Here is a 72,089-nt window from a genome sequence, read left to right on the forward strand (position 1 = left end):
TGATGAGTTTAGCCAATGTCCTTCTGCAGTAACTGTTAGCTGGTGGCTAAGACAAGAAGTCTTCTAAGAGAGGAGTAACTTTTTGTTATAGTCTATTTGGGGGACAATTTGTTATTAGAACAATTAGGACTCTTCTGAAAGAAGATATTTAGTATAACTGTGGTTGAGTCAAATTGCCTGCAACGCAGAATTAAGACCCAAAGAGAGAAGGCTTTCTATTTGTTTTTGGAAATGCTCAGGAAGAAATCTGCCTGAGTAAGAATAGGAAAAAAGAAATCAAACAAAGTCCTGTAAAAACCTCAGTTCACTTTCCCAAACTAGGGTAATGTTTACAGAATAGTGATAGTAGGAACAATTCATGAGTTGACTATTTCTGAAAAATCCCATTGAATTTTGTGTTCTTATTTAGATAAAGTAGGCTTGTGCAGAGTAAAACAGATGAGCAAATTCCCCTCAAGGTTTAGTGCAGATCAAAATAAGGTGCGTGTGGTTAAAAAAATAATAATCTCCTGGTTCTTGAAACTTAACAACATATTCTTACTTAATTTTATGAATAAAGAATCCCTAAGAATTGGAACCATATATGGGAATTATAGAAAAGGAATAGGCTCAAGCACACTTCTGGGTAATATATCTGGAGGTGTGATAGGTGTGCACACACTGATAAAAATTCAAAGGGAAGGAAACACAGTTTTCATTTATTCATAAGAAAATAAGTATAATTAAAACTGGCACAGTGCTTTGCAGTTTATATAGTTCTTGCCCTTCAGAGTTATGTGATCTTTACAATAAACTTATAAGGTAAAAAGGACAGGTTTTATTCTTCCCTTTGGGAACTGGGGCCCAGAGGCCTTCTGACGTGCCTTAGGCACACACTGTGTGCAGTGAGGCCAATATTTGAACCCTGCTCAGGCTCATCCAAATTCTGTGATCTTTCTACTAGCCTTCACTGTCATTCATATAGATTTTTGGACAGATAATTATTTCATTATGCTAAATGCCTTAACCATGTTTTAAAGAAAATATTGCCCACTGTCAGGAAACTCCTGAAGCAAGGCCAACCTGTCTCTCCCATTTCAGGCACCATGTTAAGGGGAGGAACTGGCATCAATACTGCATTTGTAGTAAATGGCTGCTTGCTGTAGACCTAAAGACCTGCATCACAACTGCAGCTAAATTATCCGCATTATGTTGGGCTGGTGCTGAATAGAAAAGGGATACTATGTTTGCATTTAACAACAATGCCTGTTGTAGCCAGGGTTATAGCTGAATCCCTCCATGCACTGGCTTTGGCATGGTATGGTTCACATCTTACCACCAGGCTGGGCCAGCATAGTGGTGCTCATTGCACAGTGAGGACCAGAGGCAGGAATAAGCAGGAATAAGCCCCGAGCCCTGAGGCTGCTGGTTTCCACAGCTTTCCACTCCCCAGTGGGCCACCCTGTATTTCTCCAGGAGCAATTTTTTCAAATCAAAGGTCTTTCCTCACTACTTGCTGCACATGCCATGTTCATGCCCACCCCATCTTGTGCTTGTGCTCATATTCTATTCTCTCACTTTTCCTGAAAAGTCTGTTCTCCTCCCTAACACCATGGAAAACCTATTCTCCCTCCACATCTCAGCTAAAAATCCCCTCCTTTTCAAATACATCCATCTTTGTCATTTCACTTTAAAGCTCTAATTGAGTTGCTAGCTCATAGCATTTAGTGTTTATTTTTAAAATCTTTACTATTTTCATATGTTATGTATTTTGTTTGGTTTGTTTTACTGTTCTTACTAATCTTCCAAAAGAAAGTATAAAATATCTTCAGGAAGAATGTCCTTTATAAGTATAAATTGCCTAACTGAATGTTGAATGTATCAAGGTCAACGAATGGGATGACTGCTTGTAAATTATTTGCATATTTTACCTACTTGAGGGAGATAAATCTTTGAATTCCTCACTATGTCCAACAGGTAGAGGTTGCTTAATATTAATTCTCTGAATTAGATTAAATATGTCTTTCCCAGTTGCTTTGTATTAGTTTCATGATATGCCTCAGAGTCTTCATATAGATCTATTAGATTTCACTATTTTACCCATGCTTCATGTCGTATCAAAATCTATATTGAAAAAAGTTTGAGAGGATCCAAGATGGCGGCATAGGTAAACACCTAAACTGCTGCCTCGCGCAACAATTTCAAAACTACAACTAAAAGACAAAATGTCTATACCCAGAACCATGGGAAAGCTGGATGAGTGGAAGTTCTACAACTAGAAGGAAAGAGAAAAGAGCATTGAGATGTGCACAAGCACTGAAAAGCTGAGGTACGGAGGCGTGCGATCCGGGCTGGTGGCAGGCGTTGCTTTTTTCAACCCGAAGGGAGACAAGATCCCAATTACTCTGAAATCCAGTTTCTGGGGAGATGCAGGGAACCCAAACTCCTACGGGAGAAGCTGGACTGTCTGCCATCGGGTCGGAAAGTGAGGGTGGCTTGCTTGCAGAGCTGTGCACAGGAATAATTGTTTACTGTGCTGGGGCGCGGGACGTGGGGGCGCGGACGGAGATGCAGAGCCGGCTAACTGGCAGCCATCGCAGTTTGCCATGCCATAGCCTAGTGATGCCCTGAGACCCTGCCCCGCACAACCTACAAACCCACCCAAGCTCCAAGCAGCGGCTTTAGCATATGAATGGCCTGCCCTATCGCAGCTTAACCTAGCAAACTTACAGCCCAGGTCAGACAGCTCCAAAACCTCCAAACCTCAAGCAAAGAGGAGAAAACTGTAGTTCTCACTGTAGCTCCTGCTGGGTGGCCTCAGACAGTAGCTGACCTGCACCCCACTGGAGATCCAGAAGCCAGTGTACCTAGTGGTCAGTGTGAGACACCAGATTTCAACTCCTCACATCCATAAGTGACACATTCAAGAGGCAGACTCAGTGAGCACCAAAGCCCCACTGAAACAAGTACTGCACCATAAGCGTGTCTCCAGCATAGCAGTTCTTCCATTATAAACACAGCAGGTCCTCACAGCCAATTGGCCTGGAGGTCAATTCCTCCCAGTGTACCAACAGCAATCAAGGCTTAACTACACCAAGACTTTGCACTCAGCCTACAAAGGGATGTACCAAGAGCGTCCACCTCAGGTGATTGGGGAGGCTGAGCTACTGGCCCCTATAGGTCACCTACCACACAAAGCCACTCCATCAACACAGGGAAGCAGCCAAAATGCAGAGACAAAGAAACATGTCACGAATGAAAGAAATGGAGGAAAGCAAACTACTGGATGACATAGAGTTCAGAACCACATTTATAAGGTTACTCAAGAATCTTCTAAAAACCTCTGAGGAACTTAGTGAGACCTTTAAGGATCTTAATGAGAATGCCAAAAAAATGGAAAAGGACCAGTCAGAAATTAAGCATACACTGTCTAAAATAAAGAATATACAGAAACTCAACTGTAGATCAACGTACCCCAAGAATCAAACCAAAGATCTGAAATATGAGGAAACAAAAAACACCCAACCAGAAAAACAAAAAGAAAAAAGAATCCAAATATTTGAAGATAGTGTAAGGAGCCTCTGGGACAACTTTAAGCATACCAACATCTGAATTTTTGGGGTGCCAGAAGAAGAGAGAGAGCAAAATATTGAAAACCTATTAGAAAAAATAATGGCAGAAAACTTTCCCTACCTGGTGAAAGAAATAGACTTACAAGTTCAGGAAGCGCACAGAACCCCATACAAGAGGAATCCAAAGAGGACCACACAAAGACACATCATAATTAAAATGCCAAGGGCAAAAGACAAAGAGAGAATCTTGAAAGCAGCAAGAGAAAAACAGTTAATTACCTACAAGGGAGTACCCATATGACTGTCAGCTGATTTCTTGGCAGAAACTATGCAGGCCAGACGGGAGTGGCAAGAAATATTCAAAGTGATGAACAGCAGAACCTACAACCAAGATTACTCTACCCAGCAAAGCTATCATTCAGAGTTGAAGGTCAGATAAAGAGCTTCACAAACAAAAAAAAAAGCTAAAGGAGTTCATCACCACCAAACCAGGATTACATGAAATGCTGAAGGGTATTCTTTAAGAAGAGGAAGAAGAAGAAAAAGGTAAAGATAAAAATTATGAACAACAAAATGACATCAAATACATACCTACCAACAAGTGAATCTAAAAATCAAGTGAATAAAAAATCTGAAGAACAGAATGGACTGTTGAATATAATAGAATCAGGGACATAGAAAGGGAGTGGACTGACAATTCTCGGGGAAGGGGATGTGAGGGGTGCGGGAAGAGATTGGACAAAAATCTTACACCTATGGATGAAGACAGTGGCAGGGGTAAGGGCATGGGGTGGGGTGGAAAATCAGGTGGAGGGGAGCTATGGGGGGGGGGAAAGAAGAACACCTGTAATCTGAACAATAAAGATTTATTTTAAAAAAAAAGTTTGATATAATATTGGTATAATAATAAAAGTCACCAGATTAAGCTTATAAAGTCTTAATTTTTCTCTCACTAGGGTATACTGTATATAGGATGTGGTTCAATCAAATCCTGTCTCTTTTTAAAATACTTTCCGTTTCCCCAGCTATATAGGTTATATTGTTATATTCTTGTATTTAAGATCTAGCAGCAAAATAAAAATATGCTGTATTCACTGGTATCATGCAGAATCAGAGAAAACTGTGTCCAAAAAGGCACATTAGCACATGGTCCTATTTCCTTTGTCACTATAAGAACATTCATGCCGGTCCATTCTCTAATGTGATGAGAAAATGAGTCAGCACTCTCACGCAGAGGGAAATGTCCTGGGTCTACTTTTCTTGTTGACTTGCTGTCAGCTTCTATTTGAATTAGACTTTGGGCCAAATACAAACAGAACCATATTCATCCCCCAGTGATCATTTATAGTATCTCTGGCTGGCTGCTCACTGCTCAGGGCAAGAGAAGACAGATGGAACAAAAAGTGGTGTCCGGGGACCTACACACACACACACACACACACACACACACACACACACACCCCAAAGCTTAGAGATTCCAGGCATGTATTGAACTATTTTAGCAGGGTGGGGGGGTGCAAATTCAGGGGAATTAAATGATGCAAGGAGAGAAAGAGAATTTAAATGATGCAAGGAGAGTAAGAGAATTTTTTGTAAGGATGGTTCTGTTCCAAGGTCCTGGGCTGTTGAATACACATTTTTGCTGCCCACTCCCTCACTGCCCTTCATCACAGAGGGAAGTAGGTTCAAGTGGAATAAAACCAAGTGTGGCAGATTTTACTTTTCAAGGATTTTGTAACTGTCTCAACAACTATAAAGCAGCGGAAGTGACCCTGCCTACCACCCAAGCCTAGATCATAAAATGTAATAGGACCTCCCCCTAGACTGCATTTTCTCCCTCTCTCACTCCTTTAGAGCTCAGCCAACAAGCTGTGAAGCCCAAATTGCCCAAGTGGAAAAAGCCAAGTGGAGACAAATAGAGGCCCCATCCAAAACACATCAATTGCCAGCCATGAGTGACTGGCCTTCAAAGGGATCTGGCCTTCAGCCTATGGTCTTCCAAACAGAGAAAAACTGTCTCTATTGAGCCCTGTCCAAATTCCTGATCAGTCACAGTGATAGCATAATAAATGGTCATATTGTTCTACATTTTGGAGTAATTTATGCAGTCAAAGTCAGTGCAACAGATTTGGGTACTTGGAAGCACACTATTGTAGTAATAAAGTCTAAAACATGTTCCATTAGAAACATGTGATGGGCAGAAGCTGGAACGACCTTGAGAAGAATGTTAATAAGGGACCTTCAGTGATTGTTAGGAGAAGTCTGTGCCAATGTTATTGTTAGATGGAGGAAAGAAGACTCTTGTTCTGTAGTGATGACAAGTTTGTCTGCAGTAACATGGAAGACATATGACATCTAGTGAATTGATGGATCCGGTGAAGGCGAATTTTAGGTAGACTTTAGAAACTGTCTTCTGACTTTTTCTCAATGCCTATGTCAAAATGAGAACAACGGGGAACTAAAAAAGGAATGGTTCTGTTTTCAACAAAATTTTAGAGGACTTAGGAAGGAGACAGAACTTGGGTTGGAAATCTTTCTCATTTTCTTAAAGATTTTTAAATTAGGAATGGATTTCATAGCAAAGAAAGAATCTGAGGTATGACCCTAGAATCTTTTAAGAACTCAGGAAGCCTGGCTGGCATTCAGTGGTTGAATGTCAATCTATGAACCAGGAAGTCACGGATTGATTCCCAGTCAGGGCACATGCCTGGGTTGTGGGCTCCATCCCCAGTAGGGGGCATGCAGGAGGCATCCAATCAATGATTCTCTCTCCATGTTTCTCTCTCTATCTCCCTCTCCCTCCGAAATCAATAAAAAATATATTTAAAAAGAACTCAGGAAGATGAGAGGCAGTGCCTAAGAGCCATTCTATCAGACCTGGGTCCTCTAAGCCTCTTCAGGGCGTGCCTCACAGACCTTCTCTAAGAATCCTAAGGACAAAGCCCCACAGCACGATTGCAGGAAGCACAAGGAACAGAAAGGCTTTTGTATAATGAAATGGATTATACACGGGTTGATGAGAAACCCTTAATGTTTTAAAAGAATGATATTACCTTGGACTAAAAGGGACAAAATGCAAAGAGGCCTTAAAGCCCCAAACTTTGATGATTAGGAAGCAGGACGAGAATTTCAAATACTCCATTTCTTATGAAAACAGAAGAATGACTCTGAAGTACAAACCATGAGGCCAGACAGGCACTGTAGGAAGTAAGATTGAGGCCAAATTAAAAAGCTGGCGCTGGCTCTGGATTTCAAATGTACAAAGAACCAAAGAGTGTTGTGTGTGTCATGTTTTTCCTTTTTGGAAACAGAGCCTCTATGCAACTTGGCTATCCAATGCCCGTTCCACCTCTGCAGATGGGCTGTGTGATGGCAGATAACTTGCCTCTTTGGACACAAGCTGTTAGAACCAAGTAGCTATACTTAAAGAACTTCAAACTAAGGAGCCTTATCTGCATAAGAGCTGATGAGATCTCCAAATCTGGGACCTCAGACCTAAATCAGATGCTGTAATAGGATGAAGTGTGGAGGGAGCATATTTTGCATGCTGGTGGGATGGGACATGTTGGGACAGAGGGTAGGCAATGGCAGATTATGTTTTCACAAGTGGCCAGAGTAACATTCCAGTACCACATTGTCTTCCAGAATCTCGCCATGCCCTGTGGAGAGTTGAAGTCTATCTTGGCTTCTGGCTGCAATTAATATAATGCAGCAGAAATAATGCAATGTGACTTCTGAGGCTAGGTTATAAAGGAGGATACGACTTTGACTGCCTCTTTCTCTTAGCATGCTTGTCCTTGGAGGCCCAGAGGCCAGAGGCCATTTAGAGAAACCACATGGAGAGTAACTGAGGCTGCTGTTGGCCATCACACAGTGTAAACCTCTAGACACATGAAGGAATGAACCTTTGGATCAATCTTGGCTCTGGGCTTCACATTAATTTGAGACCCCAGCTATAGTGGGGGGTCTGTCCAAATTACTGACTCAGAATTGTTGAGTATAATAACTGGTTGTCTCATGTCCCTAAGTTTGGGGGCAATTTTCTACCAAGAAATTGTTCATGGAATGCTAAGTAACCTAACATCCCTTATAACTCATCCATCCGTGCAGGGATCAAAATCCAATGTGAACTCAGTCTTCTGGTAGCAAAGAGCTTGTATGGTAAGTTAAACGTGCTGTGCACTTTTAAGTCATCATTCTGTGGGCTTGACTTTGGAATATGGGAAGAGCTGTGACACTGAAAAGAGAATTTACATAATATCTCAATAGAGGATGGCCAAATTATGCTAAGGTACAAATATCCTATTGTTATTATTAAACATATATACAACTAACTCAACTGTTGACTTAACGTTGTCTCTCTAATTAATCATTGTAATCAATGAAGCCACAAACTTAAAATCTTAAATTATATTTATTAAATAAATTAAAAATTTGTCCTACATCAATATTTCTGACTTGAAAACTCATGCCACACCAATAGTAATTCACAAAACTCATCGCCTCTAAAATCAGTTTTGTGATGGGACAAGAGCTAGAAAACTTGTCTTAGAAAATGGAAATAGAAAAAAATTAGATTTTTATGTATGGCTGAAAAAAATAACATCATAATTAGAGAGCCCAGCTGAAGTAGCTGACATTTTTTGCCCTACCTAATGTCCCAGTAATTTTAAAAGGTTAACATAGAGGATGCAGTAAATATAAAAATACTTTTGAGTTTATAAGATCTTTAATTACACTTAAAATTCAAACACAACACAGAAAATAGCAAGTAATTTTTTCAAACTTGCATAATTTTTAAGATCCTCTTTCTGTTCAGTGATATTTGAATTTCCTTTTTAAAATTACTTTTTAAAATCTTTATTCTTGAAAGTATTACATATGTCCCCCTTTTCCCTCCATTAACCTCTTCTAGCCCACCCCACCCCAGGCCTTTACCACCCTATTGTCTGTGTCCATAGGTTATGCATATATGCATACAAGTTCTTTGGTTGATCTCTTCCCACCTTTCCCTGCCTTCCCTCTGAGGTTTGATAGCCTGTTCCATGCTTCTATGTCTCTGGATCTATTTTGTTCAGTAGATTCCAGATATGAGTGAGATCCTGCAATACTTTTCTCTGACTGGCTTATTTTGCTTAGCATAATACTCTCCAGGTCCATCCATGCTATTGCAAATGGTAAGAGTTCTTTTTTATAACTGTGTAATATAACACAGCTTTTGTATCCACTCATCTGTTGATGGGCAGTTGGGCTGTTTCCAAATCTTAGCTATTGTAAATTGTGCTGCTATGAACATAGGGGCACATATATCCTTTCTGATTGGTGTTTCTGATTTCTTGGGATATATTCCTAGAAGTGGGATCACTGGGTCAAATGGGAATTCCATTTTTAATTTTTTTGAGGAAATTCCATACTGTTTCCCTCCGTGGCTGTACCAGTCTACATTCCCACCAGCAGTGGTAGCCATTCTGACAGGTGTAAGGTGATATCTCATTGTCATTTTGATTTGCATCTCTTCGAGCATTTTTTCGTGTCTCTTGGCCTTCTGTATGTCCACTTTGGAGAAGTGTCTATTTAGGTCCTTTGCCCATTTTTTAATTGGATTGTCTTTTTTTGTTTTGTTAAGTTATATGAGTTCCCTGTATTCTAGTATTTTGGAAATAACCCCTTATCGGCTGTATCATTGGCAAATATGTTCTCCCATGCAGTGAGCTCTCTTGTCATTTTGTCGATGGTTTCTTTTGCTGTGCAAAAGCTTTTGAATTTCCTTCTTAAGGAGAAGAAAAAAGTAAACTCAAGATAAGACATTTCAACTTAGTGTATTTTCCTTATCTCTGAGAATCTAGCTAAATGCAGCCCTCTCTCATATATATAATAAATTGTCTCCTGACCATAAACCTTAATGGGCTCTGTGCTTGATGCCCAGGCTATGCTGGGGTTGTCCCTATGGTCCAAGCACTGTGGTACTAGAGGGAATCTTCATAATGAGTACGTGCTTTAAGGCTTCCATCTCGCTCTGTGTCAGCTGAGTGACACTGTCAAAATTGTATGCTAAAAATTTTATAATTTTCACCATACTCTCACAGGCAGTTATGATTTTCCTCATTTGTAACTGATGCACATAAGGCTTCAACTTGGCCCCAGAACACTTAGCTAATAAGGGAGAGAGCCAGGGATCCAATCTGAATCCACATGACTTCCAAGTCCATGTACTTTAAAATGCAGTAAGTTGCTTCTTTTAATAAAATGAAGCTCCTATGCTTTTTTTAAAAAAGGCTTTGTAAATCACAATATCCCACATGAATTTCAGAAAATCTTCTCAAAGTTTTTGTTTAATCTTATGAAGATACATTCTCTAACTCTATAGAGGAGTGACCCATTGTTTCTTTATCTCTGAGCCATTCCTCCTTTCTCTTGTTGTGCTAAAGGTATTATGGATAAATGTCTTCTATTTCTAAGGATAGAGTGTATATGTGTGTGGTGTGATAATATACACATGCATTTATTTTATATATCTATTTGAATAGATATATATATTGGCATATGTATTTAAAGGGACACAGCCTTCAAGATGTAGGTGCTATGGCATAGCACAAACTTTTTACAGCTTCTGCTGCCAAATTTTGATCAAAAGATGAAATTTTTTTTCAATGTGTCACAACTGAGGGTACACATTTTTATAGTAACATCTGTCATAAAAATCACATTGCTGAGTGAGGCTTAGGACAAACTGCAGCCCAGGAACCACTTGTGTACCTTAGAATTAAGACATAATATGACATCAAGTTGACAGCAAAGAGAGACATTTGAGAACTTTACCTCCTGATTGGGAGAAAGCAGTGACAGTGGGATTGGATCTCAGGAATTCCCAGTTGTATATTATGATGATTCTAGATGGTTTTGTAGAATTGTGAATACTCTTGTGGTATTTTGGGTCATGCAAGTCCTACAAGTCCAACCCCAGTTTTTTGTAATGCTAAAATGTGGTATAAGCAGGAAAACTAGCTTGAGAATCAATGTTTCATCTATGTACATTAATGACTCTATGTCCAATTCTTCCCTCCTAATTCCATAGTACATACCTGCCTTCTTTAGGGATAGCCATAGCATTCCTCCATTATTCAGAGAGCATAACAATGTTTGCTGATGTGGAAACAAAATATAGTGGCCCCTATGGCACTTTCTATGCCTAGTGTTGTAAGTAGCTGCCATGGTGATTTCTGTTTCTGTATCACACAAGTTAATCTTCTTAAAATTTTGCTTTTTTAAAACACTTCTACTGAAAATATTTGTTATTCTAAAAAATGAAAATTGAAGACTTACCCAGGCAGATAAATTTTTAAGTGAACCGGTTGTTAAATTTTTGGAATTAACTGAGCCAAAATGATCATGCATTTCTCATTTATTTAGTTAGCACTTTGTATCATTATATACAGTTTATAATACATGTATAATGTGTAGCTATAAATGTGTTGTGCCATTAAAACTCTCACAAAACTAAAAATAAAAAATCTGAAATGATTTCCCATTTCTTACAAGAAAACGTCCAGACATGTTAGGTCAGTGGTCGGCAAACTGCGGCTCGCGAGCCGTGTTTTGCCGCTCTGTTGACTAATGAGTTTGCCGACTACTGCCTTAGGAAAAAACACTTAAAAAACATTTTAATAATGTACTAATGTCTTTAACCTGAAGTCAAAACTTCTGGGTAAGGATAATGCCTTAATTAGGTGAACATTTGAGGAATTTAAAATTCTTACTCTGTCATACATGTCAGCAGAGTAGGTAACCTCTCAGGTTACCAAACTATTTGCTGCAGTAATTATTGCTTACGGGGCTATGGCCACCTCTGGTCACATTATATCTCCATTAAACTTTCTTATTTCTCCTTCTCTAAACCAAAACTAAATGCCTCCAATTCAAACTTCAGTTTAAAATCAATCTCTGTTCCAAAACTGAAGTGCTGCTAACCCCGACCCCGACCCCGACCTACTTTATACTTGAGAAAAATAACTTTCTCTACCATTGGGTACCCTATCAATTTCTACTGAACAATGTTTTAGTTTTTTCTTTCTTCTATTGATGTTTAAAAGTTTTTCTCTTTAGACAGCAATGTCAAAGTGTTCATTGCTTTGGTGTGGTCTAGTTCCCTCTCACCTCATTTAACAGTGGCCTATAAATAGCAGTTGATTAACCAATCAGGCAATTCATTAATTCATTCATTTAATAGCATGAGATACCGGTTGCCTCTTGTGCAAAATATTTCTTGACCACAGAATAAATTTATCTGAATCAAACACAAAATAATAAAAGAGGAAAAAAAAGTCTTATGAGATTAATACAAATTATAGTGGGTATAACCAAAAAGAAATAAAATGAGCTCAGGAGGGAAGCTTTAAAATACCATGGCTTTAAGATACATTGATTCTGTAAATTATAGGGGTTGATATTTTATTTGTTGTGGGTTGTTGTTTTTTTTTTTGGGGGGGGGGCGCGAGGGGCCTAAGGTAATTAATAAGAGAATAAGGGAGCTGATACTATTTCTATAGAGGTCAATGACATTCACCAGAGTTTATAGTTCAACTAATGCAGCTCTATTTCTTCAGTATAGGAATAACTCCAAGGGAATAATCTCTGGGAAATAAGTAGAATTTCAACAGTCTTATTGTGATTATATCTTTGGAGAAAAGAGTAGAGATGGTGGAGAAAGTGTCTAGAACATAGTACTTAGTGTCAGAAATCTCTACGAGTCCTCATTACCAGTTTTTACCTATTGTAAACTTCAGTAACATTTGGCAACTCATATTTAAAATGAAAGATTACATTTAAATATTAACCTTTTATGATTATATGGTAAACCAAATTTTACCTACATAAATATTAAAATAAAAATTAAGCATTGCTTTTGTTTTTATTCATTATATTATTTATCAGAATGTTCAATATTAGTGCAATTAAATTGAGTTTTTCTTTTTTTTTCTCAATTTTACTTTCCTTCTAATGGCACTCCTAATGCCTTTTAAAGAGTTAAGAAATTATCTTGATATTATAAATATCATAATCTCCCAAATAATGAAAAATAGCAATAAACTGAGGTCAATTGTGTAATTGTCCTAAATATACAGAAAACATTCCCTAAATACAATTTGGAAAATATAATGTGAGGTAAAAACACAATCACTCAGAGTCATCATTTTATTTTTGTCATTCTTTGCATTTTATTCAATGAGAAGTATTTTTTTCCCAGCCACTGGATAAAGTATCATCAGGGCTATGGCATTTTGCTCAATCTGAAGTAAAAAAAATGGCCCCTTCAATTTGCAACACAGCCTGTATTCATAACTTGTTCTGTACAATAGAGTAAACAGAATGCTGAACTTGATATCACTCTCCCCAGTTCAATTCAGGACCACTTCCGATGGGAATTTGCCCTGGGCATGGAAAGTGGGGTATCTACCATTCTCTCCCAACTAGCCATCTCAAGCCCCTCTGGTGGGAAGTCCTAGGGAAGGAGAAGAAACAAAGAATACACCCTACTTGAAATGGTGTCAACAAAAGCAAGCTCTCTGCTCTCTGCAGTTTACTGGAGATGTTAGGGCTGAATCTCTCTTGTTAGTTTCTGACTTGAAAACATTTCTCTCCATGGTCACCACTCAGGAACCTCCCTCAGGCCCTGGGTTTTTATCTGAGTTTCTGTTGCTGGCCCACCAAGAATGGTTGAATTTCTTCTTTTTACTGATTTTAACTTATTCTGTTCCATAAACTCCTGAAAAGTGCCTGCAAAGAAAGTAGGAAAAGGTATGTAACCATAGTTGTGATTCATGCTAAGCAATGATGGAAATGAAATCACCCACCTTATTTCTACCTGTAATTATAATTTATTTTAGGTAAATAGAAATTACAGCACTTAAGGCATTTCAATTCCTTACTATATTTTCCCCAATACATTGAGGGTATATTCATATTAATTAGTAGTTCCCAACATTACTTTGAAAATGAAATTTGAAAAATGTCAAATTTCTGGACTCTTTCCTATATTGTAAATGGATAAAGTTTTCCTATCATTTTACATGGGATAGAATACTGGGGAAAGAGCAAAATGAGCCACATAAACACTTTTGTCCAGTTTCTACTAGAGCCCACACTATGGTATCAGAAAAAGTTGTAGGAAAGCATTTATTCACATAACAAGTGTTTAATTTTTACTATGTACTAGATCCTATGCTAGGTGTTAGAGTTAAAACACTAAATTTTGTGGTCTTTGGCTTTGAAAGGCTTATATAGTAATCTAGTAGAATGAGGAACCAAGAGAGATGTGCACACAAGAATTCTGCAGCAATAGGAAAGCTTTAATTAGAAAGGTTTATTAAAAGTAGGGTAGTCATTTTCCAGGAGAACTGAGATGGAAGAGAGAGGTGTGGGAAGGTCCTTCTAAGAGAAGAGAGTGTATGGAGAAACCATACCTAGTTAAAAGCCGAGAACAAACTAGATGTGCTCACATAACATTGGCAGTGCTTCTCACACAGCTGGGAAATTTAGAAGCTAGCTGCACATCTGTGTCTTAGGCACAATTCTAAGTCAAGTGAATTTTAATTTCTGCCATTGGGTTACTCATTTGTAGGTGGTAGCTATTGACATACAAATGGAAAATGTAACTTACTGATAATATGTAACATAAATATTGAAGAGTGAAGAACAGAGTTCTGCAAGCACCAACAGCAGAAAGGGAGGTGAACTAGAGGCCACAGAGGAAACTTCAAGAAGCAGGAAGTGATGCAGTGTCAGGTGTTGCAGAGATGTGGGCTAAAATAGGATGGAAAGCATCCTTTGATTGACAATTAGGGAATCGCTGGAGTGGTACCTGAATGGCTTGAAGAGTAAAAGGGAAATGGAGAAGTGGAGAAATTGAGGATACATCTCTTTTGAAATTTGTATTTTACAGTAAAAGAAAAATACAAACTAGTAGGTCAAACTTATGTAGCACTTGTTTGTTTTTTAATATGGAAGAGAACTGAGTACAGAAAGGGACAAAAACAAGCAAAGGCATATTGTCCCAAAGTAAATGAGAGAAAATCTTTGTAAAGACACAAATGGAAATATTAGCCTTGAAAAGGTTTCCTCTGATACCACAAAAGGAAAGGAGGAGGGAGTGCATATGATTTATGGTATGATGAATGAATGGACTGTGTGTTTGGGATTCTCAATATTCCTTGTAAAATAGATTGTAGAACCATTTGATTGATGGCTTAGGAGGGAGAAGGAAAAGAGCAAAATATTTGAAATGAGAAGAGATAGGATGTATTTGGGCTCTGCCTAATGTTAGTTGTTCAGCTTGCACAAAACAGTAAATATCTGAGTTCCAGCGTTGACTTAATAAAAATAGGAATACTATTATCTGCCTACCATCTTCATGTGATTACTTAGATGATCATATATAATCATGTATGTGAAAGTAGATTATAAATCAAATTTATGGCCTGGCCAGGTAGCTCAGTTGGTTAGAGTTTCCTCCCTATACGCCAAGATTGTGGGTTTGATCCTGGGTCAGGGCACATACAAGAATCAACCAATTAATGCATAAATAAGTGGAACAACAAGTCAATGTTTCTCTTTCCCTCCCTTCATCTCTCTAAGATCAGCAAATTAAAAATAAATAAAATTTATGATTAGTTTTCAATCAAAGTAGATCTCTGTAAAATAAAAAGTTAATGGTGGATATATTGATGGTCTGATATAAAGAAAATACATTTATAGAATAGTAAGTAGGGTAAATATTAACTTGTTTTATTGTAATTTGTCATTCTACTTTTGATCCACCACCTTTATGAAACAGACCTATATTTCATAGAATAGCCTATCTATGAGTGCTAACAATTAAAATTCATTTTTCACTTGCTAAGTATGATAAAAAAAAGTTCCATGACATTAATTCTCTATTTTGACAAGTGCTAAAACTGTGCAAATAAGTACAATGCAAACTTAATCTGTTCTGTTTATGGTCTCATTGTCATTTCAAGGTCCTTTTGGGATGCCATATGGGCTGGTTTATTGCTTGGATGAAGTTTACACATATAAATGATGAAATGATTTTTTGAATTTCTCCTAAGTCAAATTAACTTGCATGCAATGTCAAGTAGATAGCATATACAATAATTTCACAAAGGAAACAAGGATTTATTACCACAGAGGAGACAAATTCCCAAATTATGGTTTATCAAACATCCAAAACTGCTTGCATTCACTGTTCTTCAAATCTGCCCACTTATTTGAAGAGTGTGCTTTTTACCAAAATAAGTAAATTGATCATTTCCCATCAAGTTATTATATTTTCTAATATGCTAATTATTTATCCAATTGAATGTTTACTAACAAATACAATCATGATGCATTGTTATTCTTTCCTAAAATAATATTCTGAAATGGAGAATAATGTAATTATTGACAAGAATAGCTTTCAGCTTCTTTAATGGTGAACTATTCCATACAAGTCAGCAAATTTAATCTGGGGTCAGGAAAAAAAGGATGGCCATCAATTGATGTGAAAAATACTTCAAATAAATTTTTTCATCCCAAGCATATATCTTTAGAAAGCTATGGAACAAATATAAATAAGGAAATCCTATATAATAAAAAGGTAATATGCAAATTGACCATCACTCCAACACACAAGATGGCCAGCAGGGGAAGGCAGCTGGGAAGGATCAGGCCTGCAGGGGAGGGCAGATGAGGGGAACCAGGACTGCAGGGGAGAGCAATTAGGGGCAACCAGGCCGGCAGGGGAGGGCAGTTGGGGGCAATCAGGCCTGTAGGGGAGGGCAGTTGGGGGTGACCAGGAGGGCAGGGGAGGGCAGTTAGGGGCAATCGGGCCAGCAGGGGAGCAGTTAGGCATCAATTAGGCTGGCAGGGGAGTGGTTAGGGGGTGATCAGGCTGGCAGGCAGAAGTGGTTAGGGGCAATCAGGCAGGCTGGCAGGTGAGCGGTTGGGAGCCAGCAGTCCTGAATTGTGAGAGGAATGTCCGACTGCCCATTTAGGCCCGATCCCAGTGGGCAGTTGAACATCCTTCAAGGGGTCCTAGATTGGAGACGGTGCAGGCTGGGCTAAGGGACAACCACCCCCCCCCATGCATAAATTTCGTGCACTAGGCCTCTAGTCATTATATAACAACTAAGAAGTTTTTCATTAAATTGAGAAAATTTATTCAAGAAAAATACATAATATTAGGTGGATATATTAAGAGGGGGTGAGGACATGAGTGGAGGGGATAGAGGGAGTAGTGGGGGAAAAAGGACACATATGTAACACCTTAAGAAATAAAAAATATATAAATATTTAAATCATGGCTAACTATAATAGTGGATTTGTCTTTATACTTCATCCAGTACATCAGGACTTTCTGATTGACCTTTGTATATTAACATATTTTGATACCATAAGATCCTCACCAGTTTTGAGAAATATTTTCTCTTTTTGTACCAGAGAATTACCTAAGGTAATAATTCATCAGTAAATATGTCATCAACAATATTTTCACGATTAAAGAACCCTTATTTGTATAGAAGTTTTCAATGACATTTAGACACAGTGCCTCTTTGACCTAGCTAAAGTCCATGACATTAAAGAGAAAATATTATTTTTTTTGAAGAATTGAACACTAGAGGTGAAAGAGGTGAAGTCATGTAGCTTATATGTGCCAGTAGAAGTTATAACTTGGTCACTGAAATCTAGTAGATGTATTTTTCTTCAGTAGATCACAATTTATAGCTTACATTTGTTCACGGTTTATAGCTAACAAACTGTCTTATGCATTATCTCATTCAGTCCTCTGAATAATTGTACCTATGAAATAAGCATCAATATATCCATTTTGCAACTGAGTACTCTAATACTAAAATGAATTAAATTTTCTGTCTCAAGTAACACAATTTGTATGCAAAAATGCCAGTACTGAATAACAATCTATCTAGTCTTTTAACTTGACAATCAATTCTGATTACCATCCTTTACTAATCGCTTTCTTTTTAATTAGTAGATCTGGGATTACAGTGATTCTTCAGTGTATAAACCTCCCAGAAACACAGAGGCTTATAACCCATTATAATCCTTACTAGAGGCCCGGTGCACGAAATTCGTGCACAGGGCGGGGGTGTCCCTCAGCCCAGCCTGCACCCTCTCCAATCTGGGACCCCTCGAGGGATGTCCGACTGCCTGTTTATGCATTCCTAAATGAGTAGTCGGACATCCCTCTCTCAATCCAGGACTGCTGGCTCCCAACTGCTCGCCTGCCTGCCTGCCTTCCTGATTGCTCCTAATCGTTTCTGCCTGCCACCTGATCACCCCCTAACCACTCCCCTGCCAGCCTGATTGATGCCTAACTGCTCCCCTGCCAGCCTGTTTGCCCCTAACTGCCCTCCCCTGCAGGCCTGGTCACACCTAACTGCCCTCCCCTGCAGGCCTGGTCACCCCTAACTGCCCTCCTCTGCCAGTCTGGTCACCCCTAACTGCCCTCCCCTGCAGGCTTGATCTCCCCCAACTGCCCTCCCTTGCAGGCCTGGTCCCTCCCAACTGCCCTCCCTTGCTGGCCATCTTGTGGTGGCCATATTGTGTCCACATGGGGGCAGGATCTTTGACCACATGGGGGCAGCCATCTTGTGTGTTGGAGTGATGGTCAATCTGCATATTACTCTTTTATTAGGATAGAGGCCCGGTGCATGGGTGGGGGCCATCTGGTTTGCCCTGGAGGGTGTTCTGGATCAGGGTGGGGGTTCCCTTGGGGCGTGGAACAGCCTGGGTGAGGGGCCTGTGGTAGTTTGCAGGCCGGCCACAACCCTGGCCACCCAAGCGGAGGCCCTGGTATCTGGGATTTATTTATCTTTTACTATTGAAACTTTGTAGCCTGGAGTGGAGCCAAGCCTTCTGCTCGCTCTGTGGAGGCAGCCATTTCTATTGGGATTTATTTATCTTCTATAATTGAAACTTTGTAGCCTTAAGTGGAGGCCAAGGCAGGCCAGGGCTGCAGAAGCTTGGCTTCCTCCATTGCCGGGGGCAACGCTAGCCTCCTGCTCTCCAGTTCCGTGGCTGCCGCCATTTTTGTTGGGATTTATTTATTTTCTATAATTGAAACTTTGTAGCCTTGAGTGGAGGCCTGGGCTGGCCAGGGTGTGTGGAAAGCTTGACTTCCTCCATTGCCGGGGAAACCCAAGCCTCCCTCCTGCTCTCTCTCTGGCCACAGCCATCTTGGTTGGGTTAATTTGCATACTTGCTCCTGATTGGCTGGTGGGTGTGGCTGGTGGGTGTAGCAGAGTGGTGGTTAATTTGCATATTACTCTTTTATTATATAGGATAATCCATTCCCTCCTCCAAATTATTGTTTAAAAGTACACCAAAGCATTTTGGTAAAACAACTTAATCAAGGAATTCAGGGGCGATTCTTTGAAGAAACAGGAGAGAAAAAGTAGAACAGTAAAAGTGATTGCACTTTGGATACTGAAACTGGGTCCTTTCTTATCTATTTTGTTTGATCTTGACTAGTTCACTATACTTTCCAGACCACCATGTAACCCCTGCAAACCAAGGTTTTGCAGTATGAGCCTGAAACTATAAGTCAAATCTACTATTATAAGAATCTAAAAATCTCTAGTCAATAAAATGTCCTCAAAAGTACATTATTTTTATCTCTAGTGATTGAGCCCCAATAAATTAAATGTGTGGTAGAAACCATGCTATCCTATATAATAAAAGCCTAATATGCAAATCAACCAGTCGGTTTGGAGGGGGGTCAGGGCTGGCGAGCGGGCAGTATCAGGCCAGCCAAGGTGGGTGCCATCACCCCCCCTTCCATTGCCCCTCTGGTTGCCCCACAGATCAGCCCTGATCTCTGGCCAGGCATAGGGAATTTACTGCACCAGGCCTCTAGTCTAAGATAAATGTATTATAGTCTGCTACTCAAATAAAAAACTCCAAAGTATACTTCTTGCTTTTATTCCTCCTGCATTGTATGTGAGGACATTAAGGGAACAGGAAGTAAGATATAATTCCTTCATGTTCTCCCTAGGCATATCTATTCACACCATTATCAGATCTTAGTTGTGAAAAATGGGCCAACCATCACTAATTCTGGAACTCTATTAATCAGTTACTTTATAATAAAGGTTTGCTCATGTGGTAACTATGAATATTGATGCAAAAATTCTTAACCAAATATTAGCAAATCAAATTAATCAATATTTAAAAAAGGATAGGATGTCAGTGACCAAGTAGGATTTATCATAGATTATCATAGAAATGTAAAACTGGTAAAACATTTAACCGTGACTTTTTATATGTACTTCAGTTAAACACTTCACTATAACCTTTTTATATTTAAAGTGAGCCCTCTCCCAAAATTGACATTTTTTTTCCAAATATGCAACCTACATTACTTGAAATAATCTTTAGGAGAGAGATAAACAGGATCTTTTATTACATCAAGATTTTGATATTAAAGCATGTTTTCCAATTAGCTGTTGGAAATACTATGGGTTCATTACTTCTAAGTTAATTGTATTATTTCACAAAACAAAGATCAGCTTTCTTTCACAGGATCCTCACACCTCTAACTACCCCATTTATGAACAGTGCACTGTATGTCCTATGCTGGCATAGCTCAAATTTAATGTGCACAAGAATCACCAGGGAATCTTGGTGAAATGCACATTTCCCCTTATTTTAGGAGAGGTGGTTAAGAACTAAGTGGAGCCCTGCTGGTTTAGCTCAGTGGTTAGAGTGTTGGCCCGAAGATTGAAGGGTGGAGGGTTCGATTTCTGATTTCTGCACAAGGGCACATACCTCAGTTGCAGGCTTGATCCTCAGCACCAGTCGGGGTGAGAATGGGAGGCAACCAATCAATGTCTCTCTCATATGGATATTTGTCCCTTTCTCACCCCCCTCTTTCCTCCCCCTCCACTCTATCTAAAAAAATCAATGAAAAAAATATCCTCAGGTGAGGATTTAAAAAAAAACAGAAAACTAAGTAAAAAAAGTGGTAAGAGGTGGGGAATTTTATCTCTTTACTATTTACACTAGAGGCCAGGTGCACAAAATTCGTGCACAGGGGAGGGGGGTGTCCCTCAGCCCAGCCTGCACCCTCTCCAATCTGGGACCCCTTGAGGAATGTCCAACTGCCCGTTTAAGCCCGATCCCGGTGGGCAGTCGGACATCCCTCTCACAATCCAGGACTGCTGGCTCCCAACTGCTCACCTGCCTGCCTTCCTGATTGCCCCTAACCGCTTCTGCCTGCCAGCCTGATCACCCCCTAACCACTCCTAACTGCCCTCCCCTGCAGGCCTGGTCACCCCTAACTGCCCTCCCCTGCAGGCCAGGTCCCCCCCCCACAACTGCTCTCCCCTGCAGGCCTGGGTCCCTCCCAACTGCCTTTCCCTGCAGGCCTGGTTGCCCCCAACTTCCCTCCTCTGCCGGCTTGGTCACCCCTAACTGCCCTCCCCTGCAGGCTTGATCGCCCCCAACTTCCCTCCCTTGCAGGCCTGGTCGCCCACAACTTCCCTCCCTTGCAGGCCTGGTCCCTCCCAACTGCCCTTCCTTGCTGGCCATCTTGTGGTGGCCATCTTGTGTCCACATGGGGGCAGGATCTTTGACCACATGGGGGCAGCCATCTTCTGTGTTGGAGTGGTGGACAATCTGCATATTACTCTTTTATTAGATAGGATAGAGGCCTGGTGCATGGGTGGGGACCAGCTGGTTTGCCCTGAAGGGTGTCCCGGATCAGGGTGAGGATTCCCTTGGGGCATGGAGCGGCCTGGGCGAGGGGCCTGTGGTGGTTTGCAGGCCGGCCACGGCCCCTGGTGACCCAAGCGGAGGCCCTGGTATCTGGGGTTTATTTATCTTCTACAATTGAAACTTTGTAGCCTGGAGCGGAGCCAAGCCTTCTACTTGCTCCGTGGCAGCAGCCATTTTTGGGGGGATTTATGTATCTTCTATAATAGAAACTTTGTAGCCTTAAGTGGAGGCCTGGGCAGGCCAGGGCTGCAGAAGCTTGGCTTCCTCCATCGCTGCTGGCAACCCTAGCCTCCTGCTCTTTCCAGCTCCATGGCGGCTGCCATTTCTGTTTGGTTTTATGTATCTTCTATCATTGAAACTTTGTAGCCTTGAGTGAAGGCCTAGGCCGGCAAGGGCAGGCGGAAAGCTTGGCTTCCTCCATTGCCGGGGAAACCCAAGCCTCCCTCCTGCTCTCTGTGGCAGTAGCCATCTTGGTTGGGTTTATTTGCATATTCGCTCCTGATTGGCTGGTGGGAGTGGCTTGTGGGTGTAGCGGAGTGATGGTTAATTTGAATATTACTCTTTTATTAGATAGGATGGCCTAAAAACAGAAGCTGATTATTTACTTTTATAATACTGTGTTCCTTCAGCCAGTAAGGGTCTGTGAAGTCATCTATACAGTGAACAACTCACTCAGGACTTGAGAGGAACAATCCTATCTAATAAAGAGGGAATATGCTAATTAACCATCACTCCATCACAAAGATGGCTGCACCCACAGCTGAGGCCAAGTTCCCACAAGGAGCCTTAACAAGCAATCAGCAGGGACCTGAGGCTAAGCCCTCCCCCACCCCAGTGCCAGGCCAGGGGACCTCAGGCCACGCCCCCCACCTGGTGGGGCTTGACAGGGGACTTCAGGCCGTGCTGCCCATCCCAGGCTGGGGGACCTCAGGCCACACTCCCTGCCCCAGTACCAAGCCAGAGGACCTGAGGCTGCACCCCCCTGCCTGGTGGGGCTTGACAGGGGATCTCAGGCCATGTCCCACACTTGGCGGGGCTTGACGGGGGACCTCAAGGCACGCCCCCCACCCCAATCTGGGCTGGGGGCCTCAGGCCATGCCCCCTACCCAGCGGGGCTTGACAGGGGATCTCAGGCCATGTCCCACACTTGGCGGGGCTTGACGGGGACCTCAAGGAACGCCCCCCCACCCCGGTCTGGGCTGGGGGACCTCAGGCCATGCCCCCTGTCCTGGCACCGGGCCAGGGGACCTGAGGCTACATATCCTGCCTGGTGGGGCTTGACAAGGGTGGGACTAGCCAGGTCTGGATCTATCCCAATGACGGGAGGCGGCCAGCCAGGTCTGGGTCTCACACGATTTTGAGGCGCATGTGGGTGGGTGGGGACTTGACTCTGGTTCCCGTGGTGTGCCCCAGACTCTGACAGGGGGAAGGTTTTCATATACATTTTACTAATTTTCTTTCATCTCTGACACTTCTATTATAGAGAAAGGGCAAATAACAATATTAAATTATTTCCTCTAATTAATCCCCTTTTAATGTACATGAATTTCGTGCACCAGGCCACTAGTGTATTATAACTTAGCAATTCAAAGGCTTGTGCTTCCATATTTAAATTCCCTGAAATCATGAGATCTTATAATTGATGGCATTTTGTATTTGATTGGCAGAGTTTTCCTCCTTTTTTCTTTTTCATTTTTAGCTTTCTCTTATTTTATACTAGTGGCCTGGTGCATGAAATTCATGCACATTAAAAGGGGATTCATTAGAGGAAATATTTTAATATTACTATTTGCCCTTTCTCTATAATAGAAGCGTCAGAGATGAAAGAAAATTAGTAAAATGTATATGAAAATCTTCCTCCTGTCAGAGTCTGGGGCCCGCTGCAGGACCCACAGTCAAGTTCCCGCCCACCCGCGGCACCTCAAAATTGCACAAGACCCAGAACCAGGTGGCCCCACCCCCATTGGGTAAGATCCAGACCCAGCTGGCCCCATCCTTGTCAAGCCCCGCCAGGCAAGGGGTGTAGCCTCAGGGCTGCCGTCAAGTCCCGCCGGGCAGGTGGCACAGCCTCAGGTCTCCTGGCCTGGTGCCAGGTGGGGGGGTGCAGCCTCAGGTACTCAGGAGCATGCTAAGGGTAGAGGGCACAGCCTCAGGTCCCCCAGCGCACCCTCAGGTTCCCCGGCCTGGCACTGGGGCCAATGGCACGGCCTAAGGTCCCCCGGCCCGGTGCCGGGGTGGGGGGCACAGCCTGAGGACCCCCTTCAAGCCCCGCCAGGTGGAGGACATGGTCCAAGATCCCCCATCAATCCCTGCCAGGTGCTGGGTGCAGTCTGAGATGCCCCATAAAGCCCCATCAGGGAGAGGACGCAGCCTTAGGTCCCCCAGCCCAGCACGGAGAGGGGGGCACAGCCTCAGGGCCCCTGTCAAACCCTGCTGGGCACAGCCTTAGGTCCCCCAGCCTGGCACCAGGCAGGGGGGCACAGCCTCAGGTCCCCCAGCGCCGGGGTGGGGGATGTGGCCTGAGGTCGCCTGGCCCGGGGCGGGGGGAGCACCTTGAGGTCCCCAATCAAGCCACGCCGGGCAGTGGGTGTGGCCTCAGGTCCCCTGGCCCAGTGCCAGGGCAGAGGGTGCAGCCTGAGGTCCCCTGGCCCGGTGCCAGGATGGGGGAGTGGCCTGAGGTCCCCTGTCAAGCCCCACCAGGTGGGGGGCACAGCCTCAGGTGTTCTGTCCCACCCAGCACCACATAACCCCAGGTTCCTGCTGATTGCTCATTAAGGCTTGTTATGGGAACCCGGCCTCTGCTGTGGGCACAGCCATCTTGTGTTACGGAAACCCTGCCTCCACTGTGGGCACCGCCATATTTGTGATGGCATGATGGTCAATTTGCATATTCCCTCTTTATAGTCAGGATGCCTCTTACTTTTTGTGGGATCCTAGAGTTCAAGCAACATGGCTGCTGATGGTCCTGTCCTGAGTGTCACCTATCATCTATTCCGCAGTAGCATAGCTGGGATCAATGGGCTTGCCCTGTACTCTGCTGCCAGTAGTAGAGGAGCAGGAGGATTAACATCATGCAGAGTGGGTAATGGTGAGAGAGCGGAGATCTCACTTAGTGCCCTGCACACACTTTCCTTCTGGAGCATGAGGAGCAAGCATGGACTGGGGATCAGGTTCTCAGGAGACTCTGTTCCTCCTGAGACTCTGATCCTAAAGCAATTCACACCCTCTGGGCAAAGGAACCAATGGCCAGCATTTCTCTTTGGGAATGGCTGGTGGTTATTCCTCTTTTGAACACCTATTTTACCAAAGTTTAAAGACTTTTTTGGACTCCCATAAAAGGGGCCTCTGATAGGCTGAATTAGGGCCAAAAGACAATGAGGATTTTCCCCCCTCCATCAATTAGTGCAGGTGCAAGAGAAAGACTTTTGTCATTCTTTATTTTCTTTACTGAAAACAAAAAAGAAACAAAGAGTAACTTTTAAAATCCTATATGTGAGACTGGTTGTAAACCTAAGGTTAGTAATTTTAGAGCATGTTTATTTTTCTTAAATCACATTTGTCATTTTATCTGTTTGTTGAGCATTTCTACACACTGAATAATTACGCTTTTCTTATGGCAAACAATTGGTGATATTATTGCCTTTGTATTTTTCTTACATAAATGAGAAACATAAGCCTTCAAGGACAGATTACATGTTCCTGCCCTCCCAGAGCACATATAAATAGATGTTTCTGAGTTGGCTCTGTTTCGTGAGAAGGGCAAAGTAGGTCTTTATTAATCTGCTGTTTTTAGGCTCTATCTGAACGTCTGTCATCACTGGTCATAACAATATTTCAGCCCACTCTAAGATGAACTAATAGCCTGGGAGTACTGGCACACCACAAGTGACATTGTGACTTAGGGAGATAAATAAAAAATGTTGGAAATAAGCCAGAATCTCTTATTATATACTACAGGCCCGTTGCAGGAAGATTCCTGCAAGAACAGGGCTTCCAGCAGGCTTCCCTCCCGCCACCGCCACCCCTCCCCTCCCCCCCCCCGTGCTTTCCCTCCCACCGCCGCCCCGTTCTTTCCCTTCCCTCCTGCAGCCTCTGCCCCCCACCCCGCGCTTTCCCTCCCGCCATCACTGCTGCCCCATGCTTTCCCTCCCGCTGCCACCCCGCACTTTTCCTTCCACTGTGGCCACCCCCCCACCCCCTGCGCTTTCCCTCCCAAAGCCGCCGCACCCCCCCCCCCGCACTTTCCCTCCCACTGCCACCGCCGCCTCGCTTTCCCTCCCTCTTCCTTCTATGCTGTCTTCAGTCTTCATTCCGTCTGCATATGCAAATTAACCACCATCTTTTGTTGGGTTATTTTGCATACTCACTCTGGCTGGTGGGCGTAGTGGAGTGATGGTTAATTTGCATGTTTCTCTTTTATTAGTGTAGATGGCCTTATATTTTAAGATGACCTTTCAATAATAAAGGGAAGTGATTCACAAACAAGTGAATCTCAGGAGCTGACTATTTAAAATTGATTTAAAGCAATCTGAGTCTACAGTAAAACTTAAGAGAGATTCATTTTTGGATTTATTTTTTCACTAAGCAGGGTTTCAGGCAACAGAATGTAAGTTATTGTAGTTGTCCTTTCTCTGGCTCTATTATTCAGATAAGAGTCTCTTGAATTTATTCTTTAAAAAAAATGTTCTTATTGAATTTTTTTTAGAGAGAGGAACAGCAATTTAGTGCCTACTGGGGATTGAACGTGAAACCTGGGCTTGTGCCCTGACTTGGAATTGAACAGACAACCTTTTGGTGTATGACACTCCAATCAACTAAGTCACACAGGCCAGGGCTTGAGTTTATTTATTTTTTTTCTGTTCTGGGTGAAAAATGATTGTCCACAAATATCAGTTGCTAAAACATTAGGAACTCTAATGGTGATTCTGAAGCATAATTTCCAGTTTTATACAACTATGGAAGAATATAAATGATTCATGCTTTGTATTTTTCCTTATTAAACCTTATAATGAGCTTAATTAAGACCCTGGTAGTGCTAATTGAGAAACTATCACTCATTTCTTCAATGTCCCTAACATAGGTCTCTCTTAATTTGTTAGCAAGTACACTAGGATCAGGAGTGGTATCTCCGACTAGCTGTTGTGTTTTGGAGGAGGATGTTTCTTTAAAATTTCTTAGAGATTTATAATTCTGCTATGCTTCAAGGTTAGGACATTTAAGCACTGTGTATGACAGCACATAGGTGTGTTTTTGTGTGTGTATATAGCCAATTCTATATTTACTACTGGGGTTCAATTGTGATGGGACTAGACAATAAGAGTCCCAATGTAATAGTTTTTTTCCTTTCATATCTTGCCTTTGAAGTCACAGTAGGAAAGTTTTCAGATTTATAAGGACCTTTAGCTTATAAAGAGCAGGTGATAGGGAAAACTATCTCTTACCTTCGCATCATGAGGATTTTCTACTAAATGATGACAGAAAGAGCCTGCTCCCATTGCCCTTCCTGTATTCCTTCCTACAATAAGAAATGCTATAGATAGTGGCCAGAATGCTGCAAGAAATTTATGTGTGAGTCAACCATATAAGTGTCACAGATGAATTTGTTTGAAAGTTTATTTGCTTAACGAAGTAAACATTTGGACCATCTCTGATTGGTTCAAGGTCTGACTTGTTAATCACCTCTATTACTTTCAAAATATATTTCTGGCTTTATTTTTCCTATATTTAGTCAGTTTGTTTTTCCCCTAAATGGATCTTCTTTTGTTCCAGTAGGTGGGAAATAAGAACATAGAAGCTAATATGATATATCCTGTTATGATCTGTTCCTCAATTCTTATATTGAAATTTATATCCTAACATGTCAGGGAGTCTATCTCTCTGTCCTTCATGAATGTGCTTAGATTTGGCAAAACATGAAAAGCAGCAGAATGGTTAAGGCGGTTATGCCACTAACACATCACTCTTTTTCAAATGTTAAAATAGTTGATGCTTCAAAAATTTATAAACTCATAGCTGAGTGACTGAGAATAGCTGAGATCTGGAAATTGTTTCATTAATACAGTAAACACACAGGCACATGGAATTACCATGTGACAAAACAGACAATCTCAGGGAAACTTGGAATAAAAGACTTCTGGGGGTTTCCACCTGGACTTGAGTAAACTCTTGCTGCCTCTCTACATGTAAAGAGGCCAATAGGATCAAGGAACCCTTAAACTGAAGAGTCAATTTCCAGAACTGCTCTTTGTGTAAAATAAGTCTAATTTAGGTTGGCTATTTCCACGCATTGGTTTGTAATATTCTCATCTTTTTCTTCTTCCATGAAGTTCCTCTCACAAGGTACTATATCTCCTGTAGCATAGTACACTTGGACTCTTTTCCAGTTCACCAATATTTTTAGTCTCATGAGATGGACTCTCTCATACAAATTGATAAATGTTGAGGTAGGTTAAAGATAGACTAGTTATTCACAAACTGCACACTTAACATGGTTCAGTTTTCAAATTTAGGTACTCTCTACTCAGCGGTCTTTTATGCTGTATCATTTTACTTCTACCAACTCCCAACTATGCTCCTTACACCTTTGTCCTCTCTATTTCCCTCTCTCAAAGACACAGTCTTGTTATTCCCTGAAAAACAAACAGGTGTTTAGGTATTTTTCTATCACTTGAGCTGATTTTGGCCTAATTTCATTCAATGGTTTTACCAACATTAATTTTGTTCTATGTACTTTAATTGGACTGTACATCAATCTTCACCATGTCCAATTATTTATTTTGTGTGAATGATGAGCACATTGTACCTAGCACAGTGCCTGAAATAATCTATAGCAGGGCTTCAATGAAGAGCATCTTATTTTACCTTTCATCTCCACCCTTCTCTCTCTCATTTTTTATTGCTTAGTTTCTCAATTCTTAAGCATTTCATCCTATGCTCTACTCAGTTCTCTTTTTTTCTTTTGTAGTCATAGCTCTCTAAGATACACACACACTGCGGGAATGGTTTTATTTAATGAGATCACTTTAAAAATAAGTTAATTGCCTGCCCTGTGTGGCTCAATGGTTGAACATTGCCCTATAAACCAGAAGGTCATGGTTCAATTCCTAGTCAGGGCACATGCTTGGGTTGTAGGCTCATTCCCCAGTAGGGGGAGTGTAGGAAGCAGCCAATTGATGTTTCTGTCTAATTGATATTTCTCTCTCTCTCTCCCTCTCCGTCTTAAAATATGGGTTTATATACTATACTAGTGGCCCGGTGCACGAAATTCACGCACATTAAAAGGGAGACCCAGAGTCAAGTCCCCGCCCACCCACATGCACCTCAAAATCGCGTGAGACCCAGACCTGGCCTCCCCCACATTGGGCTAGATCCAGACCCGGCCAGTCCCACCCTTGTCAAGCCCTGCTGGGCAGGGGGCTAGCCTCAGGTCCCCTGGCCCAGCACCAGGATGGGGGGGGGCGTGGCCTGAGGTCCTCCAGATGGGGCGGGGAGCATGCCTTGAGGTCCCCCATCAAGCCCTGCTAGGCCAGTTCCCCCGACCCAGCACTGGGGATGCACCTTGAGGACCCCATCAAGCCCTGCTGGATGGGGAGCACGGCCTGAGGTCCCCTGTCAAGCCCCACCGGGCAGGGGGGCATAGCCTTAGGTCCCCTGGCCCGGTGCTGGGGCGGGGGGTGCAGCCTGAAGTCCCCTGTCAAGCCCCACCTGGTGGGGGGCGCGGCCTGAGGTCCCCTGGCCTGGCGCTGGGGCGAGGGAAGCAGCCTGAGGTTCCCTAGCTCCGCACCAGAACAGGAAGCACACCTTGAGGTCCCCTGTCAAGCCCTGCTGGGTGGGGCGCATGGCCTCAGGTCCCCCAGCTTGGCGCCAGGGCATGGGGTGAGGCCTGAGGTTCCCTGTCAAGCCTCATGGGGGTGGGGGAGGGCATAGCCTCAGGTCCCTGCTGATTGTTTGTTAAGGCTCCTTAAGGGAACTTGGCCTCAGTTGTGGGTGCAGCCATCTTTGTGACAGAGTGATGGTCAATTAGCATATTCCCTCTTTATTAGATAGGATATAGTTTTAAGTTTACTCTATCAATTCTCTGGATCAAATAGTGTCTTCCTCTTTCTCTTTTTCCTCCTCAGTTTCTTGTTTATCTTCTTCCTCCTTCTCCTTATATATTTTACACCTTTTTGATGTTAAATAATAAAATATTGTGCCTTTTTATGTTTTTAGCAATTTTCTAGATATAAAATATATAGCCCATCCAAGTTTCCAAGTTCTTTCTTATTCTTAGTATGAAAAATTCCTGGCCATTTGTGAGTGATTGGACCCCAATAGGTATTGGCTGGACCAGAGCCCCCTTTTTATAGTGATGTTCTCTTATCACCACAAATGGATTACTCAGGCTATTCCTGTTTTTGGAACCTGTGTCTCTCTCTGTTCACCTCTGTCCATGCAGTTTTGGTTACATTGACTTTGTTATGCCTCATTTTCTGCCTCTCGTCCATAATAATGCTGTCCAGAATGTTTCTGTCCCTCAGACTGAGTAAGTCCATAGAGTCAGCATTTTTTCCCAGGATGTTTTCTTAATTCATCAACTGAAATATATTGTTGGACCTTCTTTCTATCGGTGAAATCTTCACTACCTTTGGTAGAGCTGCTACTACTTCTGCAACTATTAGTTGTTTTTTTCTCACAGTGCCTTGTGCCTACCATTCCTTAGTTACGTAGGTTGAGAAAAATACATGTCCATTGTAGCAGAGACTAAGAGGGTTCACCAATATCCACATCCTTTCCTGCATTGTTCATCTCCCCTTGGAGTTAGGTAGGCCATATGATCAGTTCCATGCATGGGATGTGAGTGAAAGTGACATGTAGTTATGTGATAGAGGACAGAGGCACCTAGAAATTATATTATTACATGAAGAGCTGCCCAACCCATATTAGACTCTGCCTGAGTAAAATATAAGCTTTTATTTTGTTAAGCCATTGAGATATGGGGATTGTTAGAGTGGCTGCTGTTAATAACCTTTATAACTACACATCTAAGTAATTTAAAAACATAATTAAGAGAAGAAATAATACAGATTCCCATAATTAAAAATACTTCCTTTATATTTTAAAACTGTTATAAAATGTTTCCTATTTTATTTGCTTATCTTTTATATTACAACTACTTTTCTGAAACACTTGAAAGTATTTTTTTCTATTCATTATTGGACCTGTGGGTTTTCAATATTTTGAAATAACTATAATTATGATTCACTTTTGGATACTCAAATTGATAGTTTGGTCAATGGAAGCCCCTTTAAGTTTGATCCTTTGTACTTCTTTGAGCGATATCATCGAACGTTTCTTTCAAGTAATCTTATCATCTGGCAACAACAAGCAATTTTACTGATCTGCTTAGTTTTTGCCAGAACCAGGATATGTAACCAGCCATTCACTAAGAAATAGATTTCTTTTCAGGAAGAAAGATATTAGATGTTTGATTCTGAGCTCTAAGGATGAGGATCAGATTGTTTCTAGTATGTATTAGAGGTGAGCAGAGTGTCATCTGGTTTTAAATCTATTATTCCAATAATATAAAAATTACTTTTGCTAGCACATACCCAGATGAGTTTTATGTCTTATCCAAACTGTCATTCACCTCTTTTCTTTTATGGCTCTTATATATTTCATCCATAGCCATTTTGTAGCTAGTCTATTGAAAGACTAGTTTATTTAACAGTCTGATACTATAGGAGTAGCTTATTCTCATAACAAACTATCTATAATAATAAAAGCGTAATATGCTAATTAGACCAGACAGCTGAACGAACTTCCGAACGTCATTCTGGATGTTCTTCTGGACGAAGCCACGGCGGTGGGGGCCAGGAAGAGGCAGTTAGAGGCTATCAGGCAGAGGCGGTTAGGGGCGATGAGGCAGGCAGGCAAGTGGTTAGGAGCCAGTGGTTCTGGATTGTGAGAGGGTGCAGGCCGGGCTGAGGGACACCCCCCCTGCACACACACACATTTCGTGCACCAGGCCTCTAATTCCTAATAAGTCTCTGCTTCTTAGAAATCTCCTTCCAAAAATCCACAACTTTCCTACTAGAAAAGGTTTCTTCTAAAGAAGAAATAGTTGATCACAGTCTTTCAATAGCTACTATTCTGAAAAGGACTCAGTATGTATAGGGAAATAGAGTAATGTGGTGTAAGTATAAGCATTATTTTCTGAATCTAAAATTATGAAACACAGTCTGACAAACACATAAAAATCTTACCAGGTGGTATACATAAATCACACTACATTATTTAATTGCAGAGCTGGTTTTATTGGAAAGAATACATAAAATTGAAACTCCCGGAAATCCTAATGTATTTTTAATGTTTGTAGAACAGAGAAGAAAAAAAGAACAGGAAAACAGTGTAATTAATTTAGGGTTTTGATAGAGAATTAAAAATAGGAATTGGTAATGATATAAATCTAAAGTAATAAAGATAATTAAATATTGAATGCTTAATGGATTTTTGATTGATTAAGGGAAGAGACATAGTATTAATGGTTAAAAGTACTACATGGAGTCGAGAAGTGAGTATTAGAAGGGGATTCAGATAGGATACAGATATTTTCAAGCACTTCAAAAATGATTATTATCCACTGCTGATAGTTTTACTAATAAGCTTATATAAGATGATTGAAACTGCTCAGGGAAGTAGAAAGTCACTTTAATAAATTATGGGGGAAGTATAAAATCTTGAAGATTATGTCGGAAGTGCAGTTGTCACAATAATGTGTCTCTTTCTCCTTTTTTTTTTTTTTTTAAAGTAACATATCAATAATTTTTAGGCCTCTATGGATAAAATAAGAGTGTTACGTGAGTTGTAAAAAGTATGATCAATATAAAGAAATTTATAAAAGTCTGACACTAGGTGGTTGAGGGGATGAGAGGCAAATAAAATAAACATACCAAATAATTTTATTTTTAACACTAAGCAAAATTAGCATATATATGGCATCCCCATATTCAGAAGAACCAATCCTCTCTCTCTTGTCAGTTTGCTGAAGCCCAGATAGACTTATGAAACTGCATTTGTCATTTCCTGCTCTCTCATCCCTGAGTGACACCCAGTAAGTTATAAATCTAATCAGAATTGTAATTTCTTACGTTCAGGTTCCAGAAGATTCTTTTATAAAGAATTCTCATCTGTAAAATCAAAGAACAAATAGGACCTAACAAGTCTGGGGCAGAACTATACTTGATATTATAAGGGAGAATCACACGAGTACAAAAATGCAGTAACACTGACAATTACAATGAACTCATATATAGAAGTGACCGTGAGCAAGTCTTATTACCTTCATGATGGCAACACTTCATATACCACTTTGCCCCTAGAGTCAGATCAAAGCTCTTTTATAAATCATAATGTTAATATAGTCTGCAGTTTCATTACCGTTGCAGGCCAAAGGTCTCAATATCATTCCCAAATTTAATTAAATAAACCCTGGCAACACTAACAAAATATTATGAGGGGAATCCATAAAAGGCCATTTTCCATAAACCCATTTATTCTGTTTAATGAAATTATTTAAGCCATGTCTTATTTAAGCAACAAGAACTTCTTATCTTTGGGAACCAAGTGTATGTCAGATCTCTACCTATCACTCACTATGTCTGCTATGCAACTGCAGATACTATAATATTCTGTCTAAAGGGGACTTTTTTTAACAACTGAGCTTTTCAAAATAATTTTCTATACACATTAGTTTAACAATTGATATTGTTAGAGAATATTGCAAATATACACCAAGTTAATCTAAAAAAAAAATCTAATGTGGAAATAAAGTGAGTTGATTTTCCACCACTGAATCAAGAACCCCAAATTCTTATTAGAACACTATTTCCCCTAAATTTGTAAAAAGAGTATTATTTATCTTCCCAAATTAACATAAAATAAATTCACCTTGAATGAGGCCACACATTTTAGTTGGCGAACCTTTGGCACAATTATTTTATTTTATTTTTTAATATATTTTATTGATATTTCACAGAGAGGAAGGGAGAGGAATAGAGCTAGAAACATCGATGAGAGAGAATCATCAATCAGCTGCCTCCTGCACACCCCCCACTGAGGATGTGCCTGCAACCAAGGTACATGCCCTTGACCGGAATCGAACCTGGGACCTTTCAGTCCGCAGGCCGACGCTCTATCCACTGAGCCAAACCGGTTTCGGCAGCACAATTATTTTTTAAGGTGATGTTTGTCTCTTTTCTCTCCCACTGCATGGCCCCAGCTCCCAAGAGCTCAGTGCTTCTGCACATCCTTCTGGCTGGACTCTGCCCCAGTTCACAGCCCGATTTCACACACACCTCAAACGCCACTCTTTCAAATTATTCCTCTGAGGGCTGACACTGGCTCGATATTTAAAATGATCCTCTTTTGCTTACATGAAGGTAGTACTTTAGGACTTTTTAAGTGCTTTCATCTATTTCATCTTATGGTAGTTTTATGAGTTAAAAACACAAGAACTGTTGTCTATATTTCACAGATTAGAAACTGAGTATCTAAAAAATAAATCAATGGCCAAGTTCATTTGGTTAAGTTAACACAGGTCGCACAACTAGAACTACAATACAGTCGTCCCTCTCTCCTGATTGAGAGCTCTTCACACAATATACAGAATTAATGCTTAAAAAGCTTAACTGTACAAAAGCTTAACTGTACAAGTGTCTTAAGGGTAATGTGGAAGACTGGAATCTCTTTTTTTGTGGAAGCTCATTGATTCAAATAAATAAACATTCATTTATTGGAAACCTACTTTGTTATATACTCAGCTTGTTTGCTTGGCATGCAAAGCAGCATTAAAAAAAAGTTTTATTTTTTTAAATTTTATTTTATTGTTTAAAGTATTACAAATAGTAGTACATATGTCTCCTTTTTATCCCCATTGACCTTCCCCTGGCCTCCTCTACTCAACCCCCACCCCCAGTATCTTGCATCCATTGGTTATACTTAAAAAAGTTTGTTTCTTTGAGGAGCTCACAAATTAGTGGGGAGATGTGTGCGTAATACAGTCAGAGGCCTTTTATGAGGAAACAGGGTACACAGTGCTTTAAGAGCGTAAGAGACCGACTAGAAAAGGAAGGTACCATTGGATAAGATTTGCAATCAATTTGTATCATGTCCTCAAAAATAAGTAAGAGTTGGAGAGGCAGAGAGGAATAAATACATGTCAGATATAGAAATAGAATTTTAAAGCAGGAGGAGTTGAAAGTGCTAGTTGTGTTCATGTAATAGCAGTATTGAGGTAATCTCCATGTAGGTGGAAAATGAAAGTGGAGGGGAAAGGAAGACCTGGGGACAGTTTTTGAAATTGTATTTGTCGTGTTAGGGCTATTATAAAGCATCATGGAGGGGAAGTCTTGATTTTTTTTTTTAATAAATCTTTATTCAGATTATTACAATTGTTTCTTCTTTTTCCCCCCATAGCTCCCCTCCACCCAGTTCCCACCCCACCTTCTGCCCTTATCTCCCCCCCCACTGTCCTCATCCATAGGTGTATGATTTTTGTCCACTCTCTTCATGAACCCCCCATACCCCTTTCCCCCTGAGAATTATCAGTCCACTCCCTTTCTATGCCCCTGATTCTATTATATTCACCAGATTATTCTGTTCCTCAGGTTTTTAATTCACTTTTTAGGTTCACTTGTTGATAGATATGTATTTGTTGTTCATAATTTTTCTCTGTACTTTTTTCTTCTTTCTCTTCTTTAAGAATATCTTTCAGCATTTCTTCTTTCTCTTCTTTAAGAATATCTTTCAGCATTTCATATAATACTGGTTTGGTGTTGATGAACTCCTTCAGCTTTTTCTTATCTGTGAAGCTCTTTATCTGCCCTTCCATTCTGAATGATAGCTTTGCTGGGTAGAGTAATCTTGGTTGTAGGTTCTTGCTATTCATCACTTTGAGTATTTCTTGCCACTCCCGTCTGGCCTGCATAGTTTCTGTTGAGAAATCAGCTGACAGTCGTATGGGTGCTCCCTTGTAGGTAACTAACTGTTTTTCTTTGTCTTTTGCTCTTGGCATTTTAATTATGATGTGTCTTGGTGTGGTCCTCTTTGGATTCCTTTTGGGGTTTTGCGCTTCCTGGACTTGTAAGTCTATTTCTTTCACCAGGTGGGGGAAGTTTTCAGTCATTATTTCTTCAAATAGGTTTTCAGTATCTTGCTCTCTCTCTTCTTCTGGCACCCCCATAATTCTGATGTTGGTACGCTTGAAGTTGTCCCAGAGTCTTCTTACATTATCTTCAACTTTTTGGATTTTTTTTTTTGCTTTTTGCTTTTTCAGTTGAGTGTTTTTTGCTTCTTTGTATTTCAATTCTTTGACTTGATTTTTGTGTTCCTCTAGTCTGTTTTTGGGTCTCTGTATAATATTTTTTATTTCAGTCAGTGTATGTTTAATTTCTAGTTGGTCCTTTTTCATATCTTCGAGGGTCTCATTATATTTATCGGCCTTTTCTAGGATATTCTTGAAAAGCCTTATAACCGTGGTTTTGAATTCTATATCCAGTCATTTGTTTTCCTCCATTTCTTTCGTTTGTGATCTGATTCTTTGACGCCGCATTTTCACTGCTTCCCTGAGTTGGTAAGGTAGATTTGTGTGCTAGGTTTCCAATATGGCCCAGTGGGTCTGCCTCCCCAGTTAACCTGAGGTGGACACTCTTGGTGCACCCCTTTGTGGACTGTGTGTACAGCCTTGTTGTAATTAAGTCTTGATTGTTGTTGGTATCACTGGGAAGAATTGACCTCCAGGCCAGTTGGCTGTAAGGATCAGCTGTGTCTACGCTGGGAGAAGTTCAGTGCTGGAGACAGCCTTATAGGATTAGACTTGCCAAATTGCAATAGCCTCTGTGCTCAGCTTGGATGGGGTGGAGTCTCAGTCTTGGCTTCCCGTCAGCCTTGCCCTTGCGCGCACATGCACGCTTTCAGACCTCTGCCTTCCCCGGCTCCCAAGTCTCCGCCCGAGAGTCCAGACTCCCCCAACAAGAGCGTGGGTCCCCAGGGGCTCGCCTGGAACCAGGGTTCAGTGCAGTCAGAACTGGGGCCCAGTGCAGTCAGGAGCCTCCAACTGCCTTCCACTAGGGAAAGCCTGTGGCAACCTCCGCAGCCTTTGTGTGCACTGTCACGCGCGCGCCTTCAGACTTCTGCCTTCCCCAGCTCCCGAGTCTGCGCCCGAGAGTCCAGACTCCCCCCGTAAGAGCGTGGGTCCCCAGGGGCTTGCCCGGAACTGGGGTTCATTGTGATCGGGGGCTTCCTTCCCCCTTCCGCCAGAGAAAGTCAGCCAGGCTCTCAGCCGCCCTTCCTCTCTGCGTGCACAAAGACCCTTTGCCGTACCTCCAATTCTCTGTGAGCTTTTCTCTTTCCTTCTAATTGTAGAATTTTCACTCAGCCAGCTTTCCTGTGTTTCTGGATGGTGTCCGTTCTGTCTTTTAGTTGTAGTTTTGAAATTGTTGTGCGAGGCAGCAGTTTAGGTGCTTACCTGTGCCACCATCTTGGTTTCTCTCATGGAGGGGAAGTCTTTAAAGAAGGGAGGCATATCATTCAATTTGTGTTAGAAGGGTAATCTTTGGGACAAAGAGGATGAACAGATGGAGCAGGCCAGACTGGATGAGGGAAAACCAAGGCAGGAGAAATTTATGGGGAAGGTGGAGGGAGGATATTTTCTATAAGAGCCTATTCTGCGTTGCTAACACTTGGTCTCCATTCTGTGTTCCTGTTTGGGATTTGTGGCCTCTGCTTCCACAGGTTTTCATGCATATGATTTTATTTTTTTGCATTATGATTGGTTTCTGAAGGGGAGCTGAATATGCCACCCCAGAAAGGGTCATTTTGGCATGGCGTGCAGATGACTTTGAGTTGAAGACCATCAGGGCCCAGCAGACAGAAAGAGCTTCCTACCTACCTGAAAGAGTTCAGCTAGGAGGCCTATACAGGATGAGAGCTATTACCAAAAATAACATGTTTGTAATCGAAAAATTTATCTGCATGGCATGATAAATATTTGTTTACCAAACACCTGCTCTTCTCAGCTTCCTGTGAAATGTCTTCCTCCCCTTTGAGATCACAGACCCTTACCCCTTCTCCTTAGGGTTCAATAATTTGCTAGAATGGCTCACAGAATTCAGGACCTACCAATTGATTTACTAGATTACTGGTTAATTAAAAAAATATATATGTATCTCAGGAACAGCCAAATGAAAGAAATGCAGAGCAAGGCATGGGGAAGGAACATGGAACTTCTATGCCCTCTCCACAGGGCAACATCCTCTTAGCTCCTATATGTGTTTCTCAGCCTGGAAGCTTCCTGAACCCCTTCAGTTAGGGTTTTGTAAGAAGGCTTCATCAGGTAGGCATGATGGACTATTAATCTCCAGCCCCTTTCCCCTTTCTGGAGGCCAAGAGATTGGACTGAAAGTTCTAACTCTCTAATCATGTGGTTGGTTCCCCTGGTAACCAGCCACCCCCCCCCCCCATCCATAGGGGCTTTCCAAGTTATCCAATTTAACATAAACTCAGGTGCATCTTTCACCCTTATCTCTCTGGAGCTGTTTTAGGAGCCTAGGACAAAAACCAAATATTATCACAAAACACATTCCTTTAGCTTTTATCACTTAGGAAATTACAAGTGTTTTAGGAGCTCTGGCCAAAAGCTGGGATGAACACCAAAATATATATTTCTTATTATCATAATGAACATTACTTTAAGAAGATTTAGAACTCTGTCAAATTGTATATGTTTAATAAATATTATTCATGACCTCCAACCCCTCCCATCATATTGTGGCGGGGAAAAAGGCTTTCTTCCAAGGAGAGTTCAGAGGACAGACATTTAAGACCAAAATAAAATGTATTGCTCAAATTTCTCATTCATTTTTCAAGAAAACTTCTAAACCATAAAAGCCAGGCCCTAATGAAATAGTCATTTAATATGATATGCAATCCTTTTGCCAGGATATTAATTATGAAATATGTTTTAAAGTATATATCATTAGCTCACTCTGTAAACACACAGAATCGTCTTTATTCTTCTTTTGACACGAATGCTTGCTGTGTGTTTAAAAATAGTTGATATTTTTATGATTTCTAAATTTATCTTCTAAGTAGTTATATATCAATAGAACCAGTGTTCTCTTTTTATGTCAATGGAAACAGCTAATCAGTAGAATAAGTATTCCTTCCACAGTTGACATTTCCCTTGATTTTTTCAATGACCGGTCTCCTATATCCCTGGCAGTCTTTTGCCTTCTCTATGCTTCCTTATGCTGCCATAGTTCCCACTTCATCTCTTGACCCTCTGGACTTTCTTTTTAAGTTCTTCCCATTAGAGATTTGAATCACTGTTATGGCTTCAATGAAAATCTCTCATTTGTAAAATTTCCAAATACCCACCACCCACCTGCAATCATGACCTCTGTCTCTCCTGGACTATAATTTTACCACTAAATATCTACCTGAGTAATTTGCAGGCACCTCAGTATCAGCATACCTAAACAGAAATTCATATTTCCCCACACTCTGTATTATTTTATTGGAGATGATAGATGATAGATAGATAGATGATAGATAGATAGATAGATAGATAGATTTTGGAAAGAAAGGGAGAGAGATAGAAACATCAGTGATGAGAGAGAATTATTGATCGGCTGCCTCCTGCACACCCCACACTAGGGATTGAGCCCACAACCCAGGCATGTCCCTGACCAGGAATCGACCCATAACTTCCTGGTACATAGGTCAACACCCAACAACTGAGCAACACCAGCCTGGCATTGTTGGTATCTTAATACTCTGAATCTGGAAGGCTGTAATTACCAATTTGTACTGCTTAATCCATACTTAACCATGTAGTATACTGTTTAAGAGAAGGGATTGGGGGTTAGATACAACATAGCTTCCTCTAGCTCTATCTTTGGTAGCTCTGTGGCCTTTGGTGACATCTTTGAGTCTTAGTAACCATGCTGACAAAAGGAATTTTCTGTGAGAATTAAGTATGAAATCTTACCTTTAGCAACAGCATGGATGTATCTAGGGAGTATGTTCTAAGTAGTTACACATTAATAGAGCCAGAATTCTCTTTTTACTAAGTGAAATATGTCAGACAGAGAAAGACAAATACATATGATTTCATTTATATGTGGAGTCTAAAGAACAAATAAAAGAATAATAGAAATAGACTCATAGATACTGAGATCAGACTGACAGTTGTCAGAGGGGAGGGAGGTTGAGAGGTTGGATGAAAAGGCGAAGGGATTAAGCGGTACAAATTGGTAATTACAGAATAGTCACAGAGATGTAGATTACAGCATAGGGAATATAGACAATAATATCATGATAACTATGTATGGGGCCAGGTAGGTATTTGAAAAATGGGGCAGTGTCAGGGGGTACGTGGGGGGCAGGGGGGAACCAATCCTATAAAGTTCATGATTTTCTAACCACTACGCTACAACTTAAATTAATACAGAATAATGAATGTAAACTGTAATTAAAAAACAAAATAGATAAATGGGAAAAATAAATAAAGATGAGGGGGAAAAGTGTACTTGGCTCAGTGCCTGGTATAAATAAAACCCCAGTGAATTTTAGCTGCCATTACTAATGCTATTCACATAGGGAGCATCTGCACTGTGGGCATATACACATCTCTTTGTGTCTTTAATTCATCTTCCTCCATTTATCTGTTTTCTATGTCACTTTGACATTAATTCAGAATACACGTCAGTCATGGCCTGCTTTGTCTCCTCTGGCTCCCTACAGTTTCATCTTTAAGAGACACCACATGCAGAACAGGTAGAACCAGACCCACTTGTTCCCCAGAACTGAAGATAATAGGACCAGAGCGTTCATTTGCAACCTCACTTCCTCCTGAGCCTGAAGCACCCTCCAGATGTCATCTCCTAAATCCTTTGCCATGAGCACAGACACTACTAGACATATCTAGTCTGATTCCCCTTACTGCTACTCCCACTGGCTAGACAGTCCTAGAATTCTTTGTGCTCAGGCAACTAGCAAATACATCAATCTTGATACTTATAAATTATTTTATAACATAGGCCTACATAATCTAGTCTTCAGTGTTTCCTTTCTCTTAAATTTTCATGTATCTCTAAAACCTTCAGACTTCCCATGGTTTCCTCTGTCTTTGAATCAGTACTGCTGTGTTTGTTGTGGCCTACATTTTCCATTGTACTGTTTTCTGATTTCTCTGCTTTAGCTGGATTGATGTTTACTCATCGTTTTCTAACTCTATCTTGATTGTTCCTTGTCTGTATTCTCCATCAAATTGCTACCATGGCCTGGAACACTCACCTCCTTCTCTTTATTTATATGCTTTTGGGCTCTCGCATCTAACTTAAAAGTCCCCCATGAGACTTCATTAATCATTATAGCTCATGTGGCTTTTCCTGTCTCTGAAATTTTGTATTAGTCTTCCACTTATTGCTTTGTGTTTTCAGACATGTTAGTATTTTCTCTTCAAGCACACCAAATTTGGATTATGATTAAACACTGGCTTAACTTAGAAATGCATATATGAATTTGATTGAGCAGGCAGGTAACATTGATATTAAAACAATCATTAGAGAAATGAGTTCAAATATAAAAATTAATACTGACTAGGAATATTTTTATCTGAAAGATTTTTATATAAAAGTAATATCTTAATATACATTTTAGAAGTGTGTGTGTATTTAAGTTACATACACACACTTTTATATGTATATATAGTGTAGCATAGATTTTTTTATAACTTAATAGGCTCTTAACTGGTTGCCATGCTGATAACTTTAAAGATGGTAATGGTAATTATGATGATGGGTCTGTAAAGAACTGGCAGTAATGAAATGTTTCTCTTCATTTTCTATGGTACCTATATGGTTGAAGCAGAAATATGATTAGTACTCCATATCAAATATTATGGCTATCTATGATTTATAATATTTCCTGGGCAAATTATCAGGGCTTCCCGTAACCTCACTAACCATCTAAGCATTTGCCCATCCAGTCTTTGCTTTGATGTTATAATTTACAAAATTCCTAAATCAACATATTCTTAATCTTCTAAAAAGTGGCATTGTTCTAAGACAATCCCCATCTGGTTCTGCTAATTTTAATGGGACACAGTCTTTATAGCAAGAAACATCTCTGCATTTCTGAGTGTTTGAAAATGACTAAGTTTTCATGAAGACTGTCAGGATTGCCCTGGCTGGTGTGGCTCAGTTGGTTGGAACATAGCCCCATACACTGAAAGGGTTCAATTCCCAGTCAGGGCACGTACCTAGGTTGTGCGTGCATATGGGAGGCAGCTGATCCATGTCTCTCTCTCTAAAATCAATAAAAAACATATCCTTGGGTAAGGATTAAAAAAATCATGCTAAAAGACTATCAGGATCACACATTGCACATTCAATCCTATATTCCTTCCTTAAGATAGAGGCATGCTTTCTATATGCTTACAGAAGAGACTAGTGAAAGGCTTCTAGGACATCCTAGACTAAAGCTATCTGGTACTACATTATTAGAATTTTATATACTGAGAAGACACTGCTCCTCATTGAAAGCCCTACCTTGGGTTTGACACAGTGTGAGGGACATTTAGCCTGTAAAGTTGTTACTTAGAAGTTTTGAGGTGCAACACATAGATTGCTAGTTGGCTACTCACTAGTTTGTTTGGCAGGGCTCAAAAAATGACTAATAGATAGGAATTTAGCATTTCATAATGGTCATACTAATACTTTTCACTAATGGTCACACGTTTGTATTGTTCTGAAATTGGCTTATTTTCCTATAACTTTGCTTTGAAGTAAACATTGCTTTCTAAAAGAATTCAAGATGCTCATTTTAAGTTCATTCTGTCCATTTACTCACATAAAGTAGCTGCAATTATAATTATGAGATAAATTGAATCATATTAGCACCATTACTAACAACTTTAGTCACAAAAAATTGTCATTGCTCAGAAGTGACCACTGTTCAGTGTTACATTTTTTTATTTTATTTAAAGTTTAGGAAACAACAATAGACCTCATTTAAATGAATAATTCAACACTTTCAATTTGGGTTGGAGAGATCCAAATTGAATCACAGAGGATTGAGCTGTGGATAACATACCCAAATCTTGTTATGTGGTCAGTTAACCATCCAGCATGTGGCTTTGAAAGTGGCCCCTCCAGTTTCTAAATATCTGTTCCATACATTCTCTCTCCTTTTTTGTCTTCAAACTCATGTCCTTAGAGCTATGAAACTATTTGTTTATTCTAATATGTGTGTGAACTTAACAAGTTTAAAAAGCCCAATTAGCCAGGCCAGTGTGGCTTAATGGTTGAGCATCAACCCATGAATCAGGAGGTCATGGTTCGATTTCCATTCAGGGCACATGCTGGGGTTGCAGGCTTGATCCCCAGTAGGGGGGATGGTACAGTAGGGGGGATGGTATAGGAGGCAGCCAATCAGTGATTTTCATCATCGATGCTTCTATCTCTCCCTCCCTCTCTGAAATTAGTAAAAATATATATTTTGAAGTCCAATAAAATGGACTGCTATCTAGCTTTTATGTTTCCTAAATTAGCTAGCTTTCACTAAAGTGTCTTGTTTACTTATATGTGGGCTGTATGTCTGCCATGAGCCAGCTGCAGGTTGGCCACGGTTCTGCTGGATTTTCTGGGTCATATGTTGTTTTATTCTTGTTCCAAACTGAAGGGGAGGTCATAATTTAAGGCATGTTTTCCCCATAGTGTGAAACGGAAACAGAAAATTCTAAATCAGACCACAAAACTGCATGGAATGTTTCAGGTTAAATGCAGCGTCACATCCATTTACTTTCCATTGACCAAAGCCTGTCACATGACCACACCCACGGTCAACGATGTGTATGTGAATGCTTCTCTGACAGGTTGCATAGGCAAAAGCCACCTAGGGCAACATGTCGGGGTGTGTGTTCAGTCCTCTTCTAGGGAGGAAGGAACAATTGAGAACAATCATCTACCTCTTTCCCTTCAAAGACTATAGGCAATTTTGGTATCTAATGAAAGGGAAGGAGATTTGAGTTTGGTAGAATATATTATTTATATTCATTTCTGTGACTAGTTATATTTTCCAGGTGTAGGATTAGCTTCTAGTAATACTCCTGTTGCCTACTGTGCTAACTTACCTTGTATTATGACATAAAAGCATGAGGCGAGGCTTGTGCAGAGTTAAATACATAAGGGGGAAAAGTATTATCATGGTGTGTCAGACATATCTGAATTTTCATAATGTTGTAGTATTTGTTAGTTTTTTATAAATTTGGAGTTTAGTATTTATGGTCTCATTGTAAGTATAAATTCTGTACCTAATTTATATCATTTCACTTAATGAGTACCCACAAAATCGAATAAGCTCCAAACTATAATACTTGCAACAACCCCTTCCCCCCCCCACGCCCCCAGTAAATATTGGCCATAAGAATAGATTCTTTTTTTTTTTTTGGAAAGAAATATGAAAATATTTTTAGTTACCTCAACGATTCATAACAGATCCTCTATTCCATTGCCAGCTGGCTTTTATCCAAAAGATCAGATTTCTGAGGTAAATTATTAGAGCAACCTAGATACTAACATGGTGGTTAAGGAGGGCAGGCACACCTTCAGCTGAATCTTGATTTTAGTTACAAAATTTCAACTGTGCAAACTACTTAACCTTTCGAAGCTTCATTTGTAAAATGTAGACAATGGTACTTATTCCAAAGAGTGATGGAAAAGCTTTAAAGAGGCCATGCATTTAAACCTGAACTCAATACTACACTGGGGGGGTGCTCACTAAGCGAAAAATATAAGACTCTGAAAGTAGATTTTCAGTAAAATGTGAAAATGGGGATGTCAGTACACCTTTTGTTCTCTTCAGTGCTCTGAAAACTGACACCCTTGTTCTCCGTTTCTCTATAGCTTCTCCCTTATTTAGATAGGAAGATGCTCTTGGCTGCAATCCCCACACATGCTTTGGAAGGATACAGGGAAGAGGAGGAGCAAGCTGCAGGGGTCCAGGGTCCCTCCTCTTGCCCCACTTCCGCCCTTGCTCCAGCTCTCCTGAAGTCATCACTGGCAAACATTGGCAGCTGCTGAGGATACCCTGAGGTCTGACACTGTCTTTTTGGCACGTTGTAGAGTATAGCATTCCTAAGAGTACTGTGCTTGCTTTCATCCTGGTTGGTGAGCACAGCCAAGTGCAGGGAGCCAAGAGGAAATTCCCTGTTGAGGACACGCTGTGGGAAATAGAGGGACAGGTGAGCACAGCAGGGAATGGGGCCGTTCCTTGACCCCTCAAGGAAGGATAATTTGCAGAAAATCCTTCATCTACTTTGGCTTCTCCTCAGGAAAGTAAAAGATGAGAATTCCTGTGAGAATGAAAGGAAAAGGAAAAGCATAAAATGGGAAGAATTACATTAAGGCATGTCCCAAAAGTTCAGAGCTAGTAACAAGGAAAAAAATTAATTCCTAAAATCTTATTCTGTATAATCCATAGATAGAGCTCTTGGTGAAAATTTACTTCAAGTTGATTTTAGTATAGGAACTATGTATGCTAGCATTTTCCCAAGTATTCTCTTTAGGATGCTGTTTTATTTTATGGGGGAAAATGTCTTGGGAATGCTAGGTTAAAAAAAGGTTAATAGGTTCTCTTTACTGATCTAATTGCCTTTTTAAAATATGCTGATATTGTTAAATACAACACTCAGTGTTTTACACTTACTTGACCACTAATTTCCTCCCACATACTTTTTTAAAAGACTTTTTTTACAGGTCTGTAGTAATATAGAGTACACTTAGGGAAAACATCTATTCAGTGATGAGTCCTAGATAATTTGAGATGAAACAAGAGTTATACATTTCTATAATATTCTTGAATTCCAATGGGCTATATAACAACTCATATTCCCTTCAATATAACTCAAAGATTTGTTGGAATAATTTCAACTAAATGATCAGGTTTACTGTTTTTGTTTTTAAATATATTTCTTTATTGATTTCAGAGAGAAAGGGAGAAAGAGATAGAAACATTAATGATGACAGAGAATCATTGATTGGCTGCCTCCTGTATGCCCCCTACTGGGGATCGAGCCCACAAACCAGGCATGTGCCCTTGGCTGGAATCAAACCCAGACCCTTTAGTCTGCAGGGCAATGCTCTATCTACTGAGCCAAACAGGCTAGGTTTACTGTTATTTCCCCCTTCCTATTTTAGTTCACATTTATTTATGTAAATTTTCTTTATGTCTAAAACATTAACTAAGCACCTATTATGCCATTGGGATATTTGAGTAGTATATTGCATTTGTAATCCACAAGAACCCTTGTAGGAGTTCCCTCACCTAACATGCTTTTACCAATAAAATGTAACAATTAATGACATTCAGTTTCAGCCCTAGACATTAAAAAGGCCCAGAAGTTTTTTGCTTTTTACATTTTAGAAGCCTAGCTTGTAGAATAAACAAAAAACTATCCTGGATAGAGAGAGGGTGTGTGGACAGTCCCTGATGGGTGAGAAAACACTAGAAAGGAGACCACATGCAAGAGAAAGGAGGTATCCTAGATGGTAACACTAAGCTCCCAATATAAGTGAGGCCTTGTTGGACCTAATCTTTCTAGTCCAGCATGGAATGAAATGCAGCCACACAGAAGCCATGTTAGATGTTTCCACCCAATCAAAACAATCAAATAAAAAGGTCCTTGAGGATAGCCCTGCCTAAATTCCTGACCCATAACAATAGAAATAAGTATTGTTCAATGCCACAAAGTGTTAAGATGGTTTATTACATAGTACAGACAATGAAACACAAGTTGTTCCTACTCTCTAGTCTACTTTATTTGGGAAGAGGCTTCACTTCACCATGCCGACCAATACAAGCCAATATAATTAATTATTAATATGAGACTGAGGAGAAAAAATATTAGGAAGTCAGTGTGTATAATAATATTATGGGATTATGAGAGGACTCGTGGAAGAATTTGTCATTTTTGTTGGACCTCTAAGGTCATGTAGGATTGGCAGGATTGGCATAAAAGGAGGAGATTCTGCAGAATGGAGGGGACCTATTGAATAAATAGGTCAAAAGGTATTGGCCCTGGAGATTTATGCACAAACACATACTAGTATGTGTGTATGCATATACATATATGTGCATATGCACACATAAAATATAAGTATACAGGATAACTATATAGTACTATTCAGGATATTTATATAGCATATAAAACCAACTATGTAGAATATGTATACAAATATACTAGAGGCCCAGCACACAAAATTTGTGCGCAGGTATGATCCTTAGGCCTGGCCTGCGATCAGGGCCATCTTCCCCAGCTGCCCGCAGTGCAGTCAGCCCCGCCCCCCCCACCACCGCCCACACCTAGTTCCCCGTTTGCCATCGGGTGATCGGTGCCTGACTGCTGGGGGAAAGGACCAAGAGGTCAGCTCTTCCCGCCCGCTTGCCGGCCCTGCCACAGGTGGCCATCAGGCGATTGGAGCCTGCCGGCCAGGGAAAGAGACCAAGAGGTGGTCAGTGCACCTCATAGTGACTGGTCCAGCGGTCGTTCTGCCCTTAGGGTCAATTTGCATATTACCCTTTTATTATATAGGATAGAGGCCTGGTGCATGGGTGGGGGCTGGCTGGCCTGCCCTGAAGGAGGCCCCAGATTGGGGTGGGGGTCCCCACTGGGAGGCTGGGCCGGCCTGGGCTTGGGGCTGCCAAGGGTTTGCAGGCTGGCCACACCCCCAGCTTTGTCAGGAAGGACATCCGGAATACGTCCAGTCTATCCTGTCTAATTAGCATATTATCCTTTTATTAGTATATATATGTGTATATGCATATACATGCACCCCAACTCTATAGGATATACATATATCTAAAATATATATATGTATGATATAATGTAGTAGCATATATTTGCATTATATATGTGTTTATATTATATACATGTAATTGCATTATATATGCAACACACATATGTAATGCAGATATATTCAACTATATAGGATACACACACACAAACATATTTCTGGATTTATACCAAGAAATTTACACAATTTATTTGGTTTAATCCACACATAATCCTACAAAAGAGGCATTATACTCACAAACTTATAGAATAGGAAGTTGAAGTTCAAAGTATTTGTATACCTTACTCAAGTTGTAAAGGATTTGACTCAGTACTATGTAATTCAAGTACTCATGCTTTTACTATCCCAACCTGCCTCTCTTTCTAGTCGGAATGACTGGACAAGTTGTCTAATTCATGTAATTCAGCACAAACTGCAGTGCCAGCAAATCTGTAATTCCTGTGTGCGCTGGGTTGCTCACGGTACTGTTTCTGAGCTGTGGCCAATCAACCAATCGAAAGCATTTCACTATATTGGACTTTGCAAGTGATAAAATGTCAAAGCTCATTATTCAAACTCTCTAAAGAACAAGGCTAGCTCTGGACTAAACTGTCATGTACATCAGTACTTCTCAGACAGTGTTCCTATGAATTTAGAATCTTGTTAAAAGACAAATTATAATTCAGTAAATCATGTGATTTAGTAATGCCTGTGATTTCTGCATTTCTAACTCGTCCCTAGATGATACTAGTCATGAACCACACTCTGGCTAGCAGGGCTTGGATAAGGTGGTTCTTCCTGCTTCTCTTTGCATCTCCCTCCCCACCACTGCCTGCCAATAGATTACCTCCCTGATAGTCATGACAAGTAGCCTGGGCTCAACAGGAATTCAGATAGTTTCCCCTGTTCTCCAATCTCTATTAAGTTGTGCTAGTCCTGTGCTCTAGTCTTTAAAATTTTCTAATTGAAAAACTACCTAGTAAAGTAATTTCAGTCAATGAAAGTAGTTTTAAATTTAACCCCTCCAGAAAATATAATTTGCTGTGAGAGATTTCTGTACCTTTATCCAAAAAGTATAAATCATGGTGAAATATTTGTGTCTGAGATAGCCTACCAGGAAACAGTGTTTTTGTTGCTATTGTTATTGTTTGGTAGGGTAAAATTTTGGTGAATATCCAACAGCTATTAGGGATTACGGGAATGTCTTCTTTGGTTAACTGTAGGCCTAGCCCTGTACCCATGTATTGAAATGGATGGCAAAGGAAATAATGCAAACTATATTTAACATTTACTTTTTCTCAACCTCTTCCTCAGCTCCTAGGTCATAAATTTGAGAGTTGTGAAGGATTTCCTATATATTTTATCTTGTATTAGAGAATTGGGAGGTTTAAACTGTAATTATATTCTTAAGGTAGTTTGAGTTTTTGCTAAAGTTGAAATGGTCACATTCTAACTATGGTAAAATAGTTAGAATTAGAATTTCATAGTTAGAAATTTATTCAAAGAGAGATTAACTCAACCCAGTTTTCAAAAACAATTACTATCTCTTTCACTTGGTAAAAACAAAGTAATAAATTGAATTCAGTATAATCTATTTAAAGAGTATATACTGTCTTTATTAGATTGTTTTGGTAATAAAAATTGTCTGCCACTCAGGAAAGAAAGAACAAACTGAACTTTTCAAACAGGATTTTTTAGGGGTGAAACTATAATTATATAGGACTTTATAGGTATTGAGAAAGGGATTCACAAGCTCATCTTACATCTGTGAAGCCAATAGTAAAATAAGATCTGTCCTTTGATGCAATTATGTATGATTTAATTGCTTATTTAATACTTGCTTCCTAGCTGTATATTCTTTTGAAATAACAACTGCTTCAGTTTGTGCCTTGACTAATTGCAAAATGATTATCAAGCAGCTAAACCTAAATGTATATCCAACATGACTGATAAGATTAGATATATCTCCTAGTCACTGTCTTGGAGGGAAAAAAAAGGAAATGGATAGCTTGTCTAAAATTCAAGGAAAAACAAAAAAGCAGGTAAGATATGATCATAGGACTAACCATTTACTTGTATTTGGTGGTGGGGGAAGGGCTAGTTGGTTAGTTGTGAGGATGAGGGAGGATTAGGTTTGGGAGAATTACATGGCCAATTCTTCAAACATTTGTTTCTTTAGAAAACTAATCTGCATGTAGTTAAAACCAAATAGGAATATAATTCTGTTAATCCACTATTTGTTTTCATGGAGACTTCAAGGCACTTATGCATATTTCATGAAGATATCAGATCACTTACTGTTAAGACTCACAGCACATCTTGTTTTTGTGTGTGTGTGTGTTTCTTTTACAAACAATAGCCATAATATTCACACCAAAAAAGGATACCTATGATCAATGTCCTCAAAAGCCTGGAACTAGTCTCAGAGAATACATAAAATGACACTCGAGGGCACCAATCAGTTCTATTCACAAACTATATCAAGCATCAGAGGCACGTGAGAAGGTTATAAACAAATGATGCAGCTGAGCCCACCAGGCTTCCCAGGGTCTCTCTAAATTTGCTTGCTTAGGGGAAGGGAGATAAAGGCATGGTGGGGTCAAAGGTCAGGGGGCCATCCCTGCTAAGCAATCCCACAGAGTTGAAGGAAGTCTGAAACAGGAATTTCAGGATTTGTATCCTCTTCTGCCCAACAAGACAGAATCAGAAACAATTTAATGCCAAACTGAATACCATAATTCCGCTTTTCAGTAAGACAGATTACTTCTATCTAAATTTAGGTCACAAAAATATCACTGTCCCCCAAGTAGACCAGCTGTTCCTCTGCACCCGAGTCACTAGTTTTTACCTCCCCCTATATCTGCTGCTGGAAATTTTCTGTTTTTCACTAAAGGGTAAGTTGAGCAGGTTTGACCATGATTAAACAGTCTCACTGTGATTAACTTTATATGTCAACTTGGCTGGGCCATAGGGCCCAGGTATTTGGTCAAACATTATTCTGAATGTTTCTGTGAAGGTGTTTTTGGATGAGATTTTTTTATTATTATTATTGGGTTTATATTTATTAATATTGTTTATCATAGTGATTTCCCATCTTATAACTAGACATGTCTGATACTACTCACATCTTATTGCTAGTTTTGTGATTAACATTTTGTTTAGACATATGTACCATATGCATGAATATGCAATAATCAGTAGACCAGCAACCAAAAGTATGCCTTGGAGGAATGATTATCAAAAATTTTGCAACCACCAGTAAGAAATTCATTTTTCATGAGCTCCTGTACAAATAATGGAAACAAAGGGATCTGGAAATGTGACACACAGAATCACTCTGACACACTCTCCATTTTACTCAATACTGTTTTATAGTTTTAAAAAATGCTGATCAAAATCTACTCTGCTGATTGCATTAACATTTGAATCAGTAGACTTTGAGTAAAGCAGATTACTCTTCATTATGTGGATGGGCCTCATCCAATCAGTAGAAGGCCTTTCTGGACCAAAACCTAACTGCCCCTGAGCAAGAAGGAATTCCAGCAGTCTGCCTGTGCACTCAGTCTGCAGCTCTTCCTGGGTCTTTGGCCTGCTGTCCTACCCTGCAGATCTGGGATTTAGCAAGTCTCCACAATTTCATGACCCAATTTCTTAAAATAAATTTCTCTATGCAGAAATTTATCCGATAGGTTCTGTTTCTCTGGAGAACTCTGGTTACTATGCATACCATAGACTTTTCTTTCATAAATCCACATTGTATAGGAGAAAATGCCTGCAAAGCTCTAAAAGAAAGATCCTATTTAGTCATCACTGAGACGATTCTAGAAAATGGATAAAATTCTGAGCTTTAGGATACAAAGGCAAATGAGTTCTTGGTATGGATGAATTTTTTATCCTTTGATCTTCATTTATAACCTGATCAAGTTCACCTTTGCTGACTCCTGTTTTGGGTCTAGCTACTTGCTCTCATGTGGTGTGTGCATGCATCAGGGGAATTTGAAAAGCTCTGCCTCTGTCCATTTAATTCTTCTTCTGATTGGGACTGACAAACCTATAAAGTTCTAGGTAATACAGATCAATTGTTTCCCAGAATTTTCTGGTGCCTAGCTGATAAACACAATTTCCTCCTAAAAGAAGGTAGAAACAAAAAGTCTCAGAATGCTATTTCACTAGAAATAAGCTTACCTTCTCCCCACCCTTAGCCTTTACCATGTGACTCCCTAGCACAAAGACATAATCTAAATGCAACTGTCTTTCTTCAAAGTAACTATGGTTGTTGCAGAGGCATCATTCCAAGGCTCTGGCTATGCTAATTGAGTTAAAACTGTCTTTCTAATATAATGGGCTCAGTGACAAATGTTATGCAAATTGTTTGATTTTAATTACCAGCAATTAATGGCCCAGGTCTATTTCTTTACTGACATGACATTGAATGCTTTAATTTGGGCATAAAATGCCTTTCAAAGAGTAAAAAGAATTCATATTCTATTCCTCATACTCATATACTTCATTATTGAACAAATCTTTTATTACTACACCAATCTATTTTCCCAATATTGAAAAATTAGACAGTTAACCACTTACAGCGAAAAAATATATATACATATATATTTAAAAATATAATAACATATGTATGGTAATATATATTACCTCTATTAAAATTATAATAGTCCTAAAATTAAAATGCCTATTATCATCCAAATTATAACCTAAGCATTTAGTTGTAATAAGTTCCTCACTGCAGCACTATATTTAAGCAAGAAGAGAATAACTAGAGACATTGTTAAAGTCAGAACCCGGGGATAAGAGCTATTCAATCAGGGTGACTGTCATTTATTTAGCAACACTTACTATAAATCATATCATTCTACCAACCATTCCAGCCACATCTATTTGGTTTGTTCACAAGGATACTATAGGGGTGCTGCTAAATCTTTCTACAATCTGATCATTTCTCAACTTCCTAGCTATATCTGCTTCATACTTCTCACCTATGTCATTATTGGTCTTGTTTCCAACCTTATCCCTGCAGTCTATTTTCAATACTAAAGTCAGAATGTTTAAAATGTAAGTCTGATCATATCACTCTGTTCCTAAAGCTCCCATGACTTCCCATTTCTCTGAGAAAGAGGTAGGATGCTTACCATTATCTGTAAGTAGAGGCCTGGTGCATGAGATTTGTGCACAAATGGGGTGGGGGCGTCCCTCAGCCCAGCCTGCACCCTCTCGCAGTCCGGGAGCCCTCAGGGGATGTCCGGCTGACGGCTTAGGCCCACTCCCCATGGGCCTAAGCCAGTGGTCAGCAAACTGCGGCTCGCAAGCCACATGCAGCTCTTTGGCCCCTTGAGTGTGGCTCTTCCACAAAATACCACACGCAGGCACACACATACAGTGCGATTGAAACTTTGTGGCTCATGCGCAGAAGTCATCGGTTTTCAGCTCTCAAAAGAAATTTCAATCATTGTACTGTTGATATTTGGCTCTGTTGACTAATGAGTTTGCTGACCACTGGCCTAAGCCATCAGCCAGACATCCTTAGCGCTGCTGCGCTTGCCAGCTGTGAGCCTGGCTTCTGGCTGAGTGGCGCTCCCCCTGTGGGAGTGCACTGACCACCAGGGGGCAGCTCCTGCATTGAGTGTCTGCCCCTTGGTGGTCAGTGCACATAGTAGCGACCGGTCGTTCCTCCATTTGGTTGATTTGCATATTAGCCTTTTATTATATAGGAAAGATGATCTACCTGATCTGATTCACTGTTACTCTCCAGACTCAGTTTCTCTTCTATTCTCCACTCTAATGTTTACCCCACTCTAGCCTACTTGCACCACCTCCCACCCTGCCCTGCCACTCACTGTTCTTCACTTGTACCTTTCACCATGTAAGAATGCAATGACCCGCCTCTCTGCTTAGAACACCCTCCCAAAATCTCTAGGTCTCACTGCAACACATTCTCCTTAGTTTTGTTCAAATTTCCCCTTTTTAGTAAAACCAGTGTTGACCAGTGATTGCTCCACTGTAACAGCATGGTTTTTAAAGTAATGAGAAAGACAGTGTCAATATGAAGAACATATTATATCCCAAGTACTAGGCAGCCTTATGGCAGGTAGACACAAACTTCCTACCTTGTTTCTGTAAATTGGAAAATTGTCCTCTGACTCAGATCAAGGACAGTTTCAGGTTAGTGCTAGCTTCTGCTCCTCAGGAGGAAGGAACCAAAAAGTTTAAGTCTAGAGTAAAATTATAAGAAGACGTTTCTCAATACAATTAATAGCCAAAGTAATTTCTGTTGACTTGGGTAGGTATGTTTCCATTCAGATTGAAAACTTATAGAACTGACTCAATGATGGCACTGTATGTGTAATGTTAGGTCTTTAGATAACATGTTTCATAAATGATAGTTATGTTAATCCAGGAACTGGAAACAGATTTACTAGAAATTAATTTTAATTCACTAAAGTCAAATGATAAATAACATGACTAGATTAGTTTTGAGCAATGTCCCATTTCTGTTACTTTGTGAAAATCAATTGAAGAGGTGTTTTTTTTTTCTGTGGGTTGAAATATTAGGCTTTCTGTATATGCTTTTATGATTATCAGAATGAAATACGATAGTGCCATTTTTAGCTTGCCATTATCTCTGATGGATGTCATCCTAACACGATTGCTTGTACAGCATATGTCAGAAATAAGTCACACCTGTCTACACCAGCTATTCACTAAGCAAATCTGGCTCCCTTGGCTACATGAATGCTAGTCTCAAAATAATTTAAAAATAAAACTAAAAACAATTCAAATAAAAAAAATTGATTAGAAAAAGGTTCAGGTAGCCACATCACTCTCAGTGCCATTTAGCACAGGCTATATAGCAAAAGTAATCATTCTTTCCTACTTCTGCATAATAAAAGGATCAGAAACCACCTTTTGTTGTCATTTTGTACCCCAACCCAAGGATTTTTATGTATTTCATAACCCATTTTCTAAAATCATTCATTTGCAATTCATGAGAACTTTGCTCTACCTAGCTATAACTCTTTATTAGGGGGAAAATAGAGTAGAAATTGTCCAAAATCAATCTATTCCTTTTTTTTCACTCCAGTGAATGCTATTCTTGTATTGAAAGTAGACTTCTTTAAAAACTTAAACATTCACTTGAATTTGGAAAGCAATTAGTTTTTAATGATTTTTTCCTGTTTTCTCCTATTCTTCTCTTGTTCTGAAATTAGTAGGAAGGAAAAGCAAGCATGTAAGAATTTTGTATCTCCCCAGAATGCTAACCAGCACTTACTGCATGACTAAAAAAAATAATAGCTTATATTTTCCAAACTATTTTATATGCACCAGTTATGGTGGTCTTAAAATGTTGTAAAAAGAAAAAAAGACATTTTTTGAAGACCCTTCTGTAATTTCCTGCTGCACATACGGTAAAATACAAATTCATCCTTTTCTGAGGCTTATGGGATCCACTGGAACCCACTCCTTTCCCTTCTGCTACCTCATCTGGGTCATAACCAACCACTAAAACCAGTGGTGGCCTTTCAATTATTCGCCAAACCAAACTCTTCCTCCACATAGAGTTTATAAAATGTTGTTTTCTAGACACAGACTCTTAGATACAGAGAACAGACTGCTGGGGTTGGGGGACTGAGTGAAAAAGGCAAAGGAATTGAGAAGTACAGATTGGTAGTTATAAAATAGTCACAGGGATGTAAAGTACAGCTTAGGTAATATAGTCAATGATAAGGTAATATAGTCAATGATATTGTAATAACTCTGTATGTTGCCAGGTGGGTACTGGAAATGTCAGGGGGAACACTTTGTAAAGTATATGATTGTCTAACCCAGCCTTGGGCAAACTACGGCCCACGGGCCGGATCCGGCTGTTCTATCCAGTTCTCTTGCTCTCCCCTCCGCTCCTTTACTTTGAATTTATATTAGTTCACACAAACACTCCATCCATGCTTTTGTTCCAGCCCTCCGGTCCAGTTTAAGAACCCATTGTGGCCCTCGAGTCAAAAAGTTTGCCCACCCCTGGTCTAACCACTATGCTGTACACCTGAAACTTATCCTATCTAATAAAGAGGGGATATGCTAATTGACCATCACACCCTCACAAGATGGCAGTGCTCACAGCCAATAAAGAGGGAATATGCTAATTGACTGCCACGCCACCACAAGATGGCAGTACCCAGTCCCCTCAGCCCCACAGGGGAAGGCAGTTGGGGACAATAATGCCGGCAGGAGAGCACTTAGGCATCAATCAGGCGAGCAGGGGAGCAGTTAGGGGGTGATCAGGCTGGCAGGCAGAGTGGTTAGGGGCAATTAGGCAGGCGAGTGGTTAGGAGCCAGCAGTCCCGGATTGTGAGAGGGATTTCCAACTTCCAGTTTAGGCCCTATTCCTGTGGTATCGGGCCTAAACTGGCAGTTGGACATCCCCTGAAGGTCCCAGATTGGAGAGGGTGCAGGCTGGGCTGAGGGACACCACCCCATGCACGAATTTCATGCACCGGGCCTCTATTACAAAATAATATTGAATGTAAAAAAAAAAGGAAGAAAATAAATGGCATCTTTCTACCTAGAAGACTCTTTAGGCCATTAAAAAAAGGACAACTAAATAGACCCTTTTCGAAAGAAGACAGAAGGAAGCCCAAGAGACATATGAAAACCTGCTCAAAGTCACTAATCATCAGAGAGATGCAAATCGAAACAACAATGTGGTACCATCTCACACCTGTCAGAATGGCTATTATCAACAAATCAACAAACGACAAGTGTTGGCGAGGATGCGGAGAAAAAGGAACCCTCGTGCACTCCTGGTGGGAATGCAGACTGATGCAGCCACTGTGGAGAACAGTATGGAGTTTCCTCAGAAAACTAAAAATGGAACTCCCATTTGACCCAGTGATCCCACTGCTAGGAATATATCCCAAGAAACTAGAAACACGAATCAGAAAGGATATATGCACCCCTATGTTCATAGCAGCACAATTCACCATAGCTAAGATTTGGGAACAGCCTAAGTGCCCATCAGCAGATGAGTGGATTAGAAAACTATGGTACATCTACACAATGGAATACTACGCTGCGGTAAAAAAGAAGGAGTTCTTACCATTTGCAACAACATGGATGGAGATGGAGAGCATTATGCTAAGTGAAATAAGCCAGGCAGAGAAAGATAAATATCACATGATCTCACTCATTAGTGGAATATAATGAACAACATAAACTGATGAATAAAAATAGATCCAGAGACAGAGAAACATCTATCAGAACGTCAAACCTCAGGGAAGGTAGGGGAGGGTGGGGGTAAGGGGGAGAGATCAACCAAAGGACTTATATGCATGCATATAAGCCTAATCAATGGACACAGACAACAGGGGGGTGAGGGCATGAATGGGAGGTAGGGGGTAATAGGGGAATAAGGACACATATGTAATACCTTAATAAAGAAATTAAAAAAAAAATAAAAAATTTGGCTCTCAAAAGAAAAAAAAAAAAAGGACGAAACACTTCCGGTCTCAGCCTCATGTCCTCTGAAGGTGCTGCTTTAGCCCCACATTCCTGATAGTTATCTTCTACTTCAGCAAACTGTTTATTTCCTTCATGGCGCCTAGAGCTTTTTACAGTATTTCATCAACGTGGTATTGATCCTTCTCATAAAGGACAAAGTCAGTTCCCTGCCTGCGGAGCTGAGGTCTGAATGAGCAGCATTGACTCCCCAGGACTGGCCCCCCAAAAATGCCTAAAACATATTTGTTGAATAAAACTGCAATTTATCATTATATTTTTAATCTTTTAAATTTAATTATAAAATGTTCACACACACACAAATTTAGGGAGACTAAAGCAAGGCACATTCTCCAGATTTCAAACCTATCAAATTTTTGCCAGCATTGCTTCACTTATATTCTTTTAAGCATTTCTTCATTCCCCTTTAATAAAATACAAATTTTGACACTATGACATTTTTACATACACTTCTAAAACATAATTACTCAAATTTTCAGGATATGTTTATTATCAATAGAATTTTTTAAAATGTTTTTATGGCTTTTAGGGAGAGAGATATAGAAACATCCATGAAACATTGATCCTCTACCTCCTACATGCTCCCTAATGGGATCAAGCCCATAACACTGAGCATGTGCCCTGACATGAAATCGAACTGGCGACCTTTTGGTGCATGGGACAACACTCAACCAACTGAGCCACACTGGCCAGGGCACCAATAGAATTTTGTGTGTGTGTGAAATTAGATTTCTAGTGGAGTTATACCTGGATGGTAACTTGTTTGTGTTGTTTAGGTATCAGTAATCATCTCTAAAAAGTGTACAGTTTGTTACATAAGCACAATACCACGATCACAACTAATATAATTAACAATAATCTTTGGAGGGTGCCTAATGCCCAGTCCAAACCAGATTTCCTCTATCATCACATAAATATATTTTACAGTTTATTTGTCAAATATATATTAAAACAAAGACCAAAGTTTGAATTAACTTATAAATATATGTCTATATCTAAAGTCTTTTAAAACTTACATCAATATCCCTTCTTTTTTCCTGCCACTGACTTATTACAGCAAAGTATCAATGGTCTGTATAATGTCCTGTATTCTCTAGCTGTTTTCTTTCTTGGGGCATCATTCAATTTGTTCCTATACCCCTTGTGTCTCCTAAGAATAAATATTATCTCTAGAAGTTGGTTAGAGTCAGGTTCTAATTTTGACAAGATTTCTCCAAAGAAGCTACCATGTTCTTCAAATTGCTTCACATCAAAAGGCACAGAGTAATTAGTATCATGACTTCGAGGTTAATACGAATGTTGGACTAAGTGTTGGCAGCCTAATTATCTAGATTTCCTGATCAAACTTTTTGCTCACAGTTTAATTACTGGTGATCATTACTAAGATCAATTGCTTCTTAGGGTGTCAGAATGGAGATTTTTCTACTTCTCTCTTTACCTGCACTTCTGTTACCCGAGATGATTCTGGTTTTGCTCGTAGTGGTCATTTGGCCTCCCTTGCCTATATTAAGGGTTTGTGGGCCTTACTGTTAGCCAGCTATGCTGATGAGATTATTCATACAGTGTGGTGTTTTTCTCTGTCCTGGGTGTGTGTTTTCTTTCCTCTATTTTTTAAAAATGTATCTGTCTAACCTTGTTTTTGAGTTTGGTTTCAGGAGGCAATTTTGAGGAGACTAAAAAAAAAATAAAAAATGTTGCTGTAGTGATAACCTCTATGTCACCTTTGTTTTAAAGTCTTCTGTCACCATTCCTTTCTGTACACATCTCCAGCCTCTCAATTTCTGTTTGCTTTTTTCCCTTCTAAAGATTTCTGGTCCAATAAGCAATTTGATTTTCCAGTGATAAAGTGGAAGGGCAGAGCTGATTTTGCATATATAAACCACAGTTAATTACACAGCTGTGTTACCTAGGATCTTCTTTGTGAAAAACTAAAGCTAATTTCTCCCGTTTAAAAACTGTCCAAGCCCTAAACGGTGTGGCTCAGTGGATAGAGTGTTGGCCCTTGGACTGAAGGGTCAGGTTCGATTCCCAGTGGGGGCACATGCCCGGGTTGCAGGCTAGGTCCCCAGTGTGGGGCATGCAGGAAGCAGCCAATCCATGATTCTCTCTCATCATGGATATTTCTCTCTCTCCCTCACCCTTCCTCTCTGAAATCAATAAAAATATATTTAAAAAAATAAAAACTGTCCATAATGTTGTTTTAATTCATGAAGAGACCCACAATACATTCTCATCTCAGACTTTCCCAAGGTATTTTTGTTGTTGTTAATCCTCACCTGAAGATATTTTTTCCATTGGTATTTATTTTAGAGAGAGTGGAAGTTGGGGGAGAGAGAGACATATCAATTGGTTGCCTCCCACACATGCTCTGACCAGGGCTGGGGTCGAACCTGTAACCCAGGTACCTGCCCTTGACCAGGAATTAAGCCAGAAACCCTTTGGTGTACATGCCAGCACTCTAAACACTGAACCACACCAGCCAGGGCCCAAGGTATTTCTTGAAGCCAATTCTCTCTCTGTTTTCTTTATTTTCACGGGAAATAGCATTTTGTTCTTTCCCTGATAGTTCTAGATAGTGTTAGAATGTCCTCTAAAATTCCTTGGAATTTATTTGAATTCTCAGATGTTTTACAAATAAGAATTTTTATTTGTGGAATTAGATGTATAGTTCTGTTGTACCTGGGTTGTGACCATTTGTATTGCTCAGGTGCCAGCCTTTTAGCGTTTAAAATATGTGTGTCTGCACTCCCATGCACACCCGGTGCTGCTCACTTAGGATGAGAACACTAATGACTGACAGCAGAGCTTGTCACCTTATTAGTATTGACTTATCCTCCTAGGGATTGAGTGCTGCACTTTGGGGTACTTGTGTTGAAACCAACCTAAACACCCAGGGTGTGAGACCTAAAACTGGATGAGAACAGCTGAAAAATATTTTTAATCCTTACCTGAGGATATGCTTATTGATTCTTAGAGAGAGGAAGGGAGAGTGAGAGAGAGAAATATTGATGGTTTGCCTTCTGCATGTGCCCCTAATAAGGGATTGAACCCGAAACCCACGTATGTGTCCTGAACAGGAATTGAACCTACAGCCTTTTGGTGTACAGGACGATGCTCCAACCGACTGAACCACATGGTCCAGGGCTGGAAATATTTTATATTTGTTTCTATAAAATGCTTCATACCTAAGGGAGTAGCTAGTGGTTATTAAGTGAGGCTTTTGGAATGAAAAGAAATTTAGCCATTTATTTGGGGTTTCAGGATCTCCTCATAATTACCAGAAACCCATTCATACCCCTTCCTGTATACAAGATAAAAGTGGGATCGAGGTAGCAACTGAGGTATGTGTCCTTGACCAGAATTGAACCCACAACCCTTCAGTCTGTGGGCCAACACTCTAACCACTGAGAAAACTGGCTAGGGCTAGAGGGGAATTATTTTAATAAACTTTAAAACAAGTTATTTGAACTGTCTCTGATAGATTCTATCTTAAGGACAAAAAGAATTACATTGAAGTGTAAAACAGTATTTAGTAATGAAACTGATATTTTCAATAATAACACTGGTATTGCTATTATGAAACTATTCCATATACATTATTGGATTAGACAAGTAAGTATTTATATTAATGGTATGAGGAACCAAAGTTTAACATACAAGAAATAGATACGGACATAAAATATTTAAAAATGTTCATTAAAAAATCCCTGTATCTTTAGTTTTAAATGGAAACTATCAGTGTAAACCCTTCTCAGAAACATCTTTATTGGTTTTGATCAGTGAAAATGGCTGGTATCTCAACACATCATCAGTGATTACCCCTCATCCAGAAGTGGACTCTTAATTCCATTTTCCAAAGAAAGCAAGCAGAGTTTCTCAGAATAATGGCTAGTTCTAGATCTGATTCAGGTAGAAAATATATTATGAATTGTAATGACAGAAACAAAGGATTCATCAAATACTAGCAATGGTGTGCAAAAAACAACAAATAAACAACAAAAAAGCCAATTTAGAAGTGTCTCTGGTTAACATGGGACAACTTGAACATCATAAGGAATAATGACTAGAATGGATTAAAACCCATAAGATATGGTTAAAAATCCATGACTTCAAACTTAAAATAAAACAACTAAATTGGTCATCTTGAAATATTTCTAGCACATCCATGTATTATTTGCAAAACTGGTAAAGAGAGCAAAAACTATCAAGAACATATCCTGCCTGTCCTATACACACTTCTCTTCAAGGTAATCAACAGGTGATAGAAAATAATTCCATGACTTCAAACTTAAAATAAAACAACTAAATTGGTCATCTTGAAATATTTCTAGCACATCCATGTATTATTTGCAAAACTGGTAAAGAGAGCAAAAACTATCAAGAACATATCCTGCCTGTCCTATACACACTTCTCTTCAAGGTAATCAACAGGTGATAGAAAATAATTCCAATAGCAGGGAAGGGAAAAGTGATGAGGAATAAAACTTGGGCTATCATTGATAACTGGGCTGAATCTGTGAGATGGGTGGACTCAAGTCTTTATTATATTACCCTCTTTTATTATGTACGTTTGAACATTTCCATAAAGAAAGGTTTAAAATGCCAGAACAACTGATAAAGGAAAGAAAGAGTGGAGGGTTGGGGAAGAGGTAATGGCTCTGCCTGCCTGGGGGGCAGAGGGTGCAGCCAGCTAGGCATTCTCTGAGCACAGAGACAGGGGGAAAGCACAGGATCTTAGGGAGGCATTAGGGGGACTCACGAAAGTGCCTGCAACATGGGAGAAACTCAAATTTCCTGTGCACTGAGTGGATTACAGGTAGAGTAGGGCCAAAATCTTTAGAGGTTTTGACTTGATTTATATACTGAGAGGTCATGGAACATGTTTGAGAAGTAGATTTAAATGTTTCAGTCTGTGTTTTGGAACTGTATTTCTAAATATGAAGGGTAATGTGAAAAGTCTGGATGAAGAGGTTAAACATTGCTGAGAGAGAAATTAGTTGGTAGATTAAGATATCATTCTAGATAATAGAGGATAAATAAATGAACTAATGGGGTTGAAATGGGAGAGCAAAACAAAATAAGGGATATGTGAGAAATTGGAGATTTAGAAGCATCAAAATTATATAACTGACCGAATATGAGAGGAAAATGGAAGCAAATAAAATGTATCTGTGTGTGTTTATTGAAACTCCTTAAAAGGGTTTATTACCCAAAATTAACAAGGGAAAGCTTTTCTCTTAACCAGGAATGTGTGTGTGTGATTATATATATAATTATTGTTATTCTTTATATGTTATTTACTCTTATCACCCACTGTTATGCTAAAAAGAGTCAAAGAATTAGGTCAACTTAACATTTGCTTTTGCTCAAGGCTACAAACAGCAAATTAATTCTTCCTCCAATTCAGAAAAGAAATAAATCAATTACCCTTGCTGAAGGGTGCTATCCTGAGTGATTTTAGGAAAACAAAACAAAACAAACTCAGGTCATTCCAAAGTGATATCTGAAAGGGCTGCAGAAAGTTAAGAGTAATATAAGCACTAATTTATGATGTCCTTCACCTCTGCAGTGATACACTTAATAGAAAACACGTTTTACTACCAGGTATTTTCATGAATAAAAGTACTATGCTGTACTGTCTGAGATAAACAGTGTTTTTGTAGGACGGGTCTAAGACTAAACCTTACCATAGCACTACAAAGCACAATATCCATTCACCCCTAGGACAAGCTCTTCATACCCTAAAGTTCCCTGACTCCCTTCTCTCCCCAGATTTCTGAATAATCTTTCATAAATGAGAACCTAAGAGACTGGACCATGAGGTGATGAAGGACAGAAATACATTTTATTTATTTGGGTAGCCTAAGCATCTGCCAGTGATTAGTAAGTGTCCAAGGAAAGAAAGAAGGAAGCCAGCAGTTTAGTTTATACTAAAAGAGTGAAGAATACGGAGGTAAAAAAAGAGAGAAAATAAATTACATAGTATTCTGCGGTAGAAGAAAGAAGGGGTTTTAAACATGTGCTTGAATGAGGGGAGGGTGTATTGGATAGAATTGAATTATAGCTGGACAGGGGGGAAAAAATCTAGCTTCAGCTCTGGGAAAGCCTGGATGTAGAGGGCCCCCTGGGAAGGCACATGGACATTCTTTAAATTGTTGTCAGCTGAGCCCGAGGTGACTGGCAGAGCCATGTCTCAGTTATGCCCTCCCCAAGAAGGTGGGGGGTGTTATCAGTACTGACTTTTACCTTTGCCCTGGTGCCTGGAATCGGGCTTTGAGGTGTAAATCCAGTCTTGCACCTAGCACTGGGAATTTAGGGAATGAATAGGACCTGGGCCCATCCAAGCTCCTTTGATCCTAAGTTTTTCGGTGAAACCCCCTTGTACTTTGGAATATAAATAAATGTGCTGTGTCGGCTCTGGGCGACCTGCCCCTCCATCAAAGGAAGCAGCGTCCCACCCGGCTCCCAGCTTTGCTTCTATTTCTGCCTCTTGTCTCTTTCTTTTATTTCTTAATCCCCAGCTCCTCCACTCAGGAACCGGATCTGTTCCTTTTCCGTGCTGGATGCAGAAAAGAGAGAACACCCCACACCTGGATATCTGTCCGACTACTGGTCAAGCTAAGAGCAGTGGGATTTATGATGTAAGCACCAGGGGTAGTTGATATATTTCATTTTTTTACCCAACACCAGCTTGACTGACAGTAGGGGCATAAAAACACCATTAGGAACTTTTGTCTTGAAGTTTCTCCAAGCTAAAATGCACCGCACATCTCTTGGTGGTTCAACTAAGAGACAAAACAGGTCTGCATGGAATTAAGGACCTTAGTCTCATGAGTGCTATTAAATACAGAAACATGAAGTCTTTACAAACTGCCTTATTAGGAAAAGAATGTGAGGCAAGTGGAAAAAAGAGAAATGCTGGGAAAAGTGGTAAATAATTTGAGCTTGAGAAAAGACTGCTTCAAGTGTAGCATCTGTTTTGAATGGTCCACTGATTCCCATTTGCTAAATTTGAACCTAAGAGCCATCACTGAAGTCCCGAACAAGCACCCATTAGCATCTCCTATTTTATTGGTTTCTTCTTAGATTGTGCTACAAAATTATAATAAAACAACCCCTCCACATTGCTGAAGTGTGTGGCTGACAACTTAAGCTTCAGAAAAAGAGTGTGCTACTAAGGACTTTTGGAAAAACAAACAAGGACGGTGTAGCCCAGGGTCAATGAAGGAGATGTTGAATGTTCTGCCTTTCGTGACGCATCATTTTTTTCTTTTCCTCCAACTAAAGCATTAGTAACAAAAGCCCTTTTATTGTCTCTGAAAACCAATAAGAATTAGACTAGCATAATTTGAACCAATGAGCACATGGAATTCTGATTTAGGAAACTCTTATTCTGTTATTTGGGTTTAGGTCTATAATCATAAGTTTCATAACTTTCTATTTCCAGGAAGAAGCAAATTAAATCTCTTAAATCCCTCATGACTTATGCAGGCTGACCTATGGGGGAAATATCAGACTTAATGCCAGGCTATTAATGTTTGAAGTCAGGTTAACAGATATTTCACTGTGGGGCCCACATTTCAGTGCTATCTACTACTTTATTATGCATTGGGCTGCATGGACATGATCAGACATTACTCATCAATATTTGTAGCTGAGACATCACCTTTTTCATACTTTCAACTAAATCAAAATAAATTATTTCCAAATGATCAACTGACAAGCTACCAAAAAGTAATTAGAATTCTCCTTTTGATTCTCTGGAGTTAATATTCAGTCAGATGAGCAAATGATGAAGAGAAAGCAAATAACAATATCCCTAAAGTTAAACTATATAAAGGCAGAAAGAAAAAAAACATAAAAATATATTTCATTCATGCACATTCCAATGAGTTAAATATTTTTATAAGCATAAATATACATACTACATTGATTAATGGCTGTAAAATAGAGGTAAGTATTGGGGAATGTTTAGCAGTTAACGGGAACATCTTACTGTTCTTAGGAGATCTTCTGCAGGCACAGAGCAGGTTGTACCTGAAGGGTTACCAAAAATGCAGTCATCAGAATAGAGACAGGGACCTAGGGCAGTATCTGGGAGGCAGGAGGATCTCAGAAGTTAGTGGGAACTTAGTGTGGGCCAAACCATATGTGGCAGCATTCTAACAGAGCCAGCCCCCCTCTGCATCAACAGTAGAACTGCAATGCAGAAAAAAATGCTGGGGTCTTCCCAGAGGTGAGAAAGTTACATGGAGTCAGCATTTCTGGAGGAAATGGTTCACACCTACTCTTTTTTTGAATGTCTTTAGCAATACATGACTTGTTGGGCACTTATATTTGCCATTTACTTACTGTGTGACATCTGACAAGCTACCTAACCTCATTGCCTCCCAGTTTCCCTTATAGCAAATAAGAATCTACCTCAAATGGTTCTTGTGAGAATGAACTGAACTGGTGCAGGCATTTTCTTCGGTTATCTATCATCGGGTAACAAATCACCCCAAAAGTTAGTGGCTTAAAATGATGACAGCATTTATATTGTTCAGAAATCTGCAATTCGTGCAGGGATAGCTTATCCCTGGTGCTCTCGTCACGATCCGGGTGGCCAAAAGGCTGGAGACAAGAACATTCTGATGATCCTCCTTCTCACATCTGGAGCTAATGCAGTGTTAGCTGATACCTTGACTGGAACTGTCGCCCAGGATAATGGACATGTGGCCTCTCCCTGGGGCCTGAGCCTTCTCACACCACTAAGGGTGAGATATAGAAGTGTCCCAGCAAGAGAGTCAGCAGTGATGTCGCTGTGTGTCATTTAAAGCAGAAGCCACACCATCACTTCCACTGCTTTCTGTCATTGAGACTACCACAAAGGCCCATCCAGCTTCATAAGGAGTGGGAACAGTAGCCACACTTGATGGAGAGGTATCAAATTTCTGGACATGTGAGAAAAGGAATATTGGTGGAGCCAATTTTGGAAAAATCTGCCACAATTATATACCCAGCACTATACTAGGCAATATGAGGAATATAGATTTCTAGGTCCTTGAGGATAGAGAATTCCTGGCAGCTAAAAAGTCTGATAAATGTTAGTTATTATTAACATTTTAATCATTACTTATTTTACAGATACCTATAGTATGAGTTTTATGTTTTTGTGTGAAATTTTTTAATCAATTCAGTACATTTTCACTGAGCCTCCAGTACTGTATACAGAGAACTATATTGTTTAGTAAAGTTTAGCTGGATTTATAGAACCTTAAACTTCTCCTTACAAACTTTTATAATCCATTTAAATCTCCCAGAAATCACATACACATAATAATAAGAAAACAGAAACTAAGAAAGGTAGGTAATTTGCTATCTACCACTAGCATGTATGTTTCCAGAAGAGAAGGATTATATAGGGTGTGCCCACCCTCCTCACACCAGCACCCAGCACATGGAAAAGAAGACAACAGGTGATCCATAAATATGTGTGGTTGCTAATGCCTCCCATTCATTGTAGACTCAGAAATGGGGTTCTATAAGTAAATGGATTTATGATCTTGGTCCTTGTGCTCAGTATCGGAATCATCAAGCTAAAAGAGCAGTCAGAGGATGATTGTGTGTCTTAAACTTGCCTGGGGCCTAGTACTGGGGATGCCCAGAAATCGGCCTTTAATGTATCTGTCTTTGAAGTGATATTTACTACTGGGCTATTTGTATCTGGCTAGCAGGTAGCCATCCAGTTCTAGTTGGAAGTTGTTGAGAAATTATAATAAAAACTGAAAAAGACTAGAGATTAATTTTTTTTAGATCCTACAAAAATGACTTCACTCTATGTAGGCCTTATTTTTGACATGCTAATTCTCAAATAGCTGCACCTCCAACTTGGATATGTTGCCACTTAGTATATCTCTTGACATTTAAGAGACTGTCCTGCTGTGAGGCTCAATTATGCTCAGTTCTGATGACACCCTCACATTGAGATCTTTCTAGTGCTTCCTCATGAGATCACGGAGGAAATGCTTCATTTCTTGTATTCTTCACATCTCTACTAATCTAAAGCTAGAAAATCTACTCATGATGCAGCATTTATCACTTCATTAATTCTAGGGGAGGATCCAGCTGTGGCAATAAGGAAAGGTTTGCAGCAGAATCTTGCCTTAAGCTTAGACATTCTACAACAATGCCTTGAGTGAGAAAATCCTATATAATAAAAGGGTAATATGCAAATCGACTGAACAGTGGAACAACCAGTCGCTATGATGCATACTGACCACCAGGGGCAGACGCTCAACGCATGAGCTGCCCCCTGGTGGTCAGTGCACTCCCACAGGGGGAGCGCAGCTTAGCCACAAGCCGGGCTGTCGGCTGGTGAGCACAGCAGCAGTGGCCCGAGGTGGCAGCGCTAAGGGTGTCTGACTGACAGCTTAGGCTTGCTCCCCATCCAGGCTAAGGGACCCCCCTCAACTCCCCGCCCCAGTGCACAAATGTCGTGCACCAGGCCTCTAGTATAGTATAATTTCAAATTGCAGTACTAAAAATCTCCCACTTATCCCAAACTTTATTCCAACTCTCCAACCTCTCTTCTCAGAAAGTAAAAGCATTTTCTTTAGATGTTATGTCTGTTACCTCCTGGCATTACTTCCATCAAAGTCACCTTCTCCTTTCCTCCAGCAGGGTCTTTATTCTCTCCTTTCACCAGTCAAGGTGTGAAATTAATTGGATTAGGAAACTGATACTCACTCATATTCTGTACCTCTCTTTAAACTCACCAGTAGAGCCCCATGATTATCAGAAGGTGGCTCTGGAGCAGGAGTGGGGAACCTTTTTCTGCCAAGGGCCATTTGGATATTTATAATATCATTTTTGGGGCATGCAAAATTATCAACTTAAAAATTCACCTGCTATATTTGGTCAGACATTTCATTAACTCATCCCTAATGCCTTTGCAGGGCCAGAAGTGATTTTTTGGGGCTTATATGGCCTGTGGGCAGGACATTCCCCACCCCTGCTCTGAAGAGAGTGAGGTGTTTACAAACAAACAAAAAGATAAAACTCTCAAGATTTTCAACACTGTCCATACAATCACTCAAACTGACTTTGAGTGTTTTCATTTACAAAATAATAATAGTTGCCTTACATAAATCACAGAAATTACTTGGAAACAAACAAAATATTATATGTGAAGGTTATTTTTAATTTATTTATAACTGTATTAATGCAAATTTAAAACAAAATACAGTTTTAAGAAAAAGATATGTCACTGTTCTTGGACTACAAGACCAAAAGAGATTTCAAAATCACCTCATATATGTGTCCTGTGCTCAGGTAAGAGCAAGTCTCCCTGTGTCAGTAGAAATTTTCCTTTCACAAAAGTCGATACTTTATTTCACACAGTCTAATCCAGCCTTGGGCAAACTACAGCCCGCGGGCCGGATCCAGCTGTTCTATCTGGTTCTCTCGCTCTCCCCTCCGCTCCTTTACTTTGAATTTATATTAGTTCACACAAACACTCCATCCATGCTTTTGTTCCGGCCCTCCGGTCCAGTTTAAGAACCCATTGTGGCCCTCGAGTCAAAAAGTTTGCCCACCCCTGGAATCATTCCCAGAAATCTTTCTCAATTTTCATCATTCAGGTGTTTTTTTACCAGTAAGCCTGTTTCATTCTCTATATTTTAGGGGTTTTTGTTTTTTTTTAAATAGTAAAATCAAAGATTGCCAATGACATTGAAAGGTAAAGAATTTTGTTTACTTTATCTTATCTGGGCAAATCCTGAACTTTTTAACTCCAGAGATTAAAAAGCAACAATAGAAAATGGAGCTTCAGGAAAAAAAGCAAACCCTAACTGAAAGAGTAAAGTTTTTTTTACAGCTGTCTGTTTTATCTTAAATCTCCAAGGTCTTCCCCCTTCGCCAGTGATGGGAACAAGACTCTTAAACCTGTCCCAGGAAACAGCACAGAGCTAAGAGCAGACAGAGCAAATAGTGTTCTGACAGATAAGAAAAGCAGGACATGAGATTACCGGATGGGACTGTTGACTGAAAACTTAGGCCCTGTCATTAAACATGTTATTAACGAGCCCTGTTGGAATTTCCTGGCGACTTTGTCCTCTCTTTCCCCCTCACATGTGTAACCCCCCGATGTATGGTTTTTGCCTATATATACTTGTAAGACTTTCTGCTCGGGGTTCAACTCCTCGCTCGTGTGAGTTACGAGTTGAGCCCCAGCGCGCTAGAATAAAGCCTCTTGCTGTTTGCATCAAGTGACGCCTCCTGCGGATGATTGGGGATGCCGTCGATCCGTGAGATAGAGTAAGGGTCTTGCTCTGGGGGTCTTACAACATTAGGATAAAACCTTAATTAGAATAGGAGACAAGGACTTACAAACAAAGTTGCTACTCACGAGCCAGAGATTTGGATTGGATTTAAGTTTTAGGGAAGAAAAACTTGCGCAGAACTGACCTAATTCCAAACTTTAATGATTATGTCTTCTCGACAAAAGATTTCCTACTTATTAACATATTCCAACTCCTCTTTATTGAAGTTTGCAATTTCAAAGCTTGAAAAATATCTTGATTTTATCACTCAAGATTAAGTCAGGGAAGTAGATCTATAAATGGGATGAGATGAAAGGATTTATTACATACATTAAGTACATCATTCTAGGAAAAGAAGGTGATGTGAAAGACCACAGAATTCCAACAGAATTGGAAGATGAAAGAAAAGGTCATACTAACTAGCACTACCAAGACACTGGTTTGAGTGTACCATTTGGAACTTGCAGGGAAATGCTGGAGAGCCAAATATTTCCAGCATCCAAAGTGGTACCCAGACAAGGAAGCTGTGGAGGCACCGGGGAGGCTGTTATTTCTGTGCAGCTGTGCACTGTGTGTCTGTGGCCAAGCCTCTGAGCATGCGCCTGCGGATGCAACTTGCCAACCACACACAAGGAAAAGTAAGAGCCTGACTAATTTGGCCACTGAAGATACAGTGAACTCTTTTAGATGAAGACAGTTTTTCACTTTTACAAAGACGGCGAAAAGAAGACCAGCCACACGTCCCAGCTCCCTTGTCCCCACACACGAACAAGGATAATGCTGAAACAAAAGGAGCTAGATGCCAGCAACACAACTTGGACAGGTCGTTGCTGAGGAGCCTCATGCAGACAGCAGCTGAGAGGTTTTAGTCTTCAGCTAGCTCTATTCTGAGGGGTTAGGGCAGAAAGCCCCTTCCCTCATCAGAAGCTGCAAGGCAATGAGACACTGTCCTGACATCCTCCCATGGGGGAAGTAGGGAGGTGACTGGGAGATGAGCTCATCCACCTTCTCATATGGTGGGAGGATCATGAGATATTCTGCCCAGACTAAGATAAGCTGTGTTTCAAGCCTTTCCTGAATTTTTTTCATAACCTCACAGAGATAGCCTATCTTCCAAGCCCTCTGGGTAGATGCCTGGGTCCTAGGGACAAAGATCTGCAGTGAAAGTTTGAGGTGCTGTTACCACTGACATTTCTATAAGCCATGAGAGTACGAAGCAAGCCTACCTTGTGAAGTTTTGATAAACTAGAGGTGGAGGATGCTCCCTAAAGCCAGCATCAAGAGTAGGAGAGAGAAAACGGTGAAACCCAGAGGCAGCCAGAGGGGGTGTGTTCAACTTCAAGTTAGCTCCTGGAGACTTTCTGAACTGATGTGGAGGAATGTTCGCACTGCTAAACACCTTCTCCCCATCTCCCCTCTGAATTGTGATGACTGAGGAAAATAATAGTGTTTTGTTATCACTTTGTGGCTTTTGTATCCTCAGAGTGGTGTGATATAGGAATTTCTCATGCTTTTCTTTCTCTGAAAGAATAGATTAGGACTTAGAAATTAGGACTTAAACATTGAAAGTAGTGCTTGAAAGCTTAAGTAGACATTTTTATTCAATGTTTACATTATCCATGTAGGTTTATGATTATTAATTAGTTGATAAAAATGAAGGGCATAGTTGGTGAGCACAGGCACAACATGCAAATGTGTATCTGTGGTGTAAGTAGGTGCCAACATAGCCCTTTAATTTGAACAATAAACTGTGAAGATTAAATAAGCATAAAGTTTAGGGTCCAAACCAAATAACTGCCTCATAATTAATTAGCTTGATTTTTAACACAGAGTTCAACTTTAAAAGAATTTTTGGATTTTGTAGCAATAGCTTTAGCATCTCCTAACCAGATATGCAACCACTTCTACTTAAAACTGGCCTTCTTCACTATAAGCATCCCCAACCTTTATGTGGAAGGACTGAACATACAACCAGAAGAAGCTTTGACCATATACTAAAATAGGACTCATACCCACAACATTCATCAAATATAGGGAAAACCAACCTATAGCCTGCAGCCACCAGTTCAGGAAACTAAATCACACCCTCTGTACCACCCAACCCCAGTGGTCTTATAATTGACTAGAGGCCCGGTGCATGAAAATTCATGCACTGTCTGTGGGGGGGTCCCTCAGCCCAGCCTGCCCCCTCTCACAGTCTGGGAGCCCTCAGGGGCAGGAGGCGACCCAGAAATCAGGGGAAGGCGACACCCCATCACACCTCTGCTGCTGCTGCTGCCACTGCTGGCAGCACAAGCCTCAGCCGGTCCTGGTTACCATCCAAGGCTTGCCTGTGCCTCGGGCGTCAGCTGGGCAGCTGCCATCCAAGGCTTGCCTGCGCCTCGGGCCGGCCCTGGGCAGCTGGGGGGCTGAGGGGACTGGGGGACTCTGGAGGCAGGCACGCGGGGTGGGCCTGGCCTTGCCGTGCACCTGCCACCCCAGCGGGGCTGAGGGGACTGGGCGCCGCCATTTTGTGGCTGTGGGTGCCGCCATCTTTGAGGGCGGGGCAGTCAATAGCATATTCCCTCCTTATTGACTGTGGGCACCACCATCTTTGTGACGGCATGAGGGTCAATTAGCATATTTCTTCTTTATTAGATAGGATTAAGTACTGACAGCTTCCATAATTTTCCTCCCAACTTCCAATTCCAACTAACCAGAGAAAGCCAAATACAGTCCATTAATGAATATGCCCTGCCTCTAGTTAGCCTGCCTCCAGCTTCCCCATGTCAGTAGCCTCCAATCAGGGAATAGCCAAAGCCTTCTCTTTCATTCTTAGATAGCTTTTACACTCCTCTGCCTGTCTTTGAGTCTCTGCGAAAACCAGGTGATGCTGGCTGACTGACTCCATTACTCTACACAAGTTTTGGATAAACAGCCTTTGCTTATTTTTATGAGTGGCCTTTATTTCCAAAATGCTTAAATATACTTACTTAGTGTGGACAGCTTAAGTAATTAAAGACCAGTGAATGATTTTGAAATAATTTACTAGCAGTTATAGAACCTTTACTTAGAGGTGAGTGGATTTGAAG

This window comes from Plecotus auritus (genome assembly GCF_963455305.1).
Source record: "Plecotus auritus genome assembly, chromosome: 4".
Taxonomy (NCBI): Eukaryota; Metazoa; Chordata; class Mammalia; order Chiroptera; family Vespertilionidae; genus Plecotus; species Plecotus auritus.